The sequence below is a fragment of the Biomphalaria glabrata genome, chromosome 16 (genome assembly GCF_947242115.1).
Source record: "Biomphalaria glabrata chromosome 16, xgBioGlab47.1, whole genome shotgun sequence".
In the NCBI taxonomy this organism is placed as follows: domain Eukaryota; kingdom Metazoa; phylum Mollusca; class Gastropoda; family Planorbidae; genus Biomphalaria; species Biomphalaria glabrata.
The window spans coordinates 24,550,997-24,622,824 of NC_074726.1; the positions used below are offsets into that span (position 1 = coordinate 24,550,997).

Here is a 71,828-nt window from a genome sequence, read left to right on the forward strand (position 1 = left end):
TTTTCGCACGCCCATCTAACCGTTAGATTATGGACAAATATTGGAAGCGTAAGCAGACGTCTGAAGAAGAGCAAGAGTGTAGTGGAAATAACGACACTGATCTGAGACTTGATGTCGTAAGAGACGGGCCGCACCATGTAAGGCAAAACTATGCTCCTGAATATTTACAATTAGGATTTCTACAGTACAAAGGCAACAGCGATCAGCCACAATGTGCCATGTGTTTCAATGTGTTATCTGTATTATATAAGATAAGATAAGGATGAAAGTTTGAGGCCTGCTAAACTGAAGCATCATCTTGTAACAAATTATAATAGACGAAAAGACAAAAACCTATGCGGCCGCAGTGGGCTCCGCACTTTCAAAGGCCCCGAGTCAATTCTAGGTGTAACTTATTAAATGAAACCATTATAACTTATAAAAAAATAGCAGGGTTTCCGCGGCCTCCTGATTTTTCAGGGTCTCCTGGAAATCTCCTGAAATTATTAAAATCTCCTGAAAAGTCATAAAAAATCTCCTGAAAAATAGACAAAATTGTCATTTTGGTGGGCCAATCGTACGCGAGATAAAAAAAAATGGCATCGTCAGATTTCATATCATAATTATTTTTTTTGCAAAGATGAATGTATTTTCTATTACAAAATCTTAATTTTGACATTATGCTTATCACTAACCAGACTAGGCCCCGCGCAATCCGTTTCGCATAGGGCCCCGCAATTGTTAGGGCCGGCCCTGACGACTGACTTACTTTACCCAACCCATTAGGTACCCATTAGAGTTGGGTGGACCCTAAAAATCCCGAAATTCAAAATCCCAGTCTTCATCGAAATTCGAACCCAGGACCCCAGGTTCGGAAGCCAAGCGCTTAACAACTCAACCACCGCGCCACCAAGGATTAAGTAATTATTCATAAAATATTGCCGTTGACACTCTGACGTTTCACATTTCTCGAGGAAAAGTGCTCCACCCAGAGCAGCTGTCTCGTTCCCCGGGGGACAACGCTTCATCAAATAACTCTAAATCCCACAGCCTGTCTTGTATATAGGTTACTCTTTCATTGGTCCTAAAAGTGCACATGACAAATCGTAGTTCGGTGTGAGTCTGTTGTTTACACTGACATTCAAGAAATAGTGTGAGAGAGACAGAGAAATATTTGCTGCTTTGCGTAGTCCTTGACACAAAAGCGCGAGAACTCAGCTGTCTTTCAAGGTTGCCAGAGTTAGCGGGGAAAAAAGAAAAGAAAAATCCGGAAATTTGCTTGATCTACAAATATCATAGGATGTTTAACTTGAAAGAAACAATAGATTTGTTTCAGAAGCGTTGAAGGCATCATGTGTTGGGGCGGTGTACTAAAAACTGTCCTTGTTTTCATTTCAAAAAAACGAATTTCAGCAAAAATATTACTATCTTGTAATATTAAAGCTAAAGAAATGACAAGTAATAGAAAAAAAACAATACTTTTAAAAACAAAGCTTATATAAGGGAAAGAACCGCAAATTACTGCCATTTATTCGAAAATTACAGGGATTAGCTCCCTTTCTGTTATACACCCCAAAATTAATAAATTAGTTCTAAATGATTAACTTAATGGTTAGTTTTTGGATTCATTCGTGTATTATCTGTGACTATGAATAATTATGCAAATTTTAAACATGATCCGAGAATGGGAAGTGAGAGAAACGTGTCAAAACGTAAAAAGGGGATTAAATCCATACATACATCCACATATCTCATTAAGTAGCATGCATTCCCCTTATTTCCATATCAAACAAAATAATTAATTAGTCATATTGATTCATGTCTTGTCAGGTTCAATGAATAATTGTATAAAGTTTTAACTTGATCCGAGAATGGATAATGGGGAAAAATAAACGTGTTCAAACATTTTGCCAGACAGACAGACAGACAGACAGAGTAAGTTGATATAAGCTTTGTAAAAAAAAGGTGAAGACCAATGAAGAGAAAAAAGTAATTTATCCAATAAAAAAACTTGTAAACGTGTTGAAAAATACACGAATAAAATTGTAATTTATGCTACATGTTTTATAAAGTACTTTAAGCCATACAGCTTACAACTAATTAAATAAGCCATCATTATTATGATATTTGATATGGTTTACACAGCGATGTTGATTCTATGGCCTCATCAGACGACATAGCAAATTAGCCATCACCTTCACGTTGTGCGTAGTTTACCATGAGAACTAAGCATCTGACTGCTGATCATTTCCCACAATGCCTCGATGTCTTCTGCTATCCTTACCGTCTCGTTCAGAGTAATGTTTTATTCCCTTGGTCTTCCTTTGTCCTGCTATATTTCCCATACCTGAAGTATACACTGTAGGAAGATGTTTCTACGGACGCTGAAATCTCATAGCGTATTTCCGGAATCCCAAGTTTGTGTCTTATTTTGTTGTATGCATTCCGGAAATTCAAGAAAGAAAAAAATGTTACGTCCCGTTCCAAATGACCGGCTACGGATGGAAGCGGGTCGGCTTTGAAAACAGGAACATCGTAAGGACAGTCTTTATAGCCAAAGGGGAGCTTAGCAGTACTTGGGACACGGGGCCCCTGGTGAGTGTAAATTAGTTGAATTGTGATTCGTAAGCTTAGACCGCACCACACCATGATAACATATTCGTTCGACTCCACGGCCTCGTCCGTCTTATTGTTAGAAAACATGGTACCTTAAACTGTTGCTGTACTATTGGCCGTTTGACTATATACCTGTTCAGCAGGTAAGATTTCACTAGCATGATTTTGTCGGCAGACCTCTGATATTGATTAATTTACCTTCAATCAACGTAGCTACTGATTCAGAAGCATTTTGCATGAAGAAACAACAACAAAAAACTAGATAATAATTTCTGCTTGTGTGGGGCACCGTCGCAATGGCTGGGACGGTTGCCCCACTTGCCACCCTTAAAGGCCCCCCCTCTGATAGAGATTACCACGTGACTAGGTTTGAATCATTTTATTTAAAACGGGGACTAAATCCTACAGTACAGCTGCCTGGTCGTGCGGTTTGCGCGCTGGACTGTCGTTCGGATTTATCGATGGTCGAGGGTTCAAATCCTGCCCGCTCCCATCCCCCGTCGTCCTGCGGGAGGTTTGGACTAGGAAGTAAACTATCTTCAACTCTGAAGGAACATCCGAAACATGTAAAACATTTTACAAACAAAGTAGTATATTGTAATAACTTAAGGGAGGCAACTCAACGAGGACATAGACGTTTATTTACATAGAGACATGACAAACACAAAGGGGCATCTGTCTTGAGTACAGCATCTCCATATTGGCTCTCTACTTGGGCGGAAATCGTTAGTCTCTTATGTCAACATCCGACTTGTCTGGTCACTGATAGTGCGCACCTTCTTTCTGCACTATCTTGGATGGCGGTGCGCATGGCAAAGTCATAACAATATTAACTTTAAAGACTTCCTATCTTTATTTCAAAAGAGGCCTTTGTATGTGTGGAATAGCAAATGTCTTAATAAATATATTTTATATTTTTAATGTACATATTTGATACATTAATTTATATTGTATTTAACAATTTCTTTAGTAGCTAGTCTTAAATATATAAATGTATTTGATTGATTTTGTTTACATATTTTAAATATATAGATATTTTTTATTACATTCACTAATGATACATGTGTGTACTTCAAGTACCAGGGTACCCATCTGTCAAAGCCATCTCCTCCTCCTCATATTATCAAATTGACAACTATAACAACACATTTAAGTTTACTATTTGTTCAGCATATATATGTATGGTGTGATAGGCCTTTGGCCTCATTTATTACTCCAGAGTCTTGGGATACGAGCCATCGGTAACTTTCCCTGACAGAAGTTTTGTTTTACACAGACATATGGAGGTAAGTTTCCCTGGGCCTAGATTTCCAAGAGTTACAGACTCAACTCTTAGGACAATTACGAAGAAGGAGTACATTGTACACTTGTATTGAGATTTTCATAAAATGAAAGCAAATGATATTGTTACAAATGAACAGTGACAAGTAGAGGTCACAAAAACGGGATGTGACGTGTTATCACGTGATGCTCCAGAAGGTACTAGCAGTGTTTCTGCAACATTGAAGAAGTGATTCTATATAAACCAGAGAGTGAATGTGAAAAGTCAGTCTTCGGTACACTCGTCAGTATTGTTGCCTACTGTGCGAGGAAGTAGAAGAGAGATGTGTACGACGCGATGCAAGTTAAATAGAGTAGAGTTAATTGAGGTGGACTAGAGTTAAATCTATACAGGGAAATACGGTGGACTTGAGTCGTTACAGTTGTTACAGTTGAAGTAAGACGTGTAAGACTTTGATGACGTAGTGTGAGTACGACTCTGGACAGCAGAGTAGAGCAGGATACAGATAGATGCAAGTTGAGAAAGATTGAAGTGGAACGTAGTAAATTGAAGTGTAAACTGTTCAATCTTCTACGCTACTTGTTACAGTGTGAAATACGTAAACATATAACAGTCACCTTTTATTTTATGGTATTCCGGTGTGCACAGTACGGAAGTATTGATAGACTAAATTTTTAGCGCGTAGAAGCAGGATAAATAAAAATGTAAGCGAAAAATAGATTAATGTCACGTATCATAAAGCAGCTGTTGCATTAACTTTATTTTTAGATTCTGCAACGTCTGAACAGCAAAGTCATGGTGACGAATTTCTTGAAACAGAAGCGTGCTTTCTTGGAACAGAAGTGCCCAAGTTGCAACATTTAGCCCGAGAACAAATCAACGGGCGTAACCGGTGTGTAACAGTAGTTGTTACATGCATTTCAACGATATTTCGATTGGACAAATTTATAAAAAACTCATTATCGGCTCATCAGTTGAAGTCTTTTGTTTTCTCTTTTAACCGTATCTAATTTTGGATTATCTCTATGGTTTTAATTAATTAAAAATTTTAATTAATGTTTTTCAAACATGTTTCTATTATCCATAGAATAAAACCGAGCGGAATTGAAGTGAGTTGGAAAAAAAAAACGTTTAAAAAAAACGTTTCGTGGAATCATCCTGTTCCCATCTATTTATAGAAGTGATGTCACTATTAGATCATCAGAGCGACTTTATGTTGTTTGTTCTCCTTTCGGTAGGTTACTAGAGTCTTTTTATAAATATGAGTCACGTGTCATGCCATTCTTATTCATGAAATTGGTCCAACAGACACTCAGATGAATAGTTAACAGACATTAACAGACATCTCTTCCAACTTAAACATATTCTTAGGACCATACCAATAATTAAGTTAATTACTAAATTTGCGTTTCGTTAGAATAGATAAATTAATCGTTCTGTCTCGGATCTTAGCGCTGCGTTATGTCAAAAAATAGAAACAACTTTTTATAGCAGTGTATCAAATAAATTTAATCACGATTCTCTCAAAGACTCGGAAGAGCATCAAAGACCAAAAATAGCCTCATAGATAAGACAAGACGCACATAGATCAGAATGATATGAACAGCCTCAATTATCAGATTTTTAAATCTTAATTCTAATGAATTTTATTTCGCTATTAATGCTTACAGAAAGATTATATATTTATTTTCTTCCTTTAAAAAACAAACAACAAATTCTCTGAGTGTGACTTATTGTATAGGTCAGTGATTTATCTTTTTTTTTTTTTGTCCAGAATTTTTAACGTTTCTCGACCAATATTGAGTCGAAATAAATATTTGACAAACTCCCAAGGAAAAGAACACTACAGCAGCCCAAACATTTCTACCGAGGAATAAACGCAGAACTGAAACCAAAAGCAACGTAGACAAATATAAATAAATTCTGATTTAATAGAAAGTTAGACAGGCTGCCTAGATAGAAGAAGCATATAGAAGATAAGGCATACAGTGTATTAAAACGAAGTTAACAGGTTTGGCTAATTACAAGAGTCTGCTGTCCTGTTGCTTAAAATAAGATAACCCAAGCAATAATAACAACCGAGAAGGTAATAACAATTGACCTCACAGATACTTTCAAGGCCCTTAACATTCCCAGACCTGCTACATCACCAGAAAATTCCTCAGTGGAAACGGATAAAGGGACTACAATGAATTTCGTTTCCATCTAATGAAACTCGACCCTGGCAGCGCCCCAGAGAATGAATACTCATTCGTTTCTAACATAAAAATAATAACAGTTTTCATTCTATGCAAACACAACTCCGAAGCACCTCTTCAGAGCCTGAGCAATGCTGATGTTAATATTGATTTAGACAACGCAGGGCTTGAGATGTGGCAATAGGAAGAGAGAGCACTCCACTGAGCATTTACTACATGGTGACAATGTTGACAAAGCTGATTCTTTAACATGGCTCAAAACAGGTCATCTCTACCCCCTAAACAGAATTCTTTGGTACAGAGGCGAACTGGGTGTCAAAATCGGCCCTGACATTACCATACGAACCATGTGCGTAGCCATGATTTTTTTTTTTTGGTTGAACCCCCCCCCACCCCCTCCTGGCTACGCCCATGATACGAACCGACCCACAAGTAGCCCAGGTGCCTTCAAGTATTTGCGAATGAGTTCTCGGTGGGAAAAATCTGGGATATTGCGACCAACCCAGTAATATAGAGCACCTGTGACTGGACATGGCACCAGAGATAGTTGCCTTACCAGAGGAACAATAGACTATTACATACGATACCATCTTTTCGTATTTAGAAATTAGTAGATCTAGTACTAATTTATAGTTTAAGAATCCTGTTACGAATTTTTAGAATTGTTAATTTTCATACTAACGCGACATCTATAGGACTATGAAAAATGTTAGGTAAAGAATTGAAGCTTTCCAGACAGTGTGGCCAGCACAGGAAAGTCTATTAAGATCTTTTGTAAACGGTAAGGCTAGGGCCAATTACGTTAACAGGACTGTAATCCAAAGTGGCCCATTCAGCAGTACCACCGGCCCATTTAGGTACTGGCCAATTGGGCGTAGCCAGTCCGCCCCTTCTTTGGTACAGCAATACAGGAGAGAGGAATTAGAACTAATAATGATCAAAAACATATCCTAAAACTAAAAAATAATGTTGTTGACAAATGCTGAAAGTGCGAAATTGTGGTTGGGTCAATTGGACACATAATGTCAGGAGATTCAGCTTTATCAGAATTCGCCTCTCTAGGTCGCCATAACCAAGTAGCAAAATTGATGCATCAGCACCCGGCCTTGACTCATAATCTGATTAAGAAAGATACACCTCCTTATTACAAATACTCGCCACAAGAGGTTCTGGAATCAGCCTAATACCTAATTATATTGTGATAAGCCTATTTCGACTGACAAAACGGTGGATTTTAATCGCCCTGACCTACTGTTTGTTGACCAGAAGTGGACACTATTAAAGGAACAACAAAGAATTTCGTGTTTCTCTACCGAAGCTCGACCCTGGCAGTGCCAGAGAACGAATAATGGTTCGTTGCTAACATGATAATAACAGTAATAATAGTAATAAAAATTGTATACAAATATTATTATATTCTTTTGTGTAACCTTCTCCACCTCTCTAGCACACATTAACAGCTGTGTTGAATGGGGGACGAATTGGTGCGTCCTGAGATCTGAAAGTCCTATATGATGCAGCGCGGTGCGAAAGTTTTTTGGTGAGTGAAAGTAGCAACGAAGAAAGAAGAACATATTGACAGAAAAACTGAATTGCTTGTACAGTTCCTACACTGACCTTTGCACTCTCTTTATATGGGTGGGAAGTGGAGGGAAGGACAAGTTGGTCAAAAGTTGGAAGTCTGAAATTCCTGAAACTCGTAAAGAAGGTGAAAGGTCGTCGAACAGATCACACGAAATGTTATGGGTTCTATCTCCATACTTGCCAGTTTTTAAGTTCGAAGATGATCTGATTCGATCTGTTATGGCACGATGAGGAATTAGTTATTTGTTTCGGAAATAGGGGAAACTTTTTACTTAGTAACGATGACGTGATACTTAAAAAAAAAAATAGGAACGAAATATAAGTTGATAGAAACAAAACGCTTTCTGACCAACGTAGAAATAAGAAGCATTTTATTAACGGCTAGAAGTAGGTCACATTCGACGGTTCCCTTCATGATTGTTAAACGTGTTTGATGTTCAACACCAGAGTCGACTACCTCTATTGATTGTTCGGCCTTTCGCCGGTGTTATCGTTTTCTGCTTTCAGTGTTACCTCCAGATGGGCTTGTTTTCATTCGACACCGCGGAAGCGCTTAACACATCAGACCTTGTATCTGATCCTTTTTATGCTTGTTTTAAAAATATGCTCTTTTATTTGATGCTTATTTCTAGATGTTTGGGTTATTTCGATGGTCTGTGTTTTAATTAAATTATAAATCTAGTTGAAATTAAAATCTAATAATCTAATAGCCAATGCAATGAAAGATTCAGTCTTCGTTTAGTGTGATCTCTAAAATGTTTCAAATTTACTTGCAGATCTAGCATCTACTGCACGATATCTGGGGATGTATATTCTATTGGAGTTTGAAATCGTGAAGACAGTCCAGAGCGCATCCACAAGACCATTCATATCCCTAGAAATTATATAATTTTTTTTTACTCCTGGACCTAAGTTGATTCATATCTTTGAGCTGCAACTGCAGCAAATATTAAAAAAAAAAAAACAACTTCATCCATATATTTGCTTGACACTATTTTATCCGAATTCGGAAAAGAAAATTTGGCATTTTACATTAAAGGTATTCAAAGCTTGTTATTGCCTGACACTGCATCGGTCTCGATCTAATAGTGCTTTAAACATTTTAATCATTTTGAAAATGGCGTAGATTTCCTTTCCTCTCTTCAATGAATGGAGGTATTATTATCAGAGTCATTGAGTTCGTCTGCTAGAGAATGTCGTTTGATAGACTCCATATTGTTCGGAAATAAACATAAACAGGAAATAGCTTGCACTTAAAGACATGCGCAGAACTCCTCGCCCGACCCCCCCCCCCCCACCCCCACCAAAAAAAAATATTTTTAGTTCACTTTACTTTTGCAAACATTTGGTAGAGCTAGACTGGCTGTAAAGCATGCATTAATAAAGTCACACGTAAAGCGTTCAAAACACTTCGCCGTTTATCAGATCTAGGAAATCGAAACGAGTTTAGCCAAGCTTAACAAGTAATTTGCTAAACACTTTAATCACCAGACACCTGCGTGCTCAAAGAAGGACAGAAATGGAAGGCAAGGGAGACCACAAAAACCAGTAAACCTCAATAGACTTACAAATTTAATGATTAAAACATGCCAGGAAGGCTGTTTTTGTTTATATTTAAATAAAAGTTATATTTAGTATTGTTCACAAAAGATATTCTTCAAATAATTTTAAGTTTTACAAGTTGGCAAATAATACGCCTTCAGTGGCTAAGTTGTCTACCAGCAGTTTGGTGCCACAAGGCAAAGACCACAACAATGGGATATCTTCTGATTGTACTTTATAATAAAAATGCCTCTGAGTAGGTCCATGGATAAAATTACATGTGGTAAGTCAAACCAAAACATTCCATCTCGTAAAACAGAGCAATACATTACATCCGGTAAAACAGAATAAGATATTACATCCGGTAAGACAGAGCAATACATTACATCAAGTAAAAAAGAGTAAGACATTACATCTGGTAAGACAGGGCAATACATTACATCCGGTAAGACAGTGCAAAACATTACATCCGGTAAGACAAGGCGTGTGTCTTAATATGTAGATCAATGTGGGTAGATGTATGCATTTATTTATGTGCAGAGGAGTCTCCTCTTAGGAGGCCACACCAATAGTCGGATTCTTGCCAAACGTTGAAATCACCAGACACCTGCGCGCTCAAAGAAGGACAGAAATGGAAGGCAAGGGAGACCACAAAAAACAGTAAACCTTAAAAGACTTACAAATTTAATGATTAAAACATGCCAGGAAGGCTGTAAAGCTACTAGATTCCACTATTCTACAGACGAAGCGACTTTGTTCAATTATTCACCCTAACATAAGCATGGGTGTAGTGAAGTGTGTGTGTGTTGCTATGGTGACGGTCGAAAGAGCTAAAATGATTGGTTGTGAATGGTGGAAGATAAACGTCATTGTCGTCAGCTGTCTTAAATAGGACAGACAACATCAGAGCGCGGTGTCAAAAGACATGTTTTTGCAGTGAGTTATATTTTGCTCGAAATACCATTTGTATAGTATTACTAAAGTTTATTACATTTATTCATTTCATTTCAAGTTGTTTTTTGTTTATATTGTAATAAAAGTTATATTTAGTATTGTTCACAAAAGATATTCTTCAAATAATTTGAAGTTTTACAAGTTGGCAAATAATACGCCTTCAGCGGCTAAGTTGTCTACCAGCAGTTTGGTGCCACAAGGAAAAGACCGTCCACAACGCTGGGATATCTTCTGATTGTACTTAAGAATAAAAATGCTTCTCAATAGGTCCATGGATGCTATATGTTACATCCCGTCTCGTAAGACAGGGCGATACATTACATCCGGTAAGACAAAATAAGACATTACATCCGGTAAGACATGGCAATAATTTATATCCGGTAAGACAGGTCGATACATTCCTTCTAGTAAGACCATCAGATAAAACAGAGTAAGACATTACATCTGGTAAGACAAGACAATACATTACATCCGGTAAGACAGGGCAATACATTAAATCTGGTAAGACAGGGCAATACATTAAATCTGGTAAGACAGGGCAATACATTAAATCTGGTAAGACAGGGCAATACATTAAATCTGGTAAGACAGGGCAATACATTAAATCTGGTAAGACAAGGCAATACATTAAATCTGGTAAGACAAGGCAATATATTACATCCAGTAAGACAGGGCAATACATTAAATCTGGTAAGACAGGGCAATACATTAAATCTGGTAAGACAGGGCAATACATTAAATCTGGTAAGACAAGGCAATACATTAAATATGGTAAGACAGGACAATACATTACATCCAGTAAGACAAGGCAATACATTAAATCTGTTAAGACAGGGCAATACATTAAATATGGTAAGACAGGGCAATACATTAAATCTGGTAAGACAAGGCAATACATTAAATATGGTAAGACAGGACAATATATTACATCCAGTAAGACAAGGCAATACATTAAATCTGTTAAGACAAGGCAATACATTAAATCTGTTAAGACAGGACAATACATTACATCCAGTAAGACAAGGCAATACATTAAATCTGTTAAGACAAGGCAATACAGTAAATCTGGTAAGACGATGGAAATACATTAAATTTGGTAAGACAGGGCAATACATCAAATCTGGTAAGACAGGGCAATACATTAAATCTGATAAGACAGGGCAATACATTAAATCTGGTAAGACAGGGCAATAAATTACACCTGGTAAGACTATACATCAAACTCGCGTCAAGTTACCCTTCATCTGTATGTTGGAGTTTTTCACGATAAACCAAACAATGTCAAGGGCACTACATTGAACTTCCCTGTTGCCAACTCAACTATTTACAAAATGACATACCGTGCTAAAAGATGCACACAAATGATTATTTCCCTTTAAAAAACACGTAGCTTATCAACACTTTAGTCTGTCCAGCGGATGCACCAAAAAGTTAGAGCTAGTTCATTATTCCACCATCTCTATTATATATTTGTAAAATACCACTGACTCATTGATCAAGAGATCTCTTAAACTGTCGCACAGATCCGCATGAAATTTCGTAACAGGTTCCTTTTACCGCCTTGGTGCTCACTAAGAACCGGATTTGACGATTGCGAAAAAACGCAAACTTTCAATCAAACCTTTGTATTTCATTTTCGGTATTTCCGCAAAAAAGGCCATATCCTACATGTATAAAGATTTTTTTAAAATAGCACATTCCGTATTTTTAAAGCGATTTCGATTTTTTCGTTTCACTAAGTCTACTTATTTTTAATATACTCTGCGTCATTGCCATTTTAATTTAGATGCGGTCTAAATAAATAAAACCAATCCTAAAAGAATTAGGATCTAATAAGATGATGTTTTTTTTTTCGAGACAGAGAGAGTGAGAGAGAGAGAGCGAGAGAGCGAGAGAGAGAGAGAGAGAGCGAGAGAGCGAGAGAGAAAGAGAGAGAGCGAGAGAGCGAGAGAGAGAGAGAGAGAGAGAGAGCGAGAGAGAGAGAGAGCGAGAGAGAGAGAGAGCGAGAGAGAGAGAGAGAGAGAGAGAGAGAGAGAGAGATAGCAAGGAATGGTACTTTGTATCTCTGTCCAAAAAAAAAACACAAAAAAAAACACAAAAAAACAACTTCATCCTAATAGCAATGAAAAATAAATCTAGATCTAGTGTCATTTCGCTACATTTAAAAGGGCTCAACTAAACGATAATAATTAATAAAAACCCAATCGATATTTTATTTAGAGAACGAAAATCCAAGATAAATGTAGGGAGTGATAAGTTAAAGTGCTACTAAAATTAACGGGCCCAAAATATGAGGGTGTGTATGTGTCAGGGACGCATTATGGAGCGGGCCTTCCCAAATCAAGTCAAAAGTCTAAGTGGGAGCATTTACGATGCGCAGGTAATACGAAATCAAAATGGGCTTCCTGATAGCGAAAAAGAGAAAGAGAGAGAAGGGCTGAGAGAGAGAGGGGGGAAGAGAGAAGGGCAGAGAGAGATAAGGGCAGATAGAAGGGCAGAGAGCTAGAGAGAGAGAGAGAGAAGGGTAGAGAGAGAGACAGACAGAAGGGCAGAGAGAAAGAGAGAGAGAGAGAGAGAATTTTAGAGAGAGACAGACAGACAGACAGAAGGGCAGAGAGAAAGAGAGAGAGAGAGAGAGAGAAGGCCATGAAATTACATTGTAACAGATACACTAATTCACGGACTAAAAAAAGTATGTTTGGTGGATCGTTAAAATTTGGCCCGTTTATTAAAGTTTAAAAAAAGAAAAAAAAAGGGTTGTTAGGGCCTTCAAATAACAATATAAAGCCTGGGAATAAGTCAACAGGCGTATCCGGTGTGTACTGCTAGTAAAGTTCCCCTTTCAGACCCAGCAATTGATAGGGCAGATGATGTCAAAGTAATCGTTTTTGGTATGGTCCACGATTAACTAGGGCGTCATGTGGCCAGCACAACGACCAACCGCATTTACTTTTCCACAACTTATCTCAGGTACCTAGAGCTGGTTGGACTCAGAGGTACCCAAAGATCCCGAAATTAAAAATCCCAGTCTTGACCAGGATTTGAACCCGTGATCCCGGTTAGGAGAGCCAAGCGCTCAGCCATCGTTATGATAATCTGTAATAAGAATGGAATATGTGATTGACCTTGAAAACGACTCGAGATGTTTTTTTTTTTTTTTGCCATTGCAACAATAAACAATGTGTATATGCACTTTTCACGGACCATCAAGACCATGCCTACAAATCACGCCTGACTCAGTTGATTGACATTAACCAAGCCCTAACACAAGACTTCATTACGTGCGCTCTCATGTTCAGACGTTTAGGCTCACTTCCATCATGCTTAGTGCCAACAAGCGCCATCAACAGCCATCAGTGGATTAAGTCACTGAGTGTAGGTAGAGGCCTTTGACTTATGTGATCTATCAGTACATTTTTCGAGGTCACGGCCAAGCTAACTTTAGCCAAAACGCTCAAATAGATAGATTGAGTAAAATTGCAGGTCGAAGCGTATCGAGTCAAGACATGGTATTTTTTATAACATCTATAATCTGTTTTGAAAACGATAGCATTATTTCCTAGGACGACATTTAAATAGGCACAAGAAATCTGGATTCAAGAACGTTAACATTGGAATTCAAACTTGAAAATACTGGCTTTTAATGGCAATGTCGTAGATTTTGCAGATTAAGAGTGAATGCGTGTTTCACATGACTACGCAGACCCAATAACGACCTACATATTTTTCCACAGCTGATTCAGAGAAAGCAATTGTCCGCTGGGAGTTGAAATTTTCGTCTTTTGCGCATTTTCTTTTCTTTTGGTCTCAAATGTGTGTCCCGCGGCCTTTATGTGGCTAGTTAATACACACTTTATCTTATCTTATAGGTCTATTATACAGACGTTACTTTAAATAAGAAGATGATTACGTCCTACACGTCATACATCTTGTCATGCATGTTAACCAATGACTTAAATTCTGCCAAGTCATTGGTTTTCCTTACAAGCTCAGGCAACCCATTCCATGCTCTAATAGCACTAGGGAAGAAGGAGTATTTGTACAAATTTGTCCTATCATATGGAACGAGGAATGTGCCTTTATCTTTGTGTCTTTCTGAGCATTTTATTATATTTGAAGATTATAGTTCAGTGTTTTATGTATAATCGCTACTTTACTTATGAGTCTTCTCTCCTGAAGGCTTTCTAAATTTAGTGATTTTACTAAAGGTGTTACTCTAGTCAACTGTGACCATTCGTTTGTTATGAATCTCACTGCTCTATTTTGTGTCTTTTCCAGTTTCTTAAAATTTTCTTGAGTTGAGGGGTCCCAAACAGAGGATGCATATTCTATTGTTGGCCTAACCAAGGTTAAATAACGCTTTTGTTTTGTGTTATTATTTGATTTATAGAAATTTCTATCTGTCACCACCTCAAAGTTGGTGCCATAGAGTAGAAACCCTAATTCTATATTGTAAATGTTAAATCAATATTGTGAATCTTATTCACAACTCATGTTGCCCTAGGGTGAACACTTTTGACCTTAGGTGAACCAGAGAGTTAAAGGCAGTCAGTCAACATAGAGATTTTGTAGCAAGCACTTGATAGAGTCACTTAATATATAAGCAGTAGAGTTAGATGTTTAAAGTAGTTGGTTATAGAATAGTTACTAAGTTGTTATATTGGTGATATTTCTGTTGGATTAATACTGACCATTCCTGGGTCGAATTGTATATCGTATTCACCATGTGCTGTTATATTAAACTTATTTGTGTCTGCTACACCCAGCGTCATTTCATTATTCAGTGATTTATAACCGGAACCCAATGTCACCACCACGCCTACATTGATAACCGACAATAATAGCACAGCATCAAACATAACCACAGTGACATTTATAATATCTAAAATAACGAGCTGACACTATCCTTGTATGTATTCAAATTCAATGCACTAGTAACGTGTGCATTATTTTATTATATATTTATTTGATATTGAATTGAAGCGATAAACAAACCGTATTATTTTTACTTGTTTTGTTTTTAATTCTATAACTAACAATGTTTTATATTTTTTAAAACAATTATGATCGAAACGTCGAGATGCAACGAGCTCAGTATGAACACAAACATTCAAACCCCAAATTTACCTTCATGTTTAACATTGCGAAAACTCGTTATTAGGGTCACTTTGAAGTATGGTTTAAGTGCCGCAGAGTTGTGTGTGTTGAAGGAGATGCTGGGGGTAGAGTCCATGTCTTATCGTGACACCTACGTTCGTCAGGAGAGACGGATAGGCTAACTGGTGGTGATGGCACTCCAACGGATGATGGTGGTGATGGCACTCCAACGGATGATGGTGGTGATGGCACTCCAACGGATGATGGTGGTGATGGCACTCCAACGGATGATGGTGGTGATGGCACTCCAACGGATGATGGTGGTGATGGCACTCCAACGGATGATGGTGGTAATGGCACTCCAACGGATGATGGTGGTGATGGCACTCCAACGGATGATGGTGGTGATGGCACTCCAACGGATGATGGTGGTGATGGCACTCCAAGGGATGATGGTGGTGATGGCACTCCAACGGATGATGGTGGTGATGGCACTCCAAAGGATGATGGTGGTGATGGCACTCCAACGGATGATGGTGGTAATGGCACTCCAACGGATGATGGTGGTGATGGCACTCCAACGGATGATGGTGGTGATGGCACTCCAACGGATGGTGGTGGTGATGGCAATGTCTTTGACTCCAAAGATTAAGGAGGAGTGCAGTGTTTCACATGACTACGCAAAACCCATTTGCGACCTAAATAGTTTTCCACATCTTGTGCAGACAAAGGCGTTGACCACCGGAGGTCTATTTTAGTTTTCTCTTCGTCTGAGAACTTTTCTTTGGGTCTCAAATGTTTATCCCATAGCCTTTGTGAGAGCTCTCCAACTGTCTCTTTCAGACCTCATCCTGCTGCCAGCTAATTTCCTCTATTCCAGTCGGGGCAAAATGGCGCCCGAGTTGATCTTTATAGCACTTCTAGGTGCGGGGGGGGGGGGGCTCCTCTGTTACGCCGTCCTCCTTTAAGTTCGCCGAAGAAGATCGCCTTTAACACGCGGTCGTCTCCCATGAGGGATAAGTGTCCGACTTAGCGCGATAATTATAGGAATACGGATAACTTCACCGTACGCTCGGCCTTCTACCTCGCATGTGAAGGAAGAGCCCATAGCGTTTGCTCAAAGGAGTCGTGCCTCATGTCAACGGATCATCTAGTTGATTGGGAACATCCGGACAGAAGGATCGGTAGAGAGTCCATCTCGTATTCCTGGCCTCTGGGTAAAATCCTTCCTGTTAGTCAAAGGTCGACCACAACTGGACTCTAACCAAAGTGGAGAATATGAAGTCTCAGGACCGCTTTTAAACCCCAGCCTTGACCCTGATGATGAACTCAATTCCAGGCCAAGGAAAAAAAAAAGACAGGAAACAGCAATGCCCTGCCAAGTTGCCAACATAAATAAATTTATCGTGCACCGTTCACTTTCTTCCATAAAGTAACATACAAACTACATCAGATTATAAAACCTAGATCTAGGTATTTCGACTTGTTTGTATTTTGCCCCATTGTACTGAACGCTTGGATTAGGAATTCTTCTCAGGGGTACGATCACATTGGATTGGTTGACCTGGTCACGTGAACAGAACCTAGCAGTGATGTGTTAGCTGCCTTGAATCCTACCGTAGTGCAAGTTACAGAAGTGCTTGGAATTTACGTCGATCTAGCAGCGCATCCAATCTAGACTGAAACATAATGAAAGTGATGTTAATTTTTTAAATATTTTTTTTTGTATGCTACGCACTGAAGCACACGTGACTGATCACAGCGCTGTGAGTACATCTAATTACAACAGATATGATCAACAGGAAAGCAACTTTCATCAGAGGTCGTTCGGTACGTAATGCACCCCCCCCCCCCATGTGTTCTCCTTTTCCTCCACCCACGCAGTCTTTTTGCAATTTTTTCTTGGTCGATTTCAATGTCCCTGTTGTTCTCTCTCCCCCCCCCCTTTTTTTTTTGTCCTTAACCCCCCCCCCCCCCCGCCCCAAATTCTCTCACTTTTTTTACGAATAGAAAAAAAAATTCCATTTTTACCGAAAGCAACATGTGCCGATGTAAACTATTGTTACTTATACGCGTGAATGTTTATGATGGCGCTTGTGTGTGTGTCGTTATGTTACGTAGGTATGTACCAGGTTGGGGAAAGTGCGTGTGCAGTGCACGGTGGTGGAGGGCGGGTGGGGGGGGGGGAAGAGGGCTGAACAAGAATGGCACGCAACCGCAGGGTCGTCCGGTGCAGGGCCGGTATTTCTGCCTTGATTTCTTTAGCTGTGTGCAGATGTCGTCACTTTTGTAGGTCCCTTCGTACAAAGTGTGTGCGTGCGCGTGTGTCTTAATATGTAGATCAATGTGGGTAGATGTATGCATTTATTTATGTGCAGAGGAGTCTCTTTTTAGGAGGCCACACCAATAGTCGGATTCTTGCCAAACGTTGAAATTGTCTTGAATGCTTCAGTTTCTTTAGAAGGGGCGATTATCCAGATAATGCATATTCTAATCTAAAACTAGTGAGCTAGAGAGGAGGATCCTAGCAAGGGATTAAAGACAGTATTGCTGCAGCGATTGGACCCCTTGATGACCTGCTAACTATCGTAAAAAAAAACAACGCAAGCTAAAAATCTATGGCCATAAACAAGGTCTTCGGGGCTTGCAAAGACCTTCCTTCAGGGAACAGTACCAGAAAAAAAAGAAGAGGCGGACAGAGAAAGCGATGGAAAGACAACATTAAAAAAATGGACGGGCCTGCCATTGAAATAGTTTTTATGGCAAAAGACAAAGAGGAATGGAGAAAGACGGTCTACAAATCTTGCATGGTGCCCCGACGGTCCAACAGGCTAAGGGAAAAGGAAAAAAACAACTTCTGTAAGACAGAAGAGATGACGTCGGGAAGGTTTGAACTCAGGACCTATGTAATAGTGCCGGTTATAGCATGTCTGAGAGACTTCCTAATCATCTATCAAGTAACAGATCAAGAAACAAATAAAAAAACAGATCGAGTTCAGGAAATCTGTTTATTATCTTTGATAATTTCTTTCAACTATTAAATGTTTTGACATTTATATTTGTTTTGAAACTGGTATTTCCAAGTCCACAATACATATCGTTGGCTGAACCATTATATAACATAATTGAATCCAATGGAATTTAAACTTATGCGGCTCCGTTAAGGAACGCGGGCAGTGATTTTTGAGGGTCCAGATGGCACTGGCCAGATATGACCCGCATGCCTTAGTTTGGGCCTCGCTGTTTTAAGTATTTTTTTGTTTCGGGTCATCGAACTAAACGATATCTGTGCATCACGTGACCTGCAGCCCATGCCAGGCGCTCACACTTCAAAAACCTCGCGTGCCTGTTTGGGATGACTGTAGTCTAAATTTAGCAAATGAGTTCATCCAGTCCTCAGTATATTAATGTAGCATAAGTGTCTAGCACTCTTAGTGAAGGCATGGGCCCGGGTCTAGCGAATGACCTCACTCACTCTCCTTTCTCTCCATCTCTCTCTCTTCTATCTTGGACAAAGCAGATGTGGCGAACAAAAGGAAACGAGCAGACTATGACATACTTACATAATAATTATGACCTTCGGGAGATGGATGTCCCAGGTTATGGACGAGGTGACAGCGTTGACGTTAGACCTCTACCTCTCCCATGTTTGGTTATAGAACGAGAGGAATTGAAATTGACAGGAGGAGCGTGCGAGAGAAAGAGGCGAAGGAGTAATAAATGGATGTAGAGGCGGAGAGTGACATGGATAAAGAGAGAGAGAGAGAGAGAGAGAGAGATCTAGTAAGAGAGAGAGAAGAAAATAGAGAGGGTAAGAAAATGTAATAAAATGTGAATGTATTGAATGTGATAAATGTTCCAGATTTAGTTTTTTTCATAAAGAAGTTATTCAAGTTTCAACAGGTTATACAAATTAAAATATAATACGCATACAGTGGTTAAGTTGCCTACCAGCAGTTTGGTGATACAAGTCAACGACCGTCGAAAACAGTGCTAGAGTGTTCAAACCTGTTTTGGATCAAGTCCTAGTCAGAGGTTCTTAAGCGTGTTTTGGGCCAAGTCAAAGTTAGAGGTACTAACATGTGTTTTTGACCAAGTCAGTCAGTGGCGCTCAAATGCGTTTTGGACCTATTCCAAGTCAGTGTTGCTCAAACGTGTTTTGGACCAAGTCTAAGTCAGTGGTTCTCAAACGTGTTTATGATCAAATCACAGTAAGTGGTGCTAAAGCGTGTTTTGGACCACGTCAGTCAGTATTGCTCAAATGTGTTTTGGTCTCTGGTACGAATACATTTTCCACACACGTGTCACGTGCCGCACCCCCGCAGAAGTTTAATGGTCTAATGGAACTGACCCTAGGCGGCTTCATTACTCACTATGAGCAGGAGTATTGAGGTGTCCGTATAGCACTGCGTCGAGGGCCGGATTGGACCCGTGGTTCGTACTTTGGACAACATTGGTCTAAAGGGAATATATAGACACATTCTAAAATTCTAAATGGAGATTTTCGAAAGTTTTGAACTGAGCAAGTAGAAAAAAAGTTGTTGTTTTTTTTTTACAGACATTTCCTCCTTTACTAATTTATTACATCATAGTGTTCCGTTTTCTTTGAACCTAATGAGGCAAAATTAAAAGATTCTAATTTGGTAATAGGTCTATAGGTTCAGACTTAGAAGACGGAACGCAAAATGTTTCTGCACGTCTATTTTTTAGCGGCCCCCAAAAGGGGAAAAAAACGCTATTAGTTTTGTGTGGCCTGACTGTCCGTCCGTCCCGTTTAGATCTCAGAACTAGAATAGAAAATGAAAATCGGACATCATGATATTTTAGATCATTCAAAGTTCTGATGCAAAGGCTATTTTTTTCTTTTCCGAAAGTGAACCATCTAATTTTTAAAATTATCTATGCAAGCAGATTTTTCAAACAATACACCACTTTTCATTAAAAAACTTCAGGGAAAGTGGTACTCTTAAAAAGGACACAGACTTCTTCATTTATAGATCAAGCTTCATTCATAGATTCGCGCATTGGTACACAAAATTTGCATCAAAGGTCACAATGGAAAACATATCAATGGATCATTATAAAATAGATTTTCCATTTATTAAATAACTCATGGAATAGAATACTGATTCAAATGTTGGTTTTAAAAAAGAATTTTGATACCAACTTCGTTTTAGTTATAAGTTTAAAAAATAACGAACTACTTTTATAGCGCGCAGTTTTAACTTTACTGTCTAAATAAGACTAAAGTCATACGAGTTCTAGTCTAGATATAGACTAGTAGATTCTAGGCTATATCAAGATTCGATATCGATTTCAGATCTAGATCTAGACTTAGATCTAGATCTAGACCTAGATCTAGACTTAGATATAATTCTAGATTCAGATTTAGATCTATTTCTAGATCTAGACATAAAACGCTAAATAAATATATGGAGATGCTGTGGATGAGGGGTAAAGCACTTGGAACCAGAAGTCCCGTGTTCGAATCCTGCCTGCACATGTTCAACATTAAGATTGTCTAGACCTCCAGACCAAATTTAATATTAGATCTCAAGTGGCCAGCACAACGACCAACCGCCTTTACTTTCTCCAACTTATCTCAGGAACCCATTAGAGTTGGGTGGACTAAGAGGCATCCTAAAGATCTCGAAATTCAAAATCCCAGCCCCCACAGAGGTTGGAACCCAGGACCTCGGAAGCCAAGCACTCACAATAAATTCGATTCAAACAAAATAAGTGCGTTTTGTTTTTTTCAAATCTCCAACTTGCTAGCTTTACAGTTCCGTTGTATTTACCTTATTAGTGATTGGCTCGTTTGGCGTAGGTATTGCTTTTCTTTCTTTCCACAGATAATGCCGTTACAACTTATGTTTACAATAAATAAATAGTCTAACTCAGTGATGCCCAAAATCCGGTCCGCCGGCCACATCCACGCGTGGTTCTATCTGGTAGGCTGTAACGTCGGCACAAAGAGTAGAAAATCCCCCCCCCCCTTTTTTTTTTTTCAAAAAATTTTTTTTTTGAAAAATGTATTCTAGCTAAGTTAGGGCCCTCTGATGGATTGGTACCATGACCTTTAACATTTGTATGTTTATGAAATGGGAGAGTTGAAGAAACTACGTGTGGCATTTAGAATCTACCGGGAACATGATAATAAGCCAACATATTGAATACAGATTTGTAAAGAAATTGTGGCTGTTTTTTTTTTTAAACAACAACAATTATAAACGGCATTATACAACAAATATGACGGCTTTCTTGGTTTGAGCCGCGAATAAAAAGTTTTCTAAACTACGTTTAGACATTGGAGGATCGAGACAAGAACATTAGTTGTTGGCTAGCTAGCTATATTTTTGCTCACATTTTAAGTAGAGAAATGAATCAATTTTCTGACGCGTTAAAAAAAAAAGAAATCTTTCAGATGTGCCATTAATTAATGTAAGTAAATAAGTAGTAAGTACTAGATCCACAGGTTTTTATTAAAATTGTTTTAGGTCATATGCCATTAATTAATGTAAGTAAATAAGTAGGCTAGTAAGTACTAGATCCACAGGTTTTTATTAAAATTGTTTTAGGTCATATGCCATTAATTAATGTAAGTAAATAAGTAGTAAGTACTAGATCCACAGGTTTTTATTAAAATTGTTTTAGGTCATTTCTTTTCGATGTTGTTCCTGTTTGCCGTGTTCGCTCATGTGGCCCGCGACACGAGGGTCAGGAATTTAATTGGCCCGCAGGTCGAATTAGGTTGGGCATCACTGGTTTAGTTGTAAGCCTACAAAATAAGTACGCCAGAAAATAGCATAGGCCTGTAGCCCTAAACATAAGAAGTACTGTTACAGGTCACTATCCAAACCAGTTCCAACCAGGCCGACACTCACGTCGACACGCTTCTGTTTGAGCACGTGCTTGGGTGGGGGGGTGATAACTGGGTCACATCTGATTGGTTACTGGGTGACATCTAGGACATTGCCGAGTACTAAAGGAAGGATGGGTCCAAAAGTGGAGGGATTTCCAAGCACTCTGACGCGGGTCGGGACGACCTGATCCTAATAGGTCACAAGGAAGTGAGTGTTTTAGAGGTGGGAGAGAGGGGGTGAGATAGTGATCAGAAGCGACAACGCTGTAGATATAACACAGGAATGTGACGCAATAGTACGTGCAGACTAGAGGCTTGACTACTGACATGGAGGACTTCTACTGATATTTTCATCGGTTAAATCAAGAATGTATTTTTAAATTGGAATGACTTTTGCAGCCAGTAATTCAAAACCTACTTTTGGTTTTAACCCATTGCCGAGCAGAATGGGGGGTTTCCGTCAGTTAGCTCAATGGTTTAGAGATCAAAGTCTCATGAACTACAATCCTGCGAGTGTTCTCGTCTCAATAAAAAAAAAAATACTTTCAAAAAACCTAATACAGTGGGGAAAACCGCACAATCATATCTAATTACTGCGAGGTTTAGGCCCCTTTTTCAGTATAAAACAAAATTATTTGATTACCACTATTTGGTTAATTTTTTTTTTTCATTCATGTTTTGTCATCGACTGTGAATAATGTATGCACAATTTCAACTTGATTCGAGAATGGGAAGTGGGAGAAAAACGCGCTTACAAAATTTGTACCAGACAGACAGACAGACGCATTGAGTAAATATAAGCTTTGTAAATAAAAATCTTATATAAAAGCTCGCATGCTCCTCACAAAGACTTTCTTCCGGATAGATTTATTTGGGAGATTCACTAAAAACTAGAATCCCACGCTGACCCTTTTTTTTTTTCAAGTGTTGTCAATCTGGAGCTATTTTTAAATCTGGAGCTATTTTTAGTTCCTTGTAAATCTATCATCCACAAAAAAAAAAAAAACATTTTTAGAAAATATTTTTTTAAAACACAATACCCCCATTATTAAACTTCAAATATAATAAAATAAAATAATTGTATCGAACTCATGAGCTAAAAAAAAATTTCACCAAACGTTCAGATTTATAATTGTAAAGATCTAGTCTACATCTTCTTCTAGATATAATCTATATTTGATTTACATAAAAATATAAGCAACGCTCCTAAACTTCAAGCAAAAAAAATTTAATTTACTCAATTTTTAAGCATAATTACGGTAAAACGGCTGACTACGCCTTGTTAGCTCTAGACCTACATATAGTATCCAGCCAAATTTACAATTATTTCTTTTTACTTTAAAAAATTATAACGGTCAAACTAGAGTACCCCCCCCCCCGTGTGGTCAACGATATACCGGTAGTTAATATCTTCTCAGCGATATACATAAACTGTTAAATTTCTAGGAAAATCGTTACAATCGTTTTTGAGATCAGCTGTCCAGGTTTCTGCTGGATCCAGGTTCCATAAAATTCTGACTTGAATAGAGGTTTTGTAAAAAGTAACATGAAATGAAACGAACTATTTGTAGAATAGATTTTATTGAACAATTGGAAGAAAAACAAATTGTCCTAAGAATGAAAACGTGTGTCACATGTGAATAGATAACAATCATAGTCATACAGATAAAGTAACATCCTTCCCCCCGGGTCCCTTCTACATTCGTACATGAAGGAAGCAATGAGAAATGATCTGAAAATGAAGACTTCGTTCTGTGTAAGTTTTAAAGTCTTATAAAGACAATCGATAGAAACACACACAACACTTAGAGTGATTCACGAATATAGGAAACTCAATATCTCCAATTCAATATTTAAATATAATAGCAACTGGTCTCTATGGGAAATGTAATGGGTAGCTGTCGTCTGCAACTTATGCCAGGAGAAGAAGAGTTCACGTGTTTCTACGGCTAGTGGTTAACGAGTGTATCACGTGGCCAGTGCAAGGCCTAAACCCATTTCATTCTTTCCAAGGGATGCTCATTAGAACTGATCTGACTCAGTTTCATACCAAGACTGAAGTGACTCACAAGAACTATCAAGACTAGATAGACTCAAAAAGGGTACTATCAAGACCGAACTAACCGGAGTACCTATCAAGATGGACTGACTGGAGTACCTAACAAGATTGGACTGACTGTAGTACCTATCAATATTGGACTGACTGGAGTACCTATCAAGACCGAACTAACCAGAGTACCTATCAAGATGGACTGACTGGAGTACCTATCAAGACCGAACTAACCGGAATACCTATCAAGACCAAACTAACCGGAGTACCTATCAAGACCAAACTAACCGGAGTACCTATCAAGACCGAACTAACCAGAGTACCTATCAAGACCAAACTAACCGGAGTACCAATCAAGACAGAACTAACCAGATTACCCATCAAGACCAAATTTACCAGAGTACCTATCAAGACCAAACTAACCGGAGTACCTATCAAGACCAAACTAACCGGAGTACCAATCAAGACCAAACTAACCAGAGTACCTATCAAGATGAACTAACAGGAGTACCTATCAAGATTGGACTGACTGGAGTACCTAACAAGATTGGACTGACTGGAGTACCTATCAAGATGGACTGACTGGAGTACCTATCAAGACCGAACTAACCGGAGTACCTATCAAGATGGACTGACTGGAGTACCTATCAAGATTGGACTGATGGACTAATTGGAGTACCTATCAAGATTTTGGACTGACTGGAGTACCCATCAAGTCTGGACAGACTGTGGAGTACCTAACAAGATTGGACTGACTGGAGTACCTAACAAGATTGGACTAAAAAGAGTATATGTACCGGTACTCATTAAGAACTGATAGACTGCAAAACACAATTTAAAATCAAATGTCTCAGGACTCTAAGCAGGAATCCAACACTGAACAGTTGTGTTTCACCCATCAATCGCGTCCATAAGTTATTTACCACGGGATGAAACGGTGGTTTCTGTAATTACAGCTGTCACTTTATCTAGACACAGCTTGAACATTTCCACAATCCCATTCTCAGGGAGACATGTCATTATCAAACTTGTCAAGGGGACACAGGTAGAAACAAGAAGCCCCGAGATGAACCGATGGAAATCAGGACATTGAACCAACACCTTGCCAGGTACACCAGGACAATGAACCAACACCTTGCCAGGTAAACCAGAATAATTACTACCCTCTAACTCAATATTAAGAATTAGCTGAATCTTCAAAAACAACACATTTTGGTCACTAGTCAAGCAATACTGACACCAATAAGTAGTGCTGTTATCGCCTACTACATCTGAGTAATGTGTTGAGAAACAGGCCATTCCATATCTCCAAATCTAGGGATTTCAACTAAGTTTTTTTTCCTACAGTCAGCATTTTATTTCTAAACACATTTCTATCCCCCCCCCCCCCCCCCACAAGAAATGAATACACATAAGAAGATATCTTCTGCTTACAACAAAATAAATTAGTGCGAGGAAAAAAAAACACAACAGATTAGATCTTAAGCCTAATTTGTTGAGTGTTAGATCTTCTTTCTTTGACTGCGGCTGACAGGTGCTGCTTAACCCAAACATATCTTGATTGAACTTGGTACTCCAGGTTTTCTTAAAGTTTATTGTCTTCAGGGAGAGAGTAAACATGGGAGGGGGGTGGGGGAAGCTAAACCAAAGCAAAATTGTTCTTATTACAGACATCGTTTTAAAAAAAATAAGGGGACACAACTTAATAATTACAGAGCTCCTTAAAAAAACAACAAGGGGACACAACTTTATTAGTACTTGAGCCTTGCAACTGGTAGTAAAACAGGTGGAATTATTTGTATCTGTATGTTTTACATGATTCATATGGTCCTTCAGAATCCTAGCCCAAACATCCAGCAGGATGGCAGGGGATGGCAGCAGGCTAGGATTGAGACTACAATCAAGAGTGCATACCATATGACCAGGCAGCCATATATTTTGGTACAAAAATTTGAATCAGAATAAAAGTCACGCAAAACTTCTGAGAATTCTGTATCAGTGTGTACTATCTATATCACTAGTCGTCAGCTATTTTTTCTTCAAATAATTCTGTAACCAAGTATAAGGACAAACAGTTCACCCAAGTTAAAATAAAATAAAAAAAAAAACAATGAATGAATCATTTCTACAAGTTCAATTTCTTGCATCGTCTTCTAGACTTTGACAAAGCCATGCACTTGGAATTTGTGGAGGGGTTAAAAAAAAAATACAACTTTGTAATAGCAATTTATTTCTTTACACCTCAGTCATAAAAAATGATTCCAGTGGTTTTCATTTACATTCTATTCACATGCACAGAACTCTTTATCAATTGAGTTGCTTGTTTTGTGATAGTCTCTTCAGCTTTTATTTTGAACAAACCTACCAAGTTTTAAACAAAAAAAATTTGAATGAAAAATAAATTTAAAAAATAAATTTGGCACCTCCATAAAGGATTACGAAACACGCAGAGTGCATATGTGAAAAACCACAGACTAAGCAGACAGACAGACAGACATTCAAGCTAACGTCAACATTCAGATTCAAATAGAAACTTCATAAATACAGCTATTTTTTTTTTTTCTCTTTCCTTTTCACACATTTAAACATTAACAGGGGAAATAAAACAAAATGACGAACACACACGCATCTAACACCATCCCAGACAGACATTCATGGTATCACAAGGTGTCAGATTAGTCCGGCTAATGCAGCAGTGCCATCAGTAATTAAATCGTACTCATTCACTCTCCTCGTAACCCTATTCCAGGATAGTATTTAAATACTACAATTTACTCACTGCATGCATATACCTTTGCCAAAACATATTTTAATTAAAAATTCAAAAACAAAAAAAAATGAAATGATAATTTCATAAAATGGTAAAAATAGACACTCAAAAAAAAACAACAACATATTCTCCAGGTGAAGTTTCTCTCTATAATTATATACAATTAAACTTAACCTACTACCAAGGGGGAATGGATCAAAACCCTTGGAGTCCATTGTATACATGCTGTTTACTTTCTTGTTTCAATATCTTTTTGATTCCTGGAAAAAAATATTTAAAAAATATTTACACATGTTTATAAGAAACATTTTAAAATCCACAGTGATTGAACCAATTAAAAGAAGTCGAATATTACATTTATTTAATTTTCTAAAAGTTGTTAGTTTAAATATTACATTCTGAATAAGTAATTAAAATGATGAAAATAATGGAGACATGACAAACACAGTTATCAAAAGGACAAAAATACAAAACAAAATATAACCATTTTCAGAATTTCTTACTTTAGGCTGGTACATAGATGCATCTATTTTAAAGGGTATTTTTTATCAAGTTTATTGTTAAAAGCTTCTAGAAACATCTATAAAAGGGTATATAAAATTAGCCCTGAGAAAGAATCGCTAGCATCTGTTAATGTGAACTGCCTATCCTAGTTTAAAGCTGTTTTAAGAGCCTCGATGGATTTGGTACAATGAGGAAAAACTTCATGGACAGCCCCAGCTGTGAATTTTGTTCAAATGAAATGATTCAAGTTTTTCCCCCATGCCTGAAGTCATATATTTACCAGAGAGGTTAATAAAGAATCTTTTCTCGTTTGTGACCAGTACTTATATTACTCAGTGGCTTTGTAAGGTTATGCCAGGACATCAATATCTGGAGATATTTCAATAGGAAATGCCAGTGCCTGAGGAGAAGGGGGGGCTTCATAAACAACATCCAGTCCTACAAATATGTTGGGCCACACAAATGTCACTCATTCAGGGCTTCTGGTCCTGCTTAAGTTTCTGTAAGTAACAGTACCAGGAAAAAAAAAAAGAACACATGAAGTCAAAAACATCATTAAGAGGAGTAGTGATTGGTGATTTTATGTGTCTCTAAGATTGGTTCTTTAGCCACTAGAAGACGTTTCAACAAGAAAAGATCACCTCTGGAGTTGTAAAATGCCACACAAACGATGCTTGATAAACAAGGGATAAGGAGAAAAAGGAATGGAGACACCTGATCAGCAGATCACTAGTGCAGCCCCATAGATCTAGTAGATTTTGTGTATACAAAGGTCCAACCAACATTGGGAAAGGTGGGAAAAACAAAAAGTTACCTTCTTTATCTTCCTCTGAGAAACCCCCTTTAGGGAAGTCGATATCAAATGTAATGTACATGGAGCCCTTGACATTGTTGTTCTCATAGTTTGGCATGCCCTCGTTGGGCTTTCTCATCCTGGCACCTGGCCACGTGATCTTGTCTCTGACTATATGCACCTGTAGAGACATACACATTGTTTGAAATTCAAGAACATGGAAGGCAGATATGTATATAATATGAGAAACCATGAGACTTGGGTCAGCACAGAAAAAAAAAACACTAATTGTTTACTAAGAGAAGGAAATTCAATCCTTGATCAAGAACAAACAAAATCTAAAAACACAAAATCAAATGTTTCTAGTTTTTATTTCAACCAAGTCAAAATGTATAAATCTTAAAAAAAAAAAAGAAGAAAGAAACAAATAATGTTTTTGAAATAAGTTATTGCTGGCAACATCAATCTTTCCGAACCATTTGATCACATCCGCTCCTATTGTAATAGAATGAGGTGTTTACAGTTAGCCCTGATGGTGTAAAAAACGATACCGGTATGAAGTTACCTGCAGGTTTTTTTTTTAACTTTTGGATAAAAAGTGTAATTTATGCCAAGTAAATGTTAAGATATGTTGATGTTACCATAAGATTGTGTTGATCAGACAATGCTTTTTGTTTTTTAAGTAAAAATTTAATGTAGATTTCTATTTGAATCAATTACTAAACAGAATCTTCATCTTCAAATGCAATTATTAATTCAAACAATGAAGATCCTTCAACAATAAATACATAGCTTTAATTCTGGAACTTAGAATCACTTGAATAAAAATACACAATGTAGGATAAAATTAAACAAGTTTACTCTCTTCATTCAAGCTCATAACAAAAACTAGATATACAGATGGTACTGATTCTACAACTCAACAACTACAACTTAACTCGACCAGATTCTTTCGACAACTGACTTTTCTTTGTCTCTCAGCAAATAAGCCACACCTATCACACCACTACGTCTAGATCTTTGCTCCCTTTTATGGTCATTAAATGTGATCTCTTCCAAGAGACTTGCCGCCAGAGCTCGTTATGATGGAGATGGTTGCAGAGAACTAAAAATAAACTTAGCTAGTCTACGCTACAGTATGTTTATTTTCATTATTTCTAATTGAAATTTTTAAAAGGAAAGTGCCATTGCCACAGTGTATTAGGCTAGACAAAGATATTGAGTGTTCATAAGGCTTTTGTTCTATTCATAAGTTAAATAAAGTATTCGTATTTTAAACTAGACTTTTTGTATTGTTTTTTAGGGATAATTTCTCTTTGATAAGAAGTTAAACATGACTAAAACCTAAAATAAGAGTGAATGCGTTAAAAATGAGCCATAAAAATTGTTAATGTCATAAAAGGCTGAAAAATATGGAATGCTAATGTTACAAGCAGATGAGAATCTTCTAATAATACACCAACACAGAACAACAACTAGAGATTATGAGAACTTTGATCCTGTTCCATGAATAATAATCTCAATAATACCTTCGTTCACAGTGCTCCATTATTTCTCCCCTTTCTTTCTTCCTCTTTCAACACATATTTGCTACCTTTCACATTCACACTAAGCTGCGCACGTAACAGCTACATTTCAGCTACATTGAAGGTAACACAAACATTACTCTCTATAGGCTACCTTATGTCCATCCAAGTGTTTAATATCCATTTCAAATCCCGTCAGAGCATCTGCCAAGGTTACTGTGACATTGGTGTACAAGTCGTCTCCCCTTCTTTCAAATCTGGCATGCCTGGAAAGGTATACACAAGAAATGCCTCTTTATAGTTTTTTTATTGTCTGAACTGTCACATTTATAGACTGAGAACACAATGGTATTATCAGGGGACATAACTTGTTCACAGACAACTGTAAAACTGCAAGAAATACTACACGCTCCTAAAGGAATAACTCATTTTATTACATCTTGTGTCTCCAGAATTAGGTTCAGCATTCAAGCATTAACTTTCATAGCACGAGAATTAAAAAAAAATTTGGATTTAAAATAAAAATTTCCTATGGAAAATTTTCGGAAGCTATTATTCTACAAAAGTGGTACCAAACATTTTTCTACTTGGAGCCACATAAATTAACAATGAAAAGAACAAATGCTTCTTCATTAATTAAAGATAGCAGATACCCATAATGAAAAGCACAAATGCTGAGATTTCGTAAAGAAAAAAAAAGATGGAGTGCAACTTAACTGAGCATGAAGCCCAAAAAAGAGGTGAAAGAATCCCCCAAAAAAGAGGTAAAAGAAACCCCCAAAAAAGAGTCAAGAAAAAGAAAAGAGGCCTATGGCTCAAGGATTCCTAAAATAAAAAAAGCTCAAAATGAATAAATGCTGAGGTTTCTTCTATAACTTGTGGATGGAAATGCTGGTAGTATGGGCATCACTGCACTACTAAAAAAAATCTTTTGTTTGAAAGCATGGATTGTGAGATAGTTTCCTTTCATATCTATATTATTGTTTGTAGATAGACTGTCCATATTAAGATACGTAAGTCCTACATGTAAATTGCATGGAGCCTTGATTTTTTTTTAACATGTAAATTAAGACAAAAATATGGAGGAATGATGTTAAAAGGTACAATGATCAAAAGAATCCATAACAATCATTGACCTCGTTGGATTAGTTTATGTGATGGTGTGCAATGATAAGCCAATTGTTCACCCGTCTGTGGGCCATGTGATGCTAAGGTCACTTGTTGCAGAGGCCATCGTTTAAGTGGTCTGGTTGTATTTGCTTTAGTTCAAAAGATCTGGTATTACACAAACTGTGGGACACATTATGTTATAAAAGTATTTAGATTCCCACCACTGACCAGGATTCAGACTCAATCTCCTCAAGCACTTCACCCCTCTACCCCAACAAAAATAATGCAAAGTAAAACTCACTTGACTTGTCGTATCCTAAACCGCAAATCTCCTGGTTCACCATCTGTGTGAGGCTCACCTGAAACACATGAATGAAGATGTGGAAAAAGAACTTGGAAGAGTTAGTCTTAGTTTTGGGAATAAGAAAACTAATTTTTTTAAATGAAAAAAAAAAATGTATGCATGTAAGAAAAAAAAAATAAATTTTTTTATGGAGAAAATATCAAAATTCTCATCATGTTACAACCTAACTAAAGACAGAAATAAAATGTATCTGTCTACTCAAGAAAAGACTGTGTTTCTAAACTTTTATGATAACCAGAAAGAAAAAAAACTTCCCGACACGCGCTAACAAATTCAAGTGTCTATATTAGTTCTAGATTCGGTACAGATACTATTACACACTTAGATCCAGTGCTTTTTTTGTGACTGTATGCAATGTGGGGAAAATTGTTACTTTTCTTGTATTTTAACGTTTATTATTAATTTACTAGTAGTTAATAGTTAAGCAATCCATCACTGAGTACCGGCACCTATTTTTTTTTTTACATTGTTTTTTGTATAGAATACTAGATCTAGAACTATATTAATGTAGGCCTAAATCTAGATTAGATGTAGTGAAAGTCTGTTTTAAAATTAATTAAAGCTTCCTTAGCTGTGGTTATAGAAAGTCTGATTGACCACGGGCGTGTTCTGCAATAGACTAAAACAACCCGTTGTTTTATTTTCAAAAATGAAATTAGCTGGCATTTCGCAGACAAAGCATTGATTGCACGTGTTTTCACCCATGACATATAAAGATCTAATAATAGATGCCTCTATGTCCAACTAGATTTACTAGACCTGGATCTACCCGTCTAGCGTTATGGCGATGGAATAAACAAAAATGTCCACGTCCACATTTTTTATGACCTGATTTTTTGCCTTTCAAATTCCAGACTTTTCCCAGACATTTAAAAAAAATTGCCTAGAAAAGTAGCGATTTTCCAGACTTTTCCAGGTCTGAAATATTATTTTTGAAATTCCAGACTTTCTAGACCGCGTAGGAACCCTGATATGAGGACGACAAAAGTAGTGCCATTCATTCGCTGCCATATTTCTCACATTATTGCAAGGCTTATCTCCCATTAACTTGGTACATTTTCCATATTATTACAAGGCTTATCTCCCATTAGCTTGGTACATTTTCCATATAAAACAAAATTAATTAACTACGACTAATTGATAATTTTTTATATTGATTCATGTCTTGTCATCCTCAATGAATAATTGTGCAAAGTTTCAACTTGATCTGAGAATGGGAAAAATAACATGCAATAGATTTTGACCAGACAGACAGACAGTAAAAGTGAGTTGATATAAGCTTGGTAAAAAGTATTGGACTGGCTTGTAAGATGGATGTTAAGAATTTTTATACAACCCATCCCCCGGCCCAAAAAAGACTGAAGAAAGACACAAAAAAAAAAGACAGGCTGTTTAGGGAAAAAAAAAAGCTGTTAAAAAAAAGACAGGCTGTTTAGAGAAAACAAAAAGGATGACAAACTAACCTTCAGCAACAAATGGATACTCCTGTCCATCTCTCATACCTGGCTCTATCTCTATCTCCAGAAGTTTCTCTTCTGGCACAAATCTGTTGGACAACAAAATACAGATATTATTCAACTGACATTTAGAAATACTGTAAAAACTATGCAGAGAAGCATACATCCAAATAGGGAAAGAGTTTTCCTAGACCTGGAAATGTGTATTTTTAGGGGCATAGGTGAATTTTCTTAATTAAATTTTTTTTAAAATACTCACGAATGCCAGAAAATTAGCATAGCATAAAATTATAAAACATTTAACATAGCATAAAATTATAAAACATTTAACATAGCATAAAATTATAAAACATTATGTAAAATTTTTAGCCTATTTTGATATAAGTACACATTTAGTCTTTGCTGTGGAATTTTCTTGTAATATGCTCCTTTGAGCTTCTCCAAGTTTTTGTCAAAGTTTTGTTTACCTTTGTCTGTAGTCCTACCTAGCAATGACTTTATGGTTAATAATGCCCCTATTGTTTTATAGAATATTGCATGTATCCTGGCAGATCAAACTTAGTGATTACGGTTGTCTTGCTTACCTTATTGACAAAAAGTAAGAGGCTTAGTGCATGCCCCATAATTTAAGAAATGTAGCTTCCTGTCTTTGCTTAAATTCAACTTATTATTAAATTTTAGTTGTTCAAAAGCTGACAAAGTCTAATAGACAAACAACTTGTATTTATGGCAAGTGAAAAAAAAAAGTTTACCGCTAGGTCATTATTTTTTTTTTTAGATGTAATTTTCCCAGCATGCTATCTAGCATCCATGGTAGAGAATCAAGAATTGTATTACATTTTTTTTTACTGCATATAAAGTAGAGACTTTTCCTTTGGAAGCACATTCACTGAATTCAGTCTTGAAATACTTTTTTAGTGGTAGCCAATTGGTGAATGAAGGAAACATCACACTGAACCAACTTGTACAAACAAGCATTTTTTGTTATTGCATAGCTCCTTCTTCCCTAGGGCCATTAGAGAATGGAATGGGTTGCCTGAATCAGCCAGGAAAACCAACGACTTGGTAGAGTTTAAGTCATTGATTAACATGCATGACTAGATTGGCACATGAAATGCGTAGAACGTAATTATCTTCCCTTTTTGAAGTAACGTCTGTGATATATAAGATAAGATAACAGTGCAAAGTTCTTTTTTCCTCAATAGAGATTTATTAAAATTATAAAAAAAAACTTCAGTAAGAAGATGTGAAGCACTGACACATATAGTACATCAGCTCCATGTTTAGCTGCAGAGTGAACTATCACAAAACTATACATTCATGACGCTGGCGACAAAATCCATAAACACCTTTCCCCCCCCTACCATAACAATAGCATTATCTCCCCTTAATGCTATACAATGACTCTATGGAATGCCTTTCTTTAAGAACTCTTCCTTTATTTAGTTTAAAGATATTTTCCCCAGTAGCTGATGAAGTACACACAGGAAGGCTGAGTAGTTCTGAATTGACAAGGAATGTAAGAGGAAATGAGAAAATAATTTTTCCATATTGTGATTAGATCCACTAGTAGAAATGGAGAGTATAGAGAGTATCAATGCTCTACACTTTTGAATTAGGCAATCATAAGTAATAGAACCTAGTTCAGTTACTATGCAGTAGCTTTAGTACTGCTGCAGTAAATACTTTCTGTAATCTTAGAGTCTGAGTACATTAGTTTGACTCCTACTCTCAGGGTGTGGACACTGCTTAGGGGGAGATTTAGCTCAGCCACAATTTCTGCCAATAAAACCTCTTGCCTTGTCCCTTTCATCGTAAAATAATTCTATACAGAAATTTTTTTTATGGAGACAGTTTAAATTTACCAAAGAGTTGATTGATTTGAAAAGTTTGTAGGGCTGATTACATGTCATCTACAATCATACTTTCCTGAATGGGTGTAATGAAACAATACTAGTATACCAATACCATGGCGTTATTCGACAAAATTAGACTACAGTAAACACTGAATGAAACCAGCACGTCTCACATAACAATGATGAAGTACTATAAACACACACGCACTTGACTTGAAACACACACACACTGGACATGACCTTCTGACATGCTGGACGTACGCAGAAAATAAACAACTCAGTTACACTACAATGGGAGATACTTAAAATAAGATAAGATCATTTGTATTGGTCCAATGAAATGGAAATTCAATTTGACCACCTCAGTGTAACTACTGGAACAGCTAAGTTTTCAAAAAGCTAAATTCACATCTTTATTTCATTTCATAAAACATAGATAAATCTCTTTATAAGATGGTTCATGGTAACAACTGTTCCTAGTAGTAGTAGTAGTAGTAGGAAACTTAGTAGATTGACTAGATTTAGATAGATCCAGATCTAATTAATTCAGGGGTTTTTTTTGTTTGGTTAAACACTTGGCACTTGACATGGTCAGCCTAAAATACACAACACTAGATAGATCTAGACCTAGATCTTTGATTCTAGTCTATAAAAGGTTGAGGAATAATAACTCAATTGATGAATTACACAATTAGATTCTTTTCCTGATCAGATTGAAACCACAAAATCATCATTTAAACATTGACACAATGAAATTACTGCACTTTCACTAAGAACTAGATCTAGATTAAGAATCAGAGAATCTACATCAAGATTAAACAATCAATGAACCAATTATTACAAATCACAAGTTGAAGACTTTAAAAAATTCTGACACAATGTAAAAGGACCCTGCTATAGACAGAGAAAAGTTTTTGTTATACCAATTAGATCTAGATCTGGATTCGAATCTAATTTACAGAGTTGCAGCTTGAATAAAAAAAAGTGACTCTTGTCCAATTCCAGGGAAAACATTAACGCACTGAGCTATATACATGTAGACTTGTTCAATGTGATTTTCAAATATATTTTTTGTTTGGCTTTTGCAGGGAAAATGTTTATTTTTAGATGACAAACTGTACTTACACATTTTTGTGTTCAATTGCATACCAAATACACAATATGCCTACTAGTAGATATCTCTGACTAAGTAATTACAAATACTGAAACGAGATGGAACTGTTTCATGGCTAGGGCCAGACTCTTCCTAATACTAAGACAGGAAGACCCTAAGACACACTGCTGAGACTCTTTATTGTGATACAAGGGAAGTTTCACTGTCAGCATCTTGTCATGAAAGGCTTTCAAATCAAATGAAATTAGTGCGGGGGAGGGGGAACAACAATTAAAAAATTAAAAAAAAATGAACTTACTTGATGTTAGGACACTCATCACAGACTTGCTGCTGTGTCATGGAAAACCTCCCAGGGCCCAACTGCTGAGTGACCATCTCCATACGACAGTTGCACTTTCGTTTGCCTTTAGCCGGCTTGGCCACTGGCTTGTAGCGTAAAACCTGATAGAGTAACACCATATTAAACATACATCTTCACAAAATGCTTGAGAGCCAACTAACTGATAGTGATTTAGTCAATACTGCTTGTCAAGTTAAATAAAAAAATAAAGTTTAAATAACAGATACATTTTAAATTATTTTTTCTACGACTTTGATATCTATCATTTACATTCTTATGAAAATCAGCACAATTTTAGATTCCACTTCTTTTAAATATCACCACATTAACTAATATAACAATGAATTCATAAATGCTGAATAAGAGCATGTAAATTCTACCTCCACAAAGTTGCCGTTGTAAAGTTCCTCGAGGGTGACATCCAGGTCCAGAATGACATCTCCTCCTCTCGGGATCTCTTTGTCCTGCTCACGCATGCCACCAAAACCAAAGCCAAAGTCTCCAAAAAAACTAAAGCAAACAAAAACAAGAGCCAATGAAAAAAGAGTTATTTAACAATCTTCAGTCAATGCATATGGAAGACAGATAATGGTAAAGAGAGCCAATGTCATCAAAGAAATGGAAGTATACAACCAAATCAATCAAAATAGTTATTTTAATTTCATTTTAATTATAAATATAGAAAAATGTATGGAGATTAAAGGGAAAATGTTTGCTTTTTGAGATCATATTTAGTAAGGTATGAAATACAATACAGAAGTAGAACTTTTGACTAATTCTGAGTTCAAGATGCCAAATGTTATAGCCATTGTCGTTTTAATAATAGGGTTAAAGTAAAAAAAGGAATATAAACATCCATTAAAACTTGTATAAGTAAAAAAAAATTGCACTTTATAGAATATAAAAAAAATTGTTTAAGCCCATGTCATGAGTTGCATCCCTAGAAAAGAATGTTATCAATCTATGTTTGACAACAAATTGATTAATAGGAAAGGAAGCTATGACCCGATTCGACTTTTAAACAAAAAATCCTCATCCTGTTTAAAATAATAAAAAAAAAGCTTACACTCCTCAAGATTGAGAGAAATTAGACCTTTCAGACCTAATGCTAAATGGGGGCAGATGATGTTAAGATTATCTGTTTCTTTAGCCAAGGGTCAGCCTAATGACCAACCGCTTATACGTCTCCGACAGATGTCAGGTACCATAAGGATTTTGAAATAATGTTCAGATATATTTTTTAATTCAAACCCCCACAAATACAAAGCAGTGCTGAATAATAACAATAATTAAATTTGAACGCTGAGAGTACATTAGGTATCTAATTTGAAGAAAAGGAATTTATGATAAATAATAAAGAAAGGGTGGGGGGGTACATCTATATAAAAACAAATCGGATGCAAATGTATAAGTTCAATCACTGCTTAGAAGGCAAAAGGTGATGTCATGCTGACCTTGAAAATGGATCTCCTCTGCCCATGTCTCCTTGTTTTAACCCCTCCTCTCCATGCTGGTCGTATATTTTTCTCTTCTCTTCGTCTGACAACACCTGGATAGAAACACGAGGGTAAAGCAATCAGTCAAATTTGAATCACATGGGCAACAGATGCATACATCCCACGCGGCCTTAATTACAAGTCAAATAGAGTGGCATTTCTTAAGTTGGTGATGTGGCAAAACAAAATTGCCATCAGAAAAATTCTACCCAGTTAGAAGAAAACATTAGTGCATCTGATTACAGACAAGCTAGCTATTGTATCTATTAACAGAAATGGCAACTAGTGTATTTAATAAAAGACAAGCCATCCTCTTAAAAGCTTATAGATCATCACTTTTTAAGTGTATGGACTAAAGCTCAGATAATGTTTAATGAACAACAGAAAAAGGGATTACCATTAACTGAGAAATAAAAGGCAAATAAATTTGTATGTATACAAAAAACAAAGTCAAGCCCTTTCAAACATTGCAATCTATGGGGAAGATCATTAGCTTTTATGGAAGATTGTTAATGAGGGTGTCATGTAGCCAGCACAAAGACCAACTGACTTTACTTTAAATGATATCAGGTACCCATCAGAGTTGATGTGTCCTAAAAAATCCCAGACTCCACTAGATTTAAACCCAAAAACCCATTGGTTTGGAAGCCAAGCGTTGTACCACTCAGCTACCACGCTCTATATTTATATACAAAAAAATCAAAACATAAGGGAGCTCAACCAGCTGCTTGATCAGTGACTATAACATAATTCTTCAATGCAATCTTTATCAAAATACATAGTTCTAGTTTATTCTGCACAGGGCAAAATGTCCTATTCTGTATGTTTACCAGCAAGCATCTATCTATCTAATCTCTAACCTAAAACTGTGTCTTTCTAATCTCTAGCCTAAAAATGTCACCATCAGATTTGGTTTAAACATAATGACCTTTCAGAGCTAAATAATAAAACAGCCAATACATAAATATATATATATATATACATATCCTTCTCCTACTAGCAGTGTACCCTGACAAAATATAACAAGACATGCAAGAAAACAGAAACAAATAAACTAAGGGATTAATTCTAGCATAATCTCTATTTTAGTTTAATACCATCTTCTTTTTATTTCAGTTTATAGCACTATAAAATTTAATTTCTATTTCACTTTTAGTTTTAGCGTTTTTCTTCTGCATTGTCATTTTTACATTGGAGAGTTTAGATGACTAGTCCTAAATCTGAAAGGACCTGGACAGAGGTAGCCAGATCAGGAAGTACTCTACATATGTCCTTCTTTGGGGCCAGTGTCTAGTTCGGAACTCTTGATAGAGTATGCCACTCTATTGTCTTTCAATTTGAATATTTTAGTATAGTATTCTTACACTCATAACCAATTTTCATTTGTTTCTAATTTTGAATTCCTAATGCTAACAAGTGGGTTTTAGTTTATTTAGGTTACTGTTAGTCAGTTGGTGTTAGGAATTCAAGGTGACAATACCTTATTATGGACAAACACTCGACTGTGGCGTTTATGCATTAAAATTTATTCATGTATCTAATGGTCTGGACTTAAGTCTTTTCAACATGTTAAAGTGTAGGTCTTGTTCACAAGACAATAAAAGTAGTTTAAACAAATCTAATACGCCCGTACAAGAAACTCAAACATCTTCTGAGTAATCTCCAGAAGACAGCCGTCATACAACTACAAGGTCAAGGCCCATCACACTAAATATTTATAAATCATTATTTTTTTTTACTAACATGGAAAAGTTTGTATTTGTTAAAAACAGCTACGAAATAAAAAAAAAAATTAAAAAAGAGCTTATGTCCAACTTAGGTACTTCAATACACAAATAAACAATCAAATACATTTCCAGATACTTGATATGTATTCAGTGTCAATGTTTCAAAAGTAACATCTTTTGACCAAAGTATTAATTATCATGTTACAATTATAGAAAGTCTGTTAAAAACATTACTATATATACCTGAGTATTTAACAAAGAAAAATATTGGAACTAACATGGTTACCTTTGATTGTAGTACTCTTTGTGGTTATCTTGCTAGCAATCTGGATACAAATTGTTAACTATAAAACATGGCCTAATTCCAATAGATCTTTATTGCCATCTGGCTAAGAGCCTTGTTACACATTTCTTACTTGACTTTACTTGACCTTCCATAACTCCATTAAGCGATAAGGTTACACTCACCTCATATGCTGCACCAAGTGTTGCAAACCTTTCCTGTGCTTCTGGATCATCCTTGTTTTTATCGGGATGTAGCTCTTTGGCTAACTTTCGGTAAGCCCTTTTGATTTGGTATGTGTCTGCTGACCGTGGTACCCCAAGTATACTATAAAAATCTCGCCTGTTAATAGTAAAATCATATCATTGATTCACTAGTTTAGCTAAAATATTATATTTTATAAGTAACTATTTTGGACATCAATAAAAGTTAGAGAGCAGGGAGCTGGAACTGATGGGCTTAAGATGTGTTTGTGGATACTCTATAATATTGGGTTTGAAGGATTAAAGAGTCAAAAAAAGGATAGAATTTGAGGGCTAGAAATCTGTGACGGGGTAGAGGAAGCGTTGTAATGTTGGCCGTTTTATAGATGTGTTTATGAGTGTTCCATATGTAAAGTAAACAAATACATACCAACTATTTGAACCAAAGCATAGCACAGGTATCAACTAGTATTTTATATTTATATTAAAATAAACAAAAAAAGTAATTTAAAAAATCTTTTAAATGATCAGCAAGGAACATCCTTTTTCCAAATGACTTTAGGGAGTATAAACTAAATGACAATCTGGTTCTAAATATTGCCCTGGTCTTTTCTTTATTTTTGGAATTAACAATCAAATAATATAGTGTTGCCTCTCAAGCCCTCACTCAAATGGAGTTTGATGATGATGATGATCAAATAATATATTCACTAAATAATGTTGTAGCTTTTATTAAAGCAGGGCTTCTCTCAAGTGTGTTTTTAATTCAACACTCTTAAATACATTGATAAAATGAACATTATAATTAAATTTAGGGTCGAAGAAAATATCTTCAAGTTAAAAAGACATTCACAAAATGATAAACACATCAGATCTCTAAAAAGTTATATTTATATAAGTCAAAATATGGATAAATATAAAAAATCTTTTTTTTTTTAATTTGGATCATAAAATATTACCTAGATATTCTAGATCTAAATCTAGATCCAGGGTGGTTATATCAACAATGTGTAAGTTTTCATTTTTAAATTATATAACTCCCTTCACACTTGGCTTTACTTTAATTCTGTGTCTATAGTTAGGACACTATGTCTATAGTCTATAGAGAGTATAGTCAGATATATATAATTATTTAATATTATTATAGATCTATATAGATCTAGATATAATATAGAACGTAATGTCTACTCTATACTCTAGATGTAGATCTTTATAATTAATAATAATATTTATAAACTTTGTGACTTTCACTTTGTCTTTGTAGACTCTAGATACTAAGATAGGAATATGATAACTTATTATTATTATCTCTAACTTAGTCTTAGTAAGTCTTACTCTTAGTACTAGATTTTTATTATTAAAAAACATTTCAATTTCATTGAACTTTTTAAAGCAAGAGTGAATTTTCAAATGAAACTTCTTTATATTTTCCTGTAACATCTAAACTCTAGAGTCTATATAATATTGTATATCTAAAGTATTAATTAATATAACTATTATATAATAGGTATACAAATATTGATTAGTTTCTTTAAATCTTATTGAATCAACTTGACTATTTCTCGGTCAGCCAATCGCAGCGGACCACGCATATCGCGATGTCAACAGTGTATGCGGCCAACTTTCGTTTTAACTTCACAGACGTTTTCTTATCTTAGCATCTTGCCTAACTTCGTAAAATATAAGAAAAACAAGGTTTATTTGAATTCCTCTAAGCCAAGGCGTGCAATAATAATAAATATTTTAATTACCCAGCAAGAACTTGAAGAATATAAATTAGAAAGAAAGCAGCCGAACATAAACAAGTTACCGGTGACGCCATGTTTTTAAACTTCCGGGATGAGATTAAAATACATATTTTTACAAAAAGAGATCTACTAAGGGTACACTACTCGAAAAATAAAGTTCTTATTAGCTCTACACGATTGCTTTTCCTTAGTAAAAAAAAAATGTTTGAATTACCACAGACCGGTTTCATACATAATGATGTTAATGTTAAGGTATTAACTGGAAAGAGATAAGAAATAGGACGGTCCTCAAACAATTTACACTAGATTTTCTAGAAAACAGTTAACGAGAATGAAGGCCAGTTGTAATCATTCTGTCCAAAAGGGACAATAGGCCTAAACAGAACCGGCTCTACGCTGCTCTAGCAAAGTGCGTATGCGGTAATGCGAGCAGGGTGGGGGTCCGTTCTGCGGTCCAGACGGCACTCGTGTATGATGACCCGTGCAGCTACCAAAGTGTACGATCCCTGGCCGACAAAAGATTATTGGCACTTTGGTACGATGTCTGCTGGGATGCTTCCGATAAAGGCCGTGAGCTTCACAGGCAGTTGAGTTGACCAGTCCGAAAGGATGCGTGGTGGCAACTTAATCGTGCGGAACAGGCGGTCCTAGCCCAGTTCTGAGTCGGACACTGACCAATTCGTGTTTACTTCGGACGGTTTCGATGAGAACTACAACACACCGTGTCGCCACTGTGTCGAGGACGTAGAAACAATAGACCCCATTCTTTACGAATGTCGCGTTCTGCATGAAAGACGATAGGGACAACCAGGATTTGATAGAGAGAGAGAACTGGTTCTTGTGCGGCATTGGGGCTGTCCTTGTACGGGACAAGGCGACCTTAAAACTCACTGCCCGCCTCCTCTGCCGTGCTCTAAGGGAGTAATTAGCGCTATTAGCGCATGAGCTAGCTAGGAAAACCAGTGACTTGGCGGAGTTTAGGTCACTGGTTAATATGCATGACTAAATGCATGACGCGTAGGACGTATTTAACTTCTTTTTTTTTTGAAGTAACGTCTGTATCATATAAGATAAGATAATTCTCAGCATAATTCGTTACCAATGGGGTTTCTGATTCGGGTAAGGGGGGAGGGAGTAAATTCGAGAGTCCCACGGGCCCCCACCTGAGGGAGCTGAATGAATATCTTAAAAGTTTGTTTTTTTTACATTATATATTAAAAATTACACCACTGTCATTAACCTTGCGATTCGCGTGGAGTAAAAAAAATACTAGACACTATTAATCTAGATAATGTTTTAGATGCCTTTGCTCACAGAAGACCTATATAAATTGAGACTTGTCACTTGTGTATTATCTCGCCAATAAATAACGATATTATTCATTAAAAGAGTCTTAATGATTATATTTTGTTAATTTTACTTACATACTTACATACTGCACCAATTGGAATTTAGTGTAATGTATTTTTTAAGTAGCCATGATGTCGAATGTCAGAATGAAGGGACCTCTAAAAGGTCATACCCGCCGCTGAATGAGAGGCGTATAATCTCCACGGGGCCTTACTGTGATTGGGTAAACTGCCTGGTTGGAATGGCTTGCTTGTCTTTTACTATGCGCTCTGGACTGATGATCAATGATCCTGGGTTCGAGCCTTGCCTGCTGCAATTCCCCACCTTTCTGCGGGAGGTTTTGGCTAGGATGTAATAATCTTCAAATATGAAGAAACTTCCGAAATTAGTAGGACTATGGAGGAAACCGCTGCCCTGATCTCTCTGGATGAAAGAAGAGAAATAAAAATCCTTTCCCAATTCACTAAATTGGAAACCTTGGAGAGGCACCCACTCAGAACAAAAATCCACAAAACTGGCACAAAAAACCGTCTCAAAAGGACCAATTTCATACAGGAATCTCTAAACCTAAAAAAGAAACACCAACTTGAAAAAATTACTCTGGAATCCTCGATATACTATAATGAATCTCCACCCTGGGACGAAAGCCCTCTTCCTACTATAAGGGACCATATTGAAAACATAAAAAGAAAATCTGATTACAGACCAACAGAGCTCAAGGAAATAGTGAACTGTTTTCTACATACCAATTACCCTAGCAATCAGTGGATCAGAGTTTACACGGATGGCTCATCCCATAAAGCCACCACAAATGGAGGAGCTGGAATACTTATCGAATGGCCAGATGGAGGAAAACTAGAAAAATCCTTTGCAACTGGAGAGCTCTCTGACAGTCACAGAGCAGAAAGGGAAGCACTAGCACTAGCTGCTACCATGCTAGCAAATCATCCAAGTTCCCCTCACAGTCAGATTGTCTTTCTAACAGACGCAAAAACAACCCTCCAAAGCCTGCAAAACTCTGATTCCCCTTATATTAAAAACCTCAGAACAGCACTCACAAAGCTCAACCACAACAGCAAAAAAACTGTTATTCAATGGATACCAGCTCACATACAACTAGCAGGAAATGAGAAGGCTGACACACTCGCCAAGAGTGGGAGAACAAACTCACAAGTAAACTCTGCACTCTATCCAGAAGAAATGAAGAAATTAATTGTAGATAAAATAAATGAGAAATGGACGAGCTCCCATCCAAATCACAAGAAAGATGATGCTTACTATAAGCTATCCCGACAAGACCAACGTCTAATCTTTCGACTTAGGACCGGACACAACAGAATGCGACAACACATGTTCCGGAAGCTCAAAATTGGAACCAGTGAAATCTGCCCATGTGGAGTATCACCAGAGAATGCCGACCACGTCCTCCAAAACTGCTCTCTCTACCAAGAGGCCCGTATAAGACATTGGCCCCAAATCACCCCAGTAGAAAGAAAACTATATGGAGAGCTCCCTGATTTGGAAACCACTGCGCAGTTCATCTCATGTATTGGTCTAGTCATATGAACACTCCAACATAACAATGAGAACGATGAAGAAGAAGAAGAAGAAGTAGGACTATATAAAACAATACAAAAAAAAAATCTGTTGTATACGCTAATCAATGGCGAACCCATAACTTCTGAGTACATGTGTTTCGGATATATCATGGGCTTAGCAGGAATGATATTGGTTCACACATTAATCTGTTTTGCTACCATTATCTGGACGCCATTTATAATTTAAACCTACGAGAATTCAAGCAACAGCCTGAGAAAAACTTCACCAAGCTACAGTCAGCAAACTCCATATTATGGGCGTAGACAAGAAAGGTTTTGAAGAGCATTCACTGAGGTCAGAGGCTGGGGGTCAAAGAGGAAGGGTTCACTAAACATTTGAGTAGATTGATCGAGGCCCTGGAGGAATGTAGAACAATTCAGATGCCAGAAGGTTAACTAAGGTCCGTGCATGATGTTGGAACTTTGGCGATGTTTGCCATGTACAAAGAAACCTCTAGAAGATCTCTTCGACAAGCAGATACCCACCAAAGATCGGAAAACTGAATACAGACGCTGCAGGAATATTAGATTAGAGACAGGATTGGACCCCACGATGACCTGTTAACTACTGTAAAAAAAAACGCTAACTAAAACACTTATGTCCATATCACAATCACAGTTTCTTTGAGGCTCGCAAAGTCCTTCCTTCAGGGAACAGTACCAGGAAAGGTAAGAAGCAGACAGAGAAAGCAATGTGAAGACAGCATAGAAGAATGGACGGGCCTGCCATTGAAAGATATTCTATCCAAGTTAAAAGAAAGAGAGAAGCGGAGAAGGACGGTCAGCAGATCTTGTGTGGTGCCCCAATAATCCAACAGACTAAGGAATATGTGAAGGAATGGGCTGTAGATTAAGAAAGAGACCAAGGGCCTCGTACTCCTTAACGAAGTCTTTAATTTATATCAATAGATCAATCTAAACATTATTACAAGGTCTAATGAATCACCAGTCAAATAGTGTAGATTTCATTTATTTTGTCATAAGGCAAGTCACCAATCACTCTTCGACTTAAACCATAGAAAAAAAATGATAACTAACTTGAGTTATAAAGGAGATTTGATACGAATATCAATTTCCATGTATAGAGGTAATGTTAAAATTATAGCTCTGGTCTTTTTTTTTTTATTAAGTTGTCCACAGTCAAGTTTAATTTAGCTTCCTTGGCGTGGTTGAGCTTATCGTGAAAAAATCTCCACTAAGCTTGTCTTTAAATAAGAGGTTAATATAACAAAGAAATATTGTTTAACTTTTTCACAGTAAAATACAGTTGTATTCGCTTAATTGCATAACTGCTGTGTTCGATGCGATTAACAGGACTCTATGAATAAGCGGAAGTTCTAGTGTGCCTGTACCAGGTCTCAGATCAACACAATATGTAGTTTTGTGTAAATAACTTGTATAAAAGTGTTTGCAAGTCAAGGGTCACAATGTGGAAATCTGAAGTAAAATCAAAATGACAAAACTGCAAAACTCATTCTAAAGTATGTGAATTCTAGTAGGGCCTTTTATACCGTATAAGCATTTAAAGTATTATAACAGCCTGTTCCATCGTCTATGCAGTGAACCACAATTACATTATATTAAACAAATTGCTAATAGACGGATTTACTTCTCCAACCGGAAAGCAGTGGCCGGCCAACCGGGATGCCATATCTTTTCAACAGAAGAACTGAGGTGTAAAATTATATTTATAACAAAGCTTTCATTTCTAAATTAGGGTAAGGCCCACACGCCCGCATTGGGCGGCAAGCTCCCTCCACAGTGATTGGTCTGAGGCGACTTCCAGAGCTTCTTCCCAGTTGGTGCCCACAGATTTCAGGTCTTCTAAGAAGGCTTGACGCCATGTTATAAGTGGGCCACCTTCTTCTCACTCGGCTTCCATGTCATAGCAGACTTTCATCAAAATGTCTTGTTCCTTTAGCGTCGGTTTCACGGCTTCACTACATTTGTCCCTAGAAGACGTTAGAGTGGATATACAAATCAAAAGCGAATTTTCAGCATACATCGTTTTACGGTAGAAATATCTGGATACAATGAATAAGAGAAAAGTCAGGAAACGACGTAACGTGGTCGAGGTAAGCTGACATAAGTTTAGCAAGAATTATTCATCTTTTTTTTTTAATTTTCATATTATTATCTTATCTTATAAATTGCAGACTTTCCTTCAAAAGGAAAGATAATTACGTCCTACACGCATGGAGGTGTTCATCTAGTCGTGTATGTTAATTATAGACTTAAACTTTGCCGAGTCTATCGTTTTCCTGGCTGATTCAGGCAAGCCGTTCCATGCTCTAATGAAGAAGGAGCACTTGTTCGAGTTTGTCCTAGCGTATGGAATAAGAAATAATAATAATAATAATATCAACCAAATGAATAATAACAACTGACCTCACAGACACCTTCAAGGCCCTTAACATTTCTAAGAACATTCTCGTTGCCTGCAGACCTGTCACATCACCAGAAAATTCCTCAGTGGAAACTGTTAAAGGGACTACGATGAATTTGGTTTCTCTTTAGCGAAACTCGACCCTGGCAGCGCCAGAGAATGACTACTCGTTCATTTCTAACATAATAATAATAATAATAATAATAACAGTAATAATAATAGTAATAGTAATAAAAGTAATAATAATAATAGTAGTAGTAATAATAACAACAATAACGACCACTTTGTAAGCAATTTTAAAGTGCATTATTAGATAAAATTATGTTGATTTGTCTCTTTTTACTACAATATCTGTTTACCATTTGAGATACTTGAATTAATACTATAAGATAACGGCAAATTTACTATGTAATATTCCATGCGGAAGTAATTAAGGATCATCAATCTAAACGTTCAAGATGATTTCAATTTATTCAAAATACTTTTAAAAATATTAGTTGTGAACTGACTTTCTTATGAGTGAGACAATACAACGATTTAACAAATGTGTTTTAAAAACCTTTAGTCTCCTATAAAGTTGATGTTAAACATTCCTTCTGGACGATTGCATTGTGAGAAGTCTTCAGGACTTTGCTTTTGTTGTCCTGAGTCCATAAGAATAATTTCTACAAGTTCCTATACTAGCTACGAACAAAAGACATTGAGAATATCTGAAGAATTCTTGACTCGGAATCCTTGCAAGTTACATGACTGACCAACGACATTGACTATCGACATTGACTTTTGAAATGAGCTTGTTACTTTAAGGATCTCGTTCTTGCTTACACAAATGAGGTACTTGTGTATCTTAAGTATTGCCAGTCTTACGGGATGTTTCCTTGGAAGTGTATTTTTCATCTTAGATACAATATGGTCACATTATGGGAGCATTATCGGAGGGGGCAAAAGGTGGAATAAGTGGATTACTTGTTTACATATGAATGTACTAAAATAAACACATTTTCTAGAAGTATACATTGGCGAAATTAAAAAAAAACAAAACAAGAGATACATTTAAAATATAGGCCTACTGTTTTTAAAAATAAAGCTTATATTAAGTCTAATTGAATCAATGAGTTTGGATCAGTCTGTGACCTAGAATTAAGATAGGTCATAAGACCAGTGACCTCTGCTGTACTGGCAAGCTAGTCCAGTGGTACTTCGTGGTCCCAAATTATATTATCTAGGCTATTAATTATAACCTCTAGATATATAACTTACTAAGACATACAAGTAATAACTTTGAGATTTCATTACAACTAATAAAGAGTTTATTAAGGAACATAATAAAAGGATCATTAAAAGAAAATGGGCATAAGGGCCAACAAAGGCAAGTCAAATAATGAAGAAAAAATCAAAATAGTAGGGCCGGTTCAGTTCAACACAATCATAGAACTGCCATCACAGAGGCACAATAGTGTCTCAGCTCAAAACAAACAATGAATTACAATAATATAATACAGGAATCAAAATAGTCCATGAGACACACAACTGTCTCTTCTCAAGACAAACAATGAATTACAATAGTATAATACAGGAATCAAAATAGTCCATGAGACACACAACTGTCTCTTCTCAAGACAAACAATGAATTACAATAGTATAATACATGAATCAAAATAGTCCATGAGACACACAACTGTCTCTTCTTAAGACAAACAATGAATTACAATAGTATAATACATGAATCAAAATAGTCCATGAGACACACAATTTGTCAGGTCGTGAAAAGTCAGCTAAAATTCCTCCACCTAAGTCCTCTTCTCAACGAACACTGCATTCGTACCTCCTTCGGAGGTCCGATCCGAATAAGGTTGATGGAAGTCTGCCACAACCTCCTGCGGACCTAGATACACCGCAGGCAAATATGACTGGAAGCGAAATAGTGACGGGAGCCTCCGGCCCCCAAACAACCCAAATTGACACTAGTGGGATCCAACCCACTCCAGGGACTAAGCCCATAAACACTAGGTCCCTCCTGATCTTACAAATTAACATCTGCGGGGTCATCCCAAAGGTGTTAGAGCTCTCAAAACTCCTCCACGAGAGGGCAATAGACGTGGCTTTACTACAAGAGACACTAACTGGCAAACGTAATGCCAGTATCACCGGTTATACTGCATTTAAGTGCAAATGCACAGACTGCCGGGGGCTCATCACTTATGTACGCAACAATCTGGTTGCTACACAAGTCCCCGGTCCACGAGTGCATGGGCGTACCGACGCCATCACCCTCGAGATACATAAATTAGGGCGCAAACTCACGGTAACTAATCTGTATAACCCCCCCAAGCACGAAATTAGTCTCGAATATGACGGTACCAATATCAACTCTCACAACGTCATCGCAGGAGACTTTAACGCTAAGTCTCAGCAGTGGGGCTATGATTCAACCGACTCATCGGGACATAAAATTCATGAACTTCTAAATAACTCTAATTTGTTCTGTCTGCAAAATAAACATACTCCCCCAACTCTATACCATACCGGAAATGGCAGCCAATCTAGACCAGACCTCACTCTAATTACAGCTAATCTAGAATCACATACTCAGTTTCAAGTCCTAGATGACATTGGAAGTGACCATAGACCCATATTAGTCACAATTGCCCTCTCAGAGGCCAGTGGTGTAACCCCAAAAGCCCCGCGTAGATGGAGTTACACCAAGGCGAACTGGCCAGCCTACGAGGCAGCAGTCAACACTGCCCTTATGAATATTGCAGTGGAGGATAGGGACGTTGACATCATATACGGCGAATTAACAGCAGCTATGTTGGGTGCGGCCAAGAGGTTTGTCCCGCGGACTTATCCTGGCGTAAGGCAGAAACGCGTGTGGTCTCAGGAATTGAATAAGCTGGTCCTGAGACGTAAGCGAGCCCGGAGGCTTGCTGAACGGAAGGGTACCCCTGAAATCCGGCGGGAGTACAATCGGCTCTGTAGAGCCACGAGTGAGCTGGCCCGACGCGTCCGGTCGAACCATTGGAACGCTGCCTGCGCCGGGATGGATCTTCGGGATACCTCGAAAGCCTGGCGTCTTCTGCGAAACCTAGAGGCCAAAGACACAGCGCGAACGGCTGCCCCTCTATTGTCACCCGGAGGGCCGGTCTCGACGGTAACCAAAATGGCCGGCTTGTTGAATCGACATTTTGCTAAAATCAGCAAGCCCGAAAAGAAGTCTGCCATGTCCAAAGCCCTCAACAAAGAACGTAAGAGGCTCGAGAGGGAGCCGGATGAGCCGGAAAGCCAAGCAACGTGCAACGCGCCCTTCTGTCGTGCTGAGCTGGACAGAGCGATAGCTAAGTGCAAAAACCGAAAAGCTCCGGGGCCAGACAAGGTTACCCCCGAGATGGTAAAACACCTTGGGGGCATTGCGAGAGATAAACTCCTGGAGTTTATGAATCGAACCTGGGCAGAGTCCAGACTGCCCGGGGCCTGGAAGAGTGCTGTCATTGTACCAGTCCTTAAGAAGGGAAAAGACGCGACTAACGTGGAGTCCTACAGACCCATTTCACTAACCTCAACCCTTGGCAAAGTTGCTGAGCGAATGGTTAACGAGCGGCTAGTTTGGTGCTTTGAGAGTGCCGGTATCCTGGCGCCAGAACAGGCCGGCTTTAGGGCAGGCTTGAGCCCGATCGACCAGGTCACGACATTCGCACAGGAGGTGGCCGACGGGTTCCAGAGGTCCGAGAGCACATACGCGGTGTTCATAGACCTAAAACAGGCCTACGATCGTGTGTGGAAGCAAGGCCTCTATCTTAAGCTAAGAGCCATGGGTGTGCGGGGCAAAATATACAATTGGATACAATCCTTTCTGTCAGGGAGGAGCACACGTACAAAATACCAGCACTCCCTTAGCAAGCCAAAACAACAACTTAATGGCCTGCCTCAGGGCTCCGCCCTGTCCTGTACACTTTTCATAGCCTTTCTTAATGATTTGCCCAGCTCACTACGGTCCAAAAAACTGCTATATGCTGACGATATTGTCCTCTGGTCAACCGGGAAGAAAGCCGACCAAATTCAGGCGGCACTTCAAGCAGACCTCCATACCATCTCCTCGTATTGCGACAAATGGCAGATTCAGATAAACGTTGCCAAAACGACCTGGTCCCTGTTCAGCCTAGGAATCGACATCCTTAAGGCTCCATTCGAGCTTCAACTCGGTGGGCTGCGACTCCAGCGTGAAAATACGCCAAAATATCTAGGGGTGACCCTGGATAGAAAACTGTCAATGCTCCAGCACGTCCAGGAAGTTGAACGAAAAGCCTCGGAGAAGTTAGCGTTATTAAGAAAGCTGGCCAGCACAAAGTGGGGTGCCAAAGCTGACATGCTACGCACATTGTATCTAGGGGCAGTCAGATCACAAATCGAATACAGCTATACAGTTCAAGTATATGCTAGTAAAACTGCCCTCGAATCACTCGACCGGGTACAAGCACAGGCTCTACGGTTCATTTGCGGCACCTTTAGGACAAGCCCAACAAACGCTGCTGAAATTTTTACAAACGTGGCACCCTTACATCTTAGGAGGGAGAGGGCAGTACTTACGGCCTATGAGCGCTATAAAAGGGGCGACTCTAGGCTACCCACCTCAATTTTAGTGCGACAGTGGAGAGAGAGGAACCGCATTAAAATGCGATCGTTCCTACACATAGCGGCCAATTTGTCAAATACAGCTGGACTCTCCACTGATAGAATTCCTATTAGAAGAATCAGTACGTGCCCTCCGTGGAGGAGATTGCCGGCCCCACAAATAAACCTGTCCCTGTTAGGGCAAGAGGGAGCCACCAAGAGGCGATTAACACCTGCCATTCTCCAAAATTTGGCATCCATTACAATAAAGTCCTACCCATCAGATGCCATATTCTGTTATACCGATGGGTCGGTAATGAGGGACCCCGATAGATCGGGGTATGGGGCCCTTATTGTCTACCCCGACCGGACTGAACCAGATAGGCTCTCTGGTCCATGCGGCTACGCTGCATGCTCAATGGATGCCGAACTGACAGGGATAACTAGGGCGTTCGAGGCCATTAGGGCCCGAATGCTCGAACGCGAGACTAGCGCCACTACGGTGGTGTTGGTCACTGACTCTCGCTCCAGTCTCCTAGTTATGGGTGGCGGCGGGGGAGGGTCGCCCGTAATAGAAGAGGCAATCGGCGCCGCAGATAACATCCGCCGAGCTATTGGAGCTGTCGTTTATATGCAGTGGGCGCCTTCACATTGCGGCGTGAAGGGCAATGAAACGGCAGACGCCCTCGCAAGGGAGGGTGCAATGGCAGCCACACACCTCGAAGCACCAAGCACGTACTTACAAGCAACGGCACAAATCCGAGCACTCATTCATGAGAAGTGGTTAAAGTCCTGGGAGGAATCCGACAGAGCACGTGGTGTCTGGCAGCGCATGCGTCACCCAGATCGCGACGATCCATGGTGGCGACTGAGGAGGTCAGAGCAGTCAATAGTTGCGCAGTGCAGGACGGAACACTGTCCTATTGGGGCATACTTTGCCCGGTTCCGCACTAACTTTGACTCCCGATGCCGTCACTGTGGAGAGAGCGTCGAAACAGTGTCGCATGTCTTGTACGAGTGTCCCCAGCTCCGCGAGCTAAGGGGGGACTTGCCTGTGCAGTCACTCGACTTGTATGGTAGCTATGAGGCACTACGCCGGACGGCTAAGTTTCTTGCCAGAGCACTACGGGAGGACTAGTCCTTCCTGCTCTGATTTTTCAATAGGAGTTCATCTCAGGTCTCTTCTCAAGACAAAAGTTTGTCTTTCACATACTTTACGACCCAAATCTGGTCTTTATAAAAAAAACATGTACAGGAAAGGATAAGAGACTAAGTATACATAATATTCACATCAACCAACTTATTAACAACAAATAAATAAAGTCTACTTAGCTCGTTAGTGGAAGATACATTCCTATAAAGTGGCACACTCCTCTTGATTAACACAGTCAGAGCAGAACATAAAAACTATCATATAAACATTATGGAAATTTAGTTCACAATAATGGACAGTGGTCAGCTCAAAGACTGAAGAGGAAGTGGCAACTGTACACAGTTAACAGGGACTTAAATTAAGTAATAAAGGGGACTAACTCTAATAAAAAAAAATAAGGTAGCCACCCTTATTGTCCCTCTTGTCACACAGTCATGTAATGTTATATGTTGTACGTCCTATCATATAAATCTGTCCGATAGAAAGAAATAATTTCACCAATTGTTTTTGTTCAACTTTTAGCTTTCTCAATGCGCTACGCTCCTATCGCGTGTCTTGACCAGTTGTAAAAAAAATGTGGGGGGGGGGGGGATAGAGAATGGGGTATCTTGGTGAATGGTTACATGATAGTTTTTTAAATGCATTAAACAAAATTGTTCACACAGGTTTCAAGAGGACTAATTCAACATATACCACCACATTTGTCAAATACGATTTCTTTCCCTTGTTCAAGGCACCAAATAAAATCATTTATTACCAATAGTTAATTAACTTATAGGTTATTCTTTTATGATTCTTTTGTTGTTAGGTAAAAGAAATAATTGTTCAAAATTTTAGCTTAATCCGAGATTGTGTGTGGGAGAAATAACGTGTACAAACTTTTTACCAGACAGACAGAATGAGCTTAAATAAGCTTTGTTAACAAAAAAATATGTATCAGCTTTATTTTATTTTGCATCTTATATAAATGATTGCCTTCGAGTCAGGGGATAAAGCTGCGACAGGCAGACAACTTAAACAGACAAAGCCGTTGGCCACCGAAGTTCTCGGTAAATTATCTCTTCGCCGTCTGCACCTGTCTTAGTCAAGGACTTTTTATTGGGTCTCAAATTTGTGTCTCGCGACGATTTTGATAATTCTATGGCTTTCTCCTGCTCTCCCAGTGACACATGTTTTATTTTTTAAAAAGTTTTCCCTTTCAGACCTTGCGATCTATGGGACAGATGAAGTCAAGGCCATCTGTTTCTTTGGCCAACTGTAAGCGAACAGGGTGTCATGTGGCCAGCACAACGACTAACCGCCTTTACTTTCCCCAACTAAAGTCAGGTACCCATTAGAGCTGGGTGGACTCAGGGGCGCCTTAAAATCGTGAATGTCAAAATTCCATTCTTCTCAGGGTTTCGAACCCATGCCGCCAGGTTCGGAATCCAAGCGCTTAACCACTCAGCCACCGCGCCCCATGATCTACGTAAGGAAAGTGTGTAATAATCTTTAATATAGTTTTCTAGAAGTTTGTTTACCAGCAGTGACGTAGTTGAGAATGATTGGCTGGTGAAGTGGGAGTGGGAAAGCGTAAGTTATGTCCCTTACTATCAACAGGGAATATTTCTGATGAAGGAGATTGGGAGTATCAATCTTTCATTGATAAACAACCATTCCAAAGACATTGGTGTTAGTCTACTGAGTTGGACTATCTTATCTAAAGTTTATTACGAATTACTGTAACACTTCATGTATTTAAGAGTTAGCCAGTTATCAACCACAAGCGTTGGTGTGTAAAGTGTCAACAGGTGCTGTCTCGCCCCAACCCCCTTCCTTACACACTCACACATGCATAGCTGACTGCCAGATACCTTTCGTGACTACACAGAACTATTAGACATAATTCAGTTAGTAGAACATGTTCAGATGCAGGAAGGAATAAAAAAAAAGTGACCGTAATACAAATGTCAAATAAGAAATGTAAAAAAGTAAGGTAAAGGTAACCCTTTCAGACCTTTCGGTCTATCGGGGCAGATAATGTAAAGCTCTAGCTCTTTCCAATCATCCAATCTCTTTTTTTCAATCGTCAAATCTCTCTATCGTTCCCAATCATCCAATCTCTTTCTTTCCCAATCGTTCAATCTCTTTCTTTCCCAATCGTTCAATCTCTTTCTTTCCCAATCGTTCAATCTCTTTCTTTCCCAATCATCCAATCTCTTTCTTTCCCAATCGTTCAATCTCTTTCTTTCCCAATCGTTCAATCTCTTTCTTTCCCAATCGTTCAATCTCTCTTTCTTTCCCAATCATCCAATCTCTTTCTTTCCCAATCGTTCAATCTCTCTTTCTTTCCCAATCATCCAATCTCTTTCTTTCCCAATCGTTCAATCTCTTTCTTTCCCAATCGTTCAATCTCTTTCTTTCCCAATCGTTCAATCTCTCTTTTTTTCCCAATCATCCAATCTCTTTCTTTCCCAATCATTCAATCTCTCTTTCCTTCCCAATCATCCTAACTCTCACAAACACATTTTGAAACTTTCCCTTTACTTGTTTCTCTTCCATTTATATGAAGAGGTGTTGTGGCAATATATTGCTGACGATCTAAGGCTAAAAGTGAAACCTTCTTTTTTTTCAAAGCTTATATCAACTAAATCTGTCGTCTTTCTGTCTGTCTGTCTGTCCGTCTGTCTGTCTGGTAAAACGTTTCTACACGTTATTTCTCCAAAACCCATTCTCGGATCAAGTTTGAGATTTGCACAATTATTCAATGACATAGACAAGACACGAATAAATAAAACAAATTAATTAATTAATTACTGGTAACTAAGGGAAATTAATCCATTAGTATTTACAGATACGCTAAATGTGTAGGGTTTCGTCCCCTTAGTTATTTAGCACGTTATTTCTTCCACGCCCATTCTCGGATCAAGTTGAAACTTTAAACAATTATTTATTGTACTTAACAAAACATGAACCAAAAAATACAAAAAAAAAACAACGATTAATCCATTAATTATTGGTAATTAATTCTTTTGTTTTATATTGAATAAAGGAAATAGCTTCCACATCATTGAGAGATGTAGTTGTAAAAGCAGAGTTCTTTTCCTTAGATATACTTTTTTTTTTGTAAAGGATTATTTATGTCTTTTGTTTTTGCATCTTTGCAGTTTCATTCCATGAGTCCATTCTCTTGTTTATCTTTCCTCTTCTCTTCAAGCATGCCTACTTCCCAACTGCTGTTTCATAATCGTCTCAGTTATCCCCTAAGACGTCTGCTTTTTACAACAATGGTGCCATAAGCTCTAAAATTAACACCATAATCCCTTCTTCTTCTTTCTCTCTAGATTTCGCGTCTTCAGCAACTGTAGTTATTACAGATAGAGAGCGCCTGAGCGGTGGTGGATTGCGTCATACATTAAGAGCAATGTATTGATTTGTTTCTTTAGCCTCTAATCAGATTGCATTAAAAAGAAACAACTCAGTTTTTTTGTTCTTAGACTTGAGCCGCGAAGCAGAGCTTATCTTAATATGCGTCGAGAGTATTACTTTTTCTGGTTGCTTTGCTAGCATGTTAGCATGTTCTTGATTTGTGGGAATCGTTGTCCTAAAGAAGTCTCCTTTGTGCAACTTTGGAACTGGAGATTTCTTCTTGCTTGTGTTTCTTCACCTTTACCTATCCCTTATTCTTTTGAACTGTTGTGGATTGTCTTTCTTCATAACTCTCTGTCTCTTGCATGGAATAGATTTTCTTTTAAAGACCCACAATTCATTAAAATATATTGACGGTTAATAGGCAGCGGTTCAAAATATCAAACGCTGACACGACCCGGAAGTACATTTGTTTGGGAGAACATGGGACTTTAACATTCAAACAACACAAACTAAGATTATGTATCTGATTAGTTATTTAAATAGTTTTTCGCTGTGCACATTATTTCACACGAAAGAGTAACGTTTATTCCTTTTTACAATTCCTTGTATTAGCTTACACAATTTTGCATGATTAGACAAACACTTGCTACCTGCGTGGATTTCGAAAGCGACTTGTCTATAAATTTGACAGTTTCTGTAGGGGAGGAAAAAACTGTGTAATCGGCTACATAGTAAAAACTCAAATTAGACTATTTTGAACACATTCAGAATGTTGTCCCGCACTCGACTCGAATGTTTCTTTATATTATTGGATGACTGCCTGGTCGTGCGGTTTGCGCGCTGGATTGTCGTTTGGATTTATCGATGGTCCCGGGTTCAAACCCTGCCCGCTCCCATCCCCCGTCGTCCTGCGGGAGGTTTGGACTAGGAAGTAAACTATCTTCAACTCTGAAGGAACATCCGAAACATGTAAAACAAAACAAAACATAAAGTATAAAAATGATTAAAAGAAAATTGACGTTAAGGAATATTTTGCGCACCGTTATGTACACGTCATTGAATAATGTACTCACAAATATATATAATATTCATGGATGTAGCCGGAAGGGGGGGGGGATTGAGGTTCAAGCCTCCCCCTCCCCGAAATAAAATCCCCCCTCTATAGGGGGGGGGGGGCTCGAAAGTTAGTGACTGATTTTTTGCTTTTTTTTTGTTTATTTTAGGAGATATTTTAATACTAAACCATCACTTGCCCCATCGCAGTTCACGCGATAATATGAAAAACTACTTATTAATTGTTTTAAAGTATGTCCAACTCAGTGGCGTAGCAAGGTGCCTGTGGGCCCGGGTTCAAGAACATCTTGGTGAGGCCCCTCCTGCCAATAAGACCAATTTAGTCTTTGATTTTTAGCTTTCAGAAAAGAAAAAAGTAGCCGTTGCATCAGAACTTTGAATGATCTCAAATATTATTGTGTTCGATTTTCATTTTCTCTTCTAGTTTCTGAGATCTAAACAGGACGGAAGTATGGACAGACGGACGGACAGACAGACAGGCCACACAAAACTAATTGCCCTTTTCGGGGCCGCTAAAAAAGCAAATTACAAACTCAAAATTCTACGAGCGTAGCCAAAGGGTTTTAGTTAACCCCACCCCCTTTCAGCGGGGTTTGAAGCTAAAAACTACCTCTTCAATGTAAAAAAAGCTAATTACACACTCAAAATTCTATGAGCGTAGCCTAAGGGGGTTTAGACTTTTCAGTGGGGTTTAAAGCTAAATAATACCACTTTAATAACCTAGATGATGGCTTTGCTAAGTTGACAATTCCACTTTTTATATTTACTATATTAACTATTAGGAGGGTGGTTTGTTAGAAAGCGCTTGGCTTCCGAACAGAAGTATCGGGTTTGAATCCTGGTGAAGACTTGGATTTTTAATTTCGGGATCTTTGGGCGCCTCTGAGTTCACCCAGCTCCAAAGGGTGCCTGACATCAGTTTGGGGGAAAAGCAAAGGCGGCTGGTCGTTGTGCTGTACACGTGACACCCTCTTTGACCGATGGCCATCTAAAAAGATGACCTTTCTAGTGGTGCCACGGTTCTCCATCAAAAGCTACGATCTTAGGGCTTTTTCTATGCATGGATAAAAGGTTTGGAACTCACTTCCCATTGATGTCACACAGACGACATGCTACACTACATTCAAGAAGAACATTAAGACCTATCTGTTTAACACTTTTTTACATTAGTATGTCATTTTAGCTCTCGTGTTTATGTTTTTAATGTTATCACAGTGCCTTGCGCCTACATTTTGTTTGTTAACAGCGCTCTATAAATGAAATTAGCCCTATAAATTAAATTAATTTTATTATATGTTACCTCCCCTATAGATCGCAAGGTCTGAAAGGGGAACTTGACTTTATATCAACTATTATCGGTATAAGTTTAAACGTAGGTAAATATAACTATCCGTCCTCTCGTCCACATTGACCACGTCCATCAATTAGACATCCAGCTTAGCCGTAGCACGCGCACACACACTAGCAGACGATCGAATCACAGGACACGGGACACGTCGAGCTAAGGTATCAAGGGAAGAGCGCCGCAGCCTCCCGCCACCCCGCCTCGTCATGGCTAAGGCACCCGACTGCACAGATCTATCACGTCTGAATATCGTTCTAGTTTTTCTCTCTAAATAACTGTTTCTGCCATCTTTTTGTTTTACCTGGGGATTTCACACCAAAACTTGGAGCCGAATTTATTCAAAGTTTGTTTCGTGATTAATATATTTTTTTTTCTAGTCATTTTCTTGATATTTTTGTTTTCCTTGGGAGTTCTACTAGAGTTTTGAATACAGCCGACATTGTGGTTGAAATAACGAAACATTTAAAGTGTTCTATGATCTGGATTGACGACAGGATCTAAGTATCTGTTGTTATATTGTTATATTCATCTAAACAGTTATGTTTCGTTTATGATGTATTTTTCTTAAGTCTTTGTGACAAATACCTTGTCACTTATTTATCAAAAACTATGTATGCCATTTAGTTTCATATTTTGAAAGTTTTAAGAGTATGTCTTTTCAAAGACAGCAGCGTGCATAGGTAAAACTTTAAGTTTTCTTTTCTTATATCAACACCATAGTAGTTTTCAGGTAGGTAACACACAGGACTGGATCTAGACTTAATAAGGCCCGAAGCTATTTGAGAATCAGCCATGAATACCAGAGACTAGGCAGAGCTTAAGTCATTTATTAACACGTATGACTAGATTGACTTAAGGGCAAGCATAGGACGTAATCATCGTCTCTCTTGAAGCAACGTCTGTGTTTTATAAGATAAGATAAGTTATGGAGGCGCCTTGTAATCAAAATAAGATATTTTTTCTTTTTTTGGTTCTTTCTTCAAAAAGATTGAAAAAATCCCTGGAACTATTTTTGGACTTTGGACTTGGATTTTTAATCTCTGATCTTTCGGCGCCTCTGAGTCCACCCAGCTCTAAAGGGTACCTGACATTAGTTGGGGTAAAAGTAAAGGCGGTTGGTCGTTGTGCTGGTCACATGACACCCTCGTCAACCATAGGCCACAGAAACAGATGACCTTTGCGTCATCTGCCCTATAGATATAGACCACAAGGTCTAAAAGAGGAACTTTTCTTTTTTTTTTGTGGGCCCCAGTCATGTGGGGGCCCTAAGCTCTAGCCTACATTACTTACAGGTTAAATCCGGCACTGGTAACACGATCATTTCTTCCACCCGTATTTTGGACTTACGAGTCAGTGACTATCACTACACATCATATCAGATTGTCTCAACTTCTTGGGTTTGCCATTGTCACATTTTGTGTAGTATCTTCTAGGAACAACCCCCCCCCCCAACTCCGTCTAAAATAGATGTTTCTTTAAAGTCTTAGTATGCAATTATAAGAATATCGTTCGTGTATCTCGACCAGTCCGCCTGTTAAAATGTCGGTTCGAGAATTTCAGGTTCAGAATACAGAGTTATATAATTAAAACTACATGTGCACATTTTTAAATTCGAGGAAATATTTTTGGTGAAGTGTGATGATTTTTGCTTTATTCACTCCGTTCGTTTGTCCTTTGAAAGTGTCAATAATCCCAAAACCTCCTCTATAGGGCTTTTAAGTAATGTTATCTTTGCGATATATTTGGCAGATGATGTAAATGTCATCTGTTTCTGTTGCCTACGGTGAACGAGGGTGTCATGTGGCCAGCACAACGACCAACCGCCTTTATTTTACCCCGACTAATGTCAGGTACCCATTAAAATCCCAAAATTATAAATCCCAGTCTTCACCAGGATTCGAACCCGGAACCCCCGATTCGGAAGTCAAGCGGTTTACCTTTAAGCCACCGCGCCTCCTTAGGGCCTTTAGTTGGAATAATAACTCACACAACGATTGCATGCACCTTCCCCGCGCTGTCATTGCCCCTGTCATCACCCCTGAGCCCCAACTAACCTAATAGTGGTGAACGTACCTATGTTGCTTTGTCGAATTAATGTAACGGATGGGAAGATTATATTTCATTGAGTTACAAAAATGTTTCAGCGTCTTTTACAAATTGATCGCACGCCATTGGCTTCCAATGAAAGTAAGAATCGACTACAAGGTGGCTAAACTTTGTCATCAGTGTATCTATAATAAAAAATACTCTTTTATCTTAGCCAACTGATCACTCCATATGTCCCTCAAACAGCCCTACGCTCAACGGACTCAACGCTTCTAGTGGTGCCCGGTTTCTCCCTTAAAAGCTACGGTCTGCGGGCTTTTTCTGTGCACGGACCAAAGATCTGGAACTCACTCCCCATCGATCTCAGACAACACGATACACTACATTCAAGAAGACTCATCTTCTTTTTTTGAAGTAACGTCTGTATTTTATATGTTAAGAAGATATGAACATGAAGACCTGTCTGTATAAATTTTTTTTTAGATTAGTTTGTCATTTTAGCTCTCGTGTTGAAGTGTCTAATGTTATCACTTCGCCTTAAGGATACATTTTGTTTGTTAACAGCGCTCTATACATGAAATCATGATGATGATTATTATTATTAAATACTATTCCGTGTCTGCACTAAACATTTCGTGAAAGAGCAGCAGCCAGGGAGTCAAAGAGACTAAAGAGACAAAAGAGATAAAAGAGACCAGAGAGACTAAAGAGACTAGAGAGAATAAAGAGACAAAAGAGACAAAATAGACTAGAGAGACTAAAGAGACTAGAGAGACTAAAGAGACTAAAGAGACTAAAGAGACTAGAGAGACTAAAGAGACTAGAGAGACAAAAGAGACTAGAGAGACTAGAGAGACTAAAGAGACTAAAGAGACTAGAGAGACTAAAGAGACTAGAGAGACTAAAGAGACAAAAGAGACAAAAGAGACAAAAGAGACAAAAGAGACTAGAGAGACTAAAGAGGCTAAATAGACTAGAGAGACTAAAGAGACTAAAGAGGCTAAATAGACTAGAGAGACTAAAGAGACTAAAGAGGCTAAATAGACTAGAGAGACTAAAGAGGCTAAATAGACTAGAGAGACTAAAGAGACTAAAGAGGCTAAATAGACTAGAGAGACTAAAGAGGCTAAATAGACTAGAGAGACTAAAGAGACTAAAGAGGCTAAATAGACTAGAGAGACTAAAGAGACTAAATAGACTAAAGAGACTAAAGAGGCTAAATAGACTAGAGAGACTAAAGAGACTAAATAGACTAAAGAGACTAAAGAGACAAAAGAGACAAAAGAGACAAAAGAGACAAAAGAGACTAGAGAGACTAAAGAGACTAGAGAGACTAAAGAGACTAAAGAGACAAAAGAGACAAAAGAGACTAGAGAGACTAAAGAGACTAAATAGACTAGAGAGACTAAAGAGACTAAAGAGGCTAAATAGACTAGAGAGACTAAAGAGACTAAATAGACTAAAGAGACTAAAGAGACTTAATAGACTAAATAGACTAGAGAGACTAAAGAGACTAAATAGACTAAAGAGACTAAAGAGACTAAATAGACTAAAGAGGCTAAATAGACTAGAGAGACTAAAGAGACAAAAGAGACAAAAGAGACTAAAGAGACTCTTTTTATTCTACGTTCTTACCATTTGGAGGGGTTCATATAAATAGTTTAATACCCGAGATGGACTGCACAGTGGTGTCCAGATGTGGCAGATCTCTATACAGTTTAATTTATATAGTTTTAATTGACAAAAATCGCCCACTTCACGACGACTTGACGTACTTATGATGCGGTGATGACGTAGTTATGATGCGGTGATGACGTAGTGATGACGTAGTTATGATGCGGTGATGATGGAGAGGGCGGCTTTTGTCTTCCAAGGTTTTTCCGATTTTTGTTCAAAAAAATTCATTTAAATATGGTAGTGTTGTGCGTGTGTTTTTTGATACTCTTTTTATAACAGTTTAAATGAAACGTTGGCTTGGCAACTAGACATGTTAACCTGAGAGAGATGAGCTCCTATAGATGGCAAGGCTGGAAGGATCAGTCCCTCCCGTAGAGCATTGGCGAGAAACTCTGCTGTTAGGTGTAGTGCCTTAGACATGTTAAAAGATTTGTATAGTCGAGTAGTAAAAATTATTTAGGATCTTTTTACGTAGTTTAAAGCTATTAAGTCTGTATAGGAAAAAATAGCCGCTGGGCTGTTTTCTTTGTCACAGTTTCAAGGTGGTCTTTCTACCAAAGCTTGTTATCAACAATGATGACTAGATATTGATCTGACTTCACTTGTTGTATCGATGTAGTGTTTATCTGCAGTTCGTGTATAATTTATTTGTTCTTTCTGAAATCTACTATAATAGATTATAGAAACCTCTGGTTAAATCTTATAACTATGTTGGAATGAAAACGAGTCTGTGTCCATAAATGTGTTACTGTAACAGAGGAAAATGTTTTTAAAAATTTATTTCACCAGAGGGCAGATCGAACGATAATGTTAATTGTAACAAATGATTTGATTGGAGAACAAAGTCCTACTAATAATGGTTTTCATTTGTCTGTTAGACAGTGAGAGAGGTTCTGTTAGCAGAACATACAGACGCTGTTACTGTCCTGAAAATAAACACACACACACACACACACAAAATCAATAATTTTTTAAATTCGATTGTTTACTGTTCACCAGCCTCAAAGATTACTTTGTTCAAAGTTGGCCATACCCTTAATCGTTTTGATCTGTGGTAGTAAAATTGAATAGTTGGCAGCTGATGCTAAAGTTTCACCTTTTTAAAAAATGTAATCAAAGCGTCAGCAATTAGAAACATTGATTGCAAGGATTTAAAGAGCTTACATCTTTTTTTATAAACAATTCGGTAACTGTGTTCGCATGAGTGTCTCTATAACTCAGCAAAGTTGATCAATTTTACGGGATTAATTAACTGAGATAAAAACTAATTAAACCACACTGAAGTATAAAGCATTGAAAGTCTGGAGATTAAGGATGAGTGCAATATTTCTTTGTGACTATGCAGTCTCATTTGTGACCTACATATTTTGTCACATGATACATCTCACACAAAGCCGTTGTCTGCCTGGGGTAAAAAAAAAATAAGCTTACATAACAAGACTATACAATTACAAAAAGAAGTACATATTTCCTGGCTATCCTGTTCAAGCCATCCTGCTTACAGAAATATAAATCAATAATGTCATGGTAAATACATCATAGCCAGTATTTTGCTTCCAAAGCGTCTGGCTATTATGGATTCCTGTCTAGGAAAATGGTGAGAAAAAGAGTTGAAATGCTTTTATCCAGTGATGACAAATCACTGAAAGATATCGTTGGGTCCAACTCAGCCGGGCCTGTGTGGATTCATTAGGCGTTGAGGATTTTACCGCGTTAGGGGCCAGAAATAACCCACAGGTCGTAGTTGGGACATCATAGCTGTCACCCCCCCCCTTTCCCATACAAAACGTCTGTTAGTAACATTTCCAATGACCTAGGATCGACACGAGCCCCTCCTGCCCGAAGCTTACTGGTTTAGGCGCCAGTTGCTCGCCTTTGCCCCTTCTCCTGTCTGTGGTAACGGTTCCGCCAGGCTCAGTAACTGAACCCCACGTGAAGGCCAGGAGTTGGACTGATTGTCAGAGGCTGTTTGAGACGCATGTCATTGGAAGCATTTTAGAGGTAATGACGGGCTTAAGACCATTACCACTTCCGGCGTTAACAACCTTGCGGAACCAAACAGTGACCAAGGCACGCCATCTCGATAACAATATTTATTAGAATGGTATTGACCGTAGAGGGATCTTCAGATAGGGCAGTCTAAGATTTTGCTTTACTCCTGGACGCTACCTGACATAAATACTTCCCAGTAGATGTTGGGTTTCACGCTGCATGACCTTTGCCCCAACTCTGAACGGGTTTAATCACAGATATGAACATATTGTTGGGGAGATGAATAGCGTACCGCTAGATATGGCATTATATTGAGACCTGATGTCTTAGTTTTTAAAGAGCTTCTATCAACTCACTCTGTCTGTCTGTTAAAAAGTTTGTACACGTTATTTCTCTCACACCCAATCTCAGATCAAGCTGAAATTTTTGCACATTTATCTCTTTTACCTGACAACACAAGAATCAATTAAAAATTAACTAATTAGTTTATAACTATTGGTAATTAATTATTTTTGTTTGGTATCTCGAACAAGCGAAAGAAATAGTACTTGACTGAAGTGGTGGTATAAGCTGAATTTGTCCATCACCGCTTTAACTCTTTCTCTCCGGATCGACGATGCCATCGTTGATTTACCCCATTAAATTAACTTAATTTTTGGGTTTGTAAACTTTTATTTGGGTTATTTAAAAAGGGGGCATGCATTAATCTCTCTACCAATTCTAACATTTGCTGATTAAAAGAAAACCGTTATTGAAGTTTAACCCTAACAAGCTAATAAAATACAAAATGAGAAAAATTAATAATTCCTTCTGAACATGAAAAACTATTACGGAGAGATAGAGTTAAAGTTAGTTTGGAGCAAACACCATATAACTATACAATCTTCTATAGTCATAAGAACCTTATTAGCAGAGTATGTCGACTTGAGAAGGCGTAAGCTAGGTGTTAGAATTCAGGTCGTATTTTTGTGTGTTTTGAAAATGCTTTTGAAAATTGATTACGGTAAAATTTAGCCAGATATAATCATTTTTTCTCCCCCTCCCCCCATTTTCCCGCCTGATCATGATAAGTGATAGGATCCCAGATAAGTGATAGGATCATAGCATATTGACAAAGTTAAAAGCAAGAAAAAGCGCTAAACAAAAACAATTGTTAAAAATATTTCTACTAGCACAGATTTATTGTTGTTGGTCTAGATCTATTACAAATTTACTTACATGACTGATCCAAACTAATTAATACAAATATATTTCGTTTAAGCTTTGTTTTTTTTTTAAGTATTTTTAATGTTGGTTTTTTTTTCATTGTCATCGAGCGTGAAACACATCGTCTGATGTAGCAGGGGTTACCAGGATCGAATCACGCAATCTCACATGTCTAGCAGACTTACTACGGCTGCTATCATTCAATGAATCCCACATGTTATCGCTCTTTTTTTTTCCCCCGCATTTTTAGAAGCTCTAATTGACATGTGGGTCTCCTCGTGACACGGTCTAGATCCACGAGCTGATTCACACAACGGTCACAGCACTCTACAGCAAAACGACATCCACCTTTCCCACCCCTCTTTTTTTTTTCCACATACGTGATCAACTCCCACGCACGAGACATCCGTTTCCGTCAATGAGGATGGCCAGATAGACGATCGATGTTGTGACCAAATGCTTTTATTTAGAGTGGCCAGTTTGCTACGCTTTTCCTTTACTTTTATCTTGATTGAAATACACATCTTTAAGTACGGTGATCTATCAGAAGGCAGGAGTGGGGCTGGTCGTCCACTTTTAGGGTATACTGATGTATGCAAACGCCACAACAATTCCTAGGGTAAAATCTCAAATCTTCATCGGAGTTTGAACTCGAGACCTCTGGTTCGAAAGCTAAGCGCTTTACTGCTCGGTCACCTCGGCTCACAAGACAAATTTATGAAAATCCATTATTCATACAGAATATCGGATCACCGACTGACTCCTCCGTAAGTGCCCTTAATTCCCACTATTCAAAGGGTAAAACTACAGTGTTAGAATTGTTCTTATAAATTTGAGTCTTAAAATTGTTCTCAAAAATTACAGTCTTAAAATTGTTCTCGTAAATTTAAGTCTTAAAATTGTTCTCATATGGGTTGAAAGTGTAGTTGCTCTCCCCTACAGAATCCCGGAATAGAGCTGCATTATGTGTGGGGAAATGCTGGCCAGGGGTGGAAAGGGGGGGAGGGGGGGGGCTAACGATCTCGAATGCAGAAACTGAAGGCAGTGGTCTGTACCCACGCAGTACCGTCGTGACATTAGCCTGCAGCGCGTGATAGACACATACATCAACACTGTGACATTTAACAAAGTCTTTTTTTTTTCCTTTGAGTTCAATAACATTTCAGAGTTTGACAACATCAAATGTATATAGACTTATCCCCCTTTCTCTATACTCTATTTTATAGTACATTATCATAGTTTTTTTTGCCCTTTACATAACTCACTGCTCGAAATAAGACGACTTCCCGTCCCCCCCCCCACACACACACACAGACAGTGAAGCAACAGATGAATACATAATAATGTTTCTGCTTATAGACTCAGCAGTTTGTTCGATCCGCTAAGCAAACACACAAAAAATTCACCTACGTTCTCAGCTGTACAAAAAAATCTTAACGTAGTACAGTGACTCTCAAAACTTTGTTAGGTACAGCATCATACCAGTTAAAGAGATTTTATTTTTTTGAAAACGAATTGTTTTATTGCAGTGTTTCCCAAACTGTGTTCCGCGGAACCCTAGTGTTCCTCGAGGTCTGAATAGGTGTTCCACGAACTACTGGAATAATTAACTAGTAAGCAACCACGTGAGTTAATCTCTCCGAAAAAAAATGCTCAACTAAATTCTTAGAATGTGCGAAGTGTTCGGTTAAGGAAAAAAAGTTTGTGAAACAACTGTCTTAATGGAGTGTCTTAACTCTTTCCCTCCGTAACTACTTCTCACATTCAGACGGAATTCTTCATTTTGCTCATTAGTACTTCACTCCCATGTTATGATTAAGCTTCAATAGCTTTGTTTTGTTGTGATCAGAAAATGTTTTATTTGGTACAGATTAAAGGGGAACGCCTGCTCCTTCTATAGAACATAAAGAAAAGGTTTTAAAAAATTAAATATTAATTTAATTTAATGAGGGTCAAATCAACGATGGTATCGTCGATTAGGAGAGAAAGAGTTAAAAGACCATAAGGATCACCACTCACTATTAGAGAAGTTCTTTTGATCCCTGGCCTCCAGAGACAGAGGAGCAACAGATGAAGACTGTTGCTTCTTACAGACAGCCCTTGTCAATTATTCGATTTTTGTAATCAAACAAAAAGAAATGTGAGTATGTACTCTGTTGCCTCTTGTTAGCTCCAGCATCTTACATATAGAATAATAGATAAGATTTGAACATGAACTATTATCTTATAAATTACAGACGTTACTTGAAAAGAGAAGATAATTACGTCCTACGCATTTCATGAGTCAATCGTCATGTAAGTTAATGAATGACTTAAACTATTCTATGTCGTTGGTTTTCTTGTCTGATTCAGGCAACCAATGTTACTATGAGCTAGGGATGAAGGAGCACTTTACGATTTTTCACTATAATATGTAATTTGCGGTGTGCCTTTATCTTTGTGTCTTTCTGAGTATTTTATTAGCTTTTTTAAAGCAGCCCCCAAAAGGTGAAAAGACGCTATTAGTTTAGTGTGGAATGTCTGTCCGTCCGTCCGTCCCGTTTAGATATCGTAAATTAGAAAAGATATTGAAAATCCGACATCATGATATTTTAGATGCAACGGCTACTTTTTTTTTTCTTATAGTGAAATATTGTATTTTTAAAATCAACTATGCACGCAGTTTTTTTCATAAAAATACACCATTTTTACAACTATTCACTATTAATAGTAACAAACACAGGAGGCTACATAGTAAGGGAGATAACTATTTACAATATTTTAAACACATTTATGCAAACGGTTTTGGATTTTTTGTCATTTTTTTTTTTACAAATGTGTTGTTAAGCTATGTAACTTCTGTCATATTAACTACTACATTTACAAAAAAAAAAAAGGTTACTATTGGTTTCAAAGAGAAATAGTCTATTTAATATGCATATAAGTGGAATATAATTAAAACAAAAATTAAAAGTAGTTTTTCATATAATCACCTGAACTGCAAGGTATCTATGCATACAGTAAACGCTTAACTAAGGATTTAAAAAAAAATAATAATAATTTTTTACCAAATTTTTATTTTTTAATGAGGCTTTGTATAAAAGATTGACCCTATACAAAACAATTAGATCAATAAGATAATCATTACATGAAATCAGTTAGGGCAGGTCCACGTCAAACTTCACATACACTTTCACCTATTCCTTTATCTGCTGGGCCGTTGGGGCACCACACAAGATCTGCCGACCTTCTTTCTCCATTCCTCTCTGTCATTTGCCTTTGATAGAATTTCATTCTGATATTCTTTCTGAAAATATTGAAACCTTCCTTTTTACCTGCCTGTGTGGACCGCTTCGGGGGCCGATTTTGAGTTTGTGTTTCCACACAAACTGTCTTTGTAACCATGTTTATTTGTAAATTATGATTGTGTGTTTTATGCATAATTGCTTTTTAACCTTCTCTCCTGTATTTTCTCTAAATTTAGTGATTTTACTAATGGTGATACTCTAATCAAATGTGAATATTCGCGTGTCTGTATAAATTTCACGGCAGAATTGTCTTAATGGACTGTCTTAGATCTGTGAAGCACATGCCATGCAAATTTCCGACACCTATTTGATAAGTAGCTTTACCTTAACAAATTGTTGAATTCTGACACAATGTGGTTATTGTAGGTATGGACAATCATATACACATCCATGTCTTGGGTAACTAATTTCCTTAGATATTGGAATGCCTCAAATATTAATTTATCTTAACTAATAGATTGGGTTAGAAAAAGGATTGTGTATACAATAACAATTGATTTTACTTTTTTTTTTAATGACATTAACAAGACTGTAGTAATGAATGTTTCATTAGCATTAAACAAAAAAACAAATGAAAGTTATACTCTGACTGACAACCCTATTGAAGTATTTAATCTCTATGATGTAAAAAAAACAACACGTCACCAATAATAACTGAGGTGTTCTGTGACAACTTTGTTTTCAAAACCACTGAAAAAAAAAAACTGCAGAAGCGCTAACAAGTAAAAAAAAATAAATTTTAAAGACATTTCCACCTTTATGAAGCTGATATCCACATATAGCTATATCCGTTATTGCCTATATCCATTAAACGTCTTTATCCATTACATAGCCTTTTTTTTTTTCATGAACGCTTTTCTAAGGGAAAGAACTTCACACTTTCCCAAGTAAAATTGTGGGCCCTAGGTTGAAGCTTATGTTGCCTATAGGTAAATCCTGAACTGTTTGCGCGCTAGAAATTTAGAAGTTCGCAGAGATTTGAATTTGGAAGAAAAGCACGTTACCTCTCGGCCACCTCGCCTTAATATTCAATATAATAATTTTTTTTGGCAATATATGCCTGTCTATTAGTCGTCTATTAACTCTTTTTCTCCTAACTGACGATACCAACGTTGATTTGACCCCATTAAATTAATTATTTTTTTTAATTTTATAAACTTTAATTTGTGTTACGTATTATAGAGCATGCATTGTTCTATCATTATATACCTAATTTAACAATTCCTCATTGCATACAAAAACAAAAAAAGTTATTCAGTTTAACCATAGCACTGTAGTGAAACAACTGGGCAAAAGAAATAATTCCATAAGAACGTGGACATGATTACAGGGAGAAAGAGTTTAAATTTTCTCCTTGTAAAAACATGAGAATAGATCAGCCATTAAATCTGGCGAAGGCTAACGTATATCTCATGATACAGAACAGGAAGGAGGATAGGACCTACGCCTCAGGGGGGGGGCGTCTTAGGACGTTGGGGGCGTCTTAGGACGTCAGTCCACCCTTGTTGAGTCTCATGCAAGCTATTCCATATTTACAGTTCATCAGATACAGTCTTTGTCATTTTTCCTTCTTCCTATTGTGGCCCAAGGGTGTGAGCGTATGCAATTAGATTATCTTGTGAATCAGTTACTTCATGGTATTACCATAGATTCTGTTTTTTTTTTGTCGGCGATTTCACACTTGTTTAATTTGTTTAATCAACCGAGGGGCTAACGACAACTGACCTAGCAGACACATTGAAAGTTCTAAGCATTCCTAAGAGGATCCTTATTACCTACCACATCATCAGGACATTTTCTAGAGGACACAGTTAAGGGGACTACTATGTATTTTGTTTCCCTTTAACGAAGCGCGACCCTGACAGTGCCAGAGAATGAAAAAAAAAATTCATTTCTGTAATAATAATAATAATGATAATAATAAACATTCCTAAGAAGATTCTCGTTACTTGTCCGAGGACAATATTGTTACAGGCTTGCCACTTTACTGGGACATTTTTCAGTGGAAACTGTTACAGAGACTACAGAATATGTGTTTCCTTCTAACCCTGGTAGTGCCAGAGAAGAATTATTAGTTCATTTCTAATATAATATAATAACAATAATAATTATCACCAGAAAATTCCCCAATGGGAACTGATAGTAAAGTGACTACGATGAATTTTGTTTCCCATTAATGAAAGTCGACCCTGGCTTCGCCAGAGAATAAATACTCGTTCTTTTCTAACATAATAACAAAAATAATAATAATAATAATGGCAATGATAATAATAATGATAATGATAATAATAATGATAATAATAATAATAATGATAATAACAGTAAAATTTTGCCCCACGGTTTGCTCCTCGGATTATCGCGACAATGTTCCTGAGTTAACACCCTGCCTGCTTCCCTCCCCTGTCCTAGAAAAGCTCAAAACCTAGAAATAAATAATCATTCATAACAAAACACAATCTACAGTAACTTAGTGAAAGGGAGTGATATCAAAACTAAGAAAGCAACTTCGTCGAATTTTCTTCTTTTCGGTTAGTTGATCACATGATCACTTAAAAGCCAATTATCTGTCTAGTTCTAAGAGTTCAATCTATTTTTAGAAATGTTCACGCCTTCGTTTCTTTTTACGCCTTTATTTTTTTGTATGATCCTGACGATATTTTCAATCACCTTGGCGGAGGAATATCAAGTGTGTTAGTCGGCTTACTAAATATAGAAACTGTAGCGGAACAATATTGTGTAATTTCAACGAGGCCTAACTAGCATTGTGGGACAATGATTTTCTAGTTACTATGACAACGCCTGAATACATCAGAACAATGGATGACTTATGTAATAAAGAAGAAGAGGGGGGGGGTGAATAACGATCCATGTCGTAGATTTTTGGGAAGAGCCGGCCTTAGGCATAGGCAAACAAGGCAGCCGCCTAGGGCGTCCGATTGGTGGGGGTCTCACACAGGACTCTAAATACATGTTGGGGTCGCTAGGTTTTAAATTGCATGTTGTTGACTTTCTGATACTTTCTTTTTCTGCTATCTTTTTTTCCCGATACTTTCTTTTTCTAAAAAAAATTCTTTTTCTGGTAGCTTCTCACCAGGATATATATCTTTTCAGTTCGATTTCTTTTTCTGGTCCATTAAAGGTACCCCTTCCTAATGTTGTCAGTCTAACTGTGCCTGAGCGGCAATGTCCTGTGCATTGTCATACTATGTCATACATCTTCTTTTATTACTGTGTTTAAAATTTTTTTAAAAAGTTAAGAAAATTATAAAACAATATCTTAAGTAAGAAGGGAAGTAATAC

General features: G+C 37.7%; 2 protein-coding genes across 6 annotated transcripts; one reads left to right on the plus strand and one right to left on the minus strand.

Moving 5' to 3' along the window:
- Positions 1-23,676: 23,676 nt before the first annotated feature.
- Positions 23,677-41,571, minus strand: LOC106056227 (dnaJ homolog subfamily B member 11-like). Of its 5 annotated transcripts, none has more exons than XR_008775331.1 (11): positions 41,459-41,571; positions 39,690-39,846; positions 37,453-37,547; positions 36,379-36,508; positions 35,957-36,099; positions 32,695-32,777; positions 31,169-31,226; positions 29,912-30,023; positions 28,253-28,412; positions 24,756-27,194; positions 23,677-24,649 (listed from the first exon to the last, which is right to left on the minus strand). XR_008775331.1 is itself a non-coding variant. In XM_056013937.1 (10 exons), exons 1-10 carry the CDS (start codon positions 41,527-41,529, stop codon positions 27,130-27,132), a joined length of 1,074 nt encoding a protein of 357 aa, XP_055869912.1. In that variant the 5' UTR covers positions 41,530-41,571; the 3' UTR covers positions 23,677-27,129. The 5 variants fall into 5 exon arrangements, 1 of the variants encoding a protein (XP_055869912.1); XR_008775333.1 differs by having other exon boundaries at positions 23,677-24,487; positions 24,730-27,194; XR_008775332.1 differs by having other exon boundaries at positions 23,677-24,487; positions 24,703-27,194.
- A 7,124-nt stretch (positions 41,572-48,695) lies between these two features.
- LOC129923296 (uncharacterized) lies at positions 48,696-55,962 on the plus strand. The gene is made up of 2 exons (XM_056013565.1): positions 48,696-50,034; positions 55,874-55,962. Exons 1-2 carry the CDS (start codon positions 48,696-48,698, stop codon positions 55,960-55,962), a joined length of 1,428 nt encoding a protein of 475 aa, XP_055869540.1.
- Positions 55,963-71,828: the final 15,866 nt, after the last annotated feature.

Bases quoted from the DNA above. Each gene is read 5' to 3' on its own strand.
- LOC106056227 (XM_056013937.1), bottom strand. From the start codon at position 41,529: ATGGCGTCACCGGTAACTTGTTTATGTTCGGCTGCTTTCTTTCTAATT. The intron at 36,509-37,452 runs GTCAGCATGACA...TGTTTGCTTTAG, and splicing joins AGAGGAGATCCATTTTCAAG to TTTTTTTGGAGACTTTGGCT. The intron at 27,195-28,252 runs GTAACTTTTTGT...ATTTTTTTCCAG, and splicing joins CTCAGAGGAAGATAAAGAAG to GAATCAAAAAGATATTGAAA.
- LOC129923296 (XM_056013565.1), top strand. From the start codon at position 48,696: ATGACTGGAAGCGAAATAGTGACGGGAGCCTCCGGCCCCCAAACAACC. The intron at 50,035-55,873 runs GTAAGAGGCTCG...CTTTCTCTCTAG, and splicing joins CAAAGCCCTCAACAAAGAAC to ATTTCGCGTCTTCAGCAACT.